The sequence below is a fragment of the Eublepharis macularius genome, chromosome 14 (assembly GCF_028583425.1).
Source record: "Eublepharis macularius isolate TG4126 chromosome 14, MPM_Emac_v1.0, whole genome shotgun sequence".
NCBI classification, from domain to species: domain Eukaryota; kingdom Metazoa; phylum Chordata; class Lepidosauria; order Squamata; family Eublepharidae; genus Eublepharis; species Eublepharis macularius.
The window spans coordinates 64,455,918-64,528,006 of NC_072803.1; the positions used below are offsets into that span (position 1 = coordinate 64,455,918).

Here is a 72,089-nt window from a genome sequence, read left to right on the forward strand (position 1 = left end):
AAAGGGTTTGTGGAAGGAGAAATGGGGACCGTGTGAGTGATGAAATGTGCAGACATGAACGACCTTGCTGCCTTCGTGGAAAGGATGGGAGAGAAAGGACAGGACAGGTCGCTAGGAACGTTCAGACTGGAAGAAGCCCTGAGAAATGAGGGGGGCTAATGCGGTTACCCACCACTCAGACACCTAATCTGAGCAGGCACTACTCACTACTGAGAGCCTTTCCTGCCTTTGCAGAAAGGACAGAAGTCGAGGGACCCATTCCCCCCTGCTCAGAGGGCATGGTGGTTGCAATGGATGGGAGCACTGTGCACGTCAACTATATGGGCAACAGCTCCTGAGCTGTTGCACAAATGCCCAAAGGAGGCTGAGGCCAGCATCACCCATCATCCTGCCTTCACAGAAAAGGGGATGGACAGGACAGGAGAGGTCGCTGGGACGGGTCAGAGTGGTTCCAGAGAGGGAGAGGAGGAAATGGGGCAGCAGCAGTAGCTGACATCGGCCACCTTCCTGCCTTTGAGAAAAAGACGGAGTTGTGGGACCCATTCCTCACTGCTTGGAGAGGACAGCAGGTGCCTTGGATAGGGGGCACCGTGATGTTCAACCTCATGTACAACAGCAGTTGAGCTGTTCCTTGTGGCCCAAAGGGCCGACAGCCGACAGCACCCACCTTCCTGCCTTTGTGGAATGAATGGAGTTGCAGGACCCATTCCCCCCTGCTCAGAGGGCACAGTGGTTACAATGGATAGGGGGAACCATGCGGCTCAACTACATGTGCAATGGTTCCTGACCTGTTTCACAAGTGCCCAAAGTAGGCTGTCGCCAGCATCACTCACCTTCCTGCCTTCGCAGAAAGGAGGGGATGGGTGGGACAGGAGAGTCGTGGGGGAGGGTCGAAGTGGTTCCATCCAGAGAGGGACAGGTAGAAAGAGTGATGTAGAACTTTTTAGAGAGAGGATGACAAAGGGTTACCCAGGGGAACAGGATCGAGAAGACCCAAACCTATGAGAGCCATCAGCCGATAAACCCACTGAGCTGGCCTCTGGACCTTTGCAGCCCCGGAATCTGAGGGGGACTAGAGCGTGACACCAACACTCAGATACCTGACCAGCTCAGGCACTACTAATTATCTAGGTGAGCCCTCAGCAGAGGTACCCCCCAGCTTGCTCCCTGGCCTGGGAAGCTGTGGTTGCACAAATGCCCGCATCCTGATGAGTCCTCCTGATCCCTCAACCTCACTGTTCTAAGCAGCACTGTCCCTGACCCCAAGGGAACAACCATTGCGGGGGCAGCCTGCCTGACCGTGCCACTCCCACTTGACCCAAACATGCCAGCCCTCATTCGAGATACCCGCTGGACTCGACGGGCAAGGGTGTGCAGTAATGGCATGGAGAACCAAGGGGCAAGATGCTGAAGTAGCCTGCGGAAGCCCACACCCTCCAAGATGGATAGGGGCAAGCCATGTAGGGCAATCGTCTCTGCCAAGATGCGAAGGCCCACCTCCTGAGCCCTCAACCACGCCGTTCTAAGCTGCACTGTCCCAGACCCAGAGGGAACAATCTCCGCGAGCGCGGCCTGCCTGAGCACTCCACTCCCACCAGCATCACCCTCAGGGCAGGGATTCTTGCTTGGGGTGGAATCCGGTGACTCTCCCACTGATCCCCACTCAGAAGAGCTGGAAGCCCTCTTTCTCCCTCCAACGGATGTTTCGCTGGGCGAGGACAGAGATCGCAGGCTTGGGTGGTGTTTCTTCAGGTTCCTAGTCAGGACAGTCGATGACAGGTGCTTTGGGTTATTGCCCTTGCGCACCAGGACATCACAGGCATGGCACCGCACCACACAGTGGTCATTAGGAAGGGCCCGAAAGTGCCTCCATACGGTAGTGTTGAAACGTGGACCACTAACTGTCCCAAGGGAAGGAGGACGAACGGTTACAGGCTGCACTGCGGAGCTGGCCACGAACAACAGAGTGAGGGGTGGACTGCAGGCAGGGACACCACTGAGAGTTTGGGATGAGGACGGGAGGGATGTTTCATAAAACACAAACCATTCCTCCAGGGATCCCTCACCCACCTCCTCCTCAAAATGTTGAGAGAGATCCTCTCCCCCCACCCACCCCGCCCACGGGGGTCCTCTTTGGCCTCCTCCTCAGCCCCCACAGGTGAATCTGGGGGAGCAGGAGTACTCTCTGCTGCCCCCGAGCCACACCCAGTACTGCTTGCCATGAGGAAACCAGGAGGACTACCTTTCCACTTCTCCCCACGACCACCCATGGCCACCACAACATGAAGACTCATTGTGCCACCAAACTAGAATTAAGGAGGACAGAAAAGGAGAGAACACTGTGAGCCCTCAGCAGAGGTGCCCACCACAGAGCTTAGCCCCAGAGCCTTGCAGCAGCCCTGGAACCAGAGGCTGGGGCAAGAGCCCTAGTCCAGCACTCCCAGAAGCCTGATCAGATCAGGCACTGATAATAATGTGAGCCCTCAGCCAAGGTGCCCACTGAGCTTGGCACCAGGGCCTGGCAGCAGCCCTCGAACCAGTGGAGAGATAGATCCCTGTCTAATAACACACAAAAAAACACAGCTCCAATGCACTCTCCCTGTCTCTCTCCCAAAGCTCTGTCCCACTCCACTGCTTGCTGAAACTGAAAGCCAGCCTGAGAGCTCAGTGCTTTTTAAAAGCGGAGGTCCCATAGAGCAACACAGGAGGTCTGTGGTTGGCAGTCAGAACTAGACATGGGCGCAAACCAAAAAAATTTAACGAACCAGCCGTTTGTGGTTCGGTGTCAACGACAATCCTGAGATCGCGAACCACAATTAACATTTTCCGTTGCCAAACTGGTTCGTGGTTTGCGGTTCATTGGGTGTGGAACGGCCCCCGTGGCACTGAGAGAGCCCATATTCCCGGGGAGTCTTTTGCAGGCTTTTCTACAGCCATCACCCAAGTTTGGACAAGATTGCAAAAGGGATCTTGGAGTTATACCCTCTCCAATCCAAGGTCCCCAGGAAACTCCCACTCAACACAATTAGAGCCACCGGTTGACGTTGGCCCAGTGTACAGAAGGTGGGTGTTGACGGCAGCTGCTTGGCTGGCGGGCATGGGGAGGCAGCAATGAGCCACTTCCCCTTTAGTGGGCGGGGGGTCTGGCCACTTGCCGGCAGCACCCCCATGTGCCCTCCGGCCAGGCCAAAGAGGAGTGTGCTGGCATTCCTGGTGTGAGTGGGAGAGGACATGTCATTCGGATGGAGGCCTGATCCCCCAGCAAGCGAGGGTCCTCACCTGAGGGTCCAACTGAGGAACAGTGCGGCGGCAGCCGACAGCACCCACCTTCCTGCCTTTGCAGAAAGTACGGGAGGGAGAGGAGATGTCATTTGGAGGGGAAGTGGGAAGATCCACCAACAGCCGTGAGTCCACCTCCGAAGCTCCCACTGAGCTCTGCATACGGTGCAGGGAGAGACCGGGTCTCCGTAGGCGCAGTCACTCCTTACAGGGTGCAGTGGTCTATATGGGGGCAGGGATCCCGGAAACCAAGCTCTTGCACTGTCCAATCTATCAGTGGATTGTGCAAAATCAGCCAGTCCATTCCCAGTACCAGCGGGAACCAGGGCATATGGGCAATGTCCAACCTCAGAGTCTCCTGATGCCAATGGATACACAAAGTCAAGGGTTGGGTCTCTTTTGTGACTGGTCCAGAGCGCAAGGGCCGGCTGTCAATAGCTTCCACCTGGACTGCTGTAGCCTTGTCTTGTAGTGACACCTGGTGTTGGGTGGCAAAGGTGAGGTCCATATAGGAGCGGGAGGCCCCAGAATCCACTAGGGCAGGGATCCCCAACCTTTTGGCACATGGGGGTCGCATTAGAGTGCCCAGTGCCTAAAGAGGGCCACAGCTTAACTCAAAATGCAACAAAATTGCAGGGTGATAGCAGCAAATAAGCAGGTTGGAGGGCCGCACAGAAAGAGCTTGGGGGCCGCATGTGGCCCGCGGACCGCAGCTTGGGGATCCCTGCACTAGGGCATGGGACAGGATCCATGGCCCCCCTGGTGCTTGTAGCCGGACCGGGACTAGGATGTGCTGTGGTCCTCCGCCACCAGATCCGTCGAGCCCCCCTGCTTGCCCCAGGTAGCCAGGGCCCAAGGCCCCTGGGGCTTGGCGTTTCCCGGTGTCCACTGCTTCTCAGGGCAAGTGCTGGCAAAGTGTCCCGGCGCCAATGTTCTCTCTAAGCTGTGCAGTGTCGTGAGCCCCCCCAAAATTTTGTGAGCTGAAACTTGCACAAAAATTTATTTTGTGAGCTGACTTGCATAAAAGTTTTGAGAGCACCTTAATAAAAAAAAAAAGAAGAACGTGGTTCAAAAGCATGGATCCTCATGGATCCTCTTGATTTTTACATAGGGTCACCCAAAGTCCACCATACAATCCCAGACCATGTCCATTGCCACAAATAGGACCAAAAAATTCAGTCATTCACCACTTCGTGGCACTGCCATGGCGCAAACACACGGTGGACATGATTTGGTATTGTATGGTGGATTTTGTGTGGCCCCACATAAAAATCAAGAGGATCCATGAGGATCCATACTTTTTATGCATGTTTTTGCACCATGGCAGTGCCACGAAGCAGTGAATGCCTGGATTTTTGGTTGCCATTTGTGGCAATGGACATGATCTGGTACCGTGTGGTGGATTTTGGGTGGGCCCATGTAAAAATCAAGAGGATCCATGAGGATCAGTGCTTTTTGAGCATGTTTTTGTGCTATGGCGCTGCCATGGATTCATGGATGCTTGATTGTTTTGTTGCTCTCTGTAGACTCGATCATGATCTAAAACATGACAGCCTTTTTGTTTTGTTTCAGTATAAAAATCATATGAACTCATGAGGACTGGTGTCTCAGATTAATGTTTTTTCACCGTGGCAGCGCCAAATATTTTTGGATCTGTGTTTTTTATATTTCAGTCTGTGGACCTGGCTGTGATATGTGATTTGATGTTTCATTTGTGTTTTTCCTATTTAAAAAAAACACAGGATCCATGCGGATCCTGGTTTTACTTCCTTCCCCTAGTACCTTATGGTAACAATTCACAAATGCAATCTTTTAATATCATCGTAAGTTGACAAATATACAGTGCAATCCTAAACAGAGTAACTCCAGTCTAAGTCCAATTACCTCAATTGGCTTAGAATGGATTAACTCTTCATAGGATTGCACTGATAGTGTATGAACCATCCACCCACCACCTCTCATTTTTATGTTAAATGAGCTGTTGGCTTATATTCTTGGAGGAATGCCTCCAGCATGGACTCTGATCCACACAACTGGACTCACCAAATCAATAGAGAAGCTGCTTGGTGGCCCTCTTCTCTAGCTCCCACCACAGCTTCCGCTGGGATTGATGAGGAGATTTCTTCACAGCAAAGAAGGCACACGCGCAGCAAGTGCTTCTCCGGCTCCCGGCCAGCAAAAAAGCCGTGCACGCCGCTGCTTTCTCCAGCTCTGTCCCCAGCCGCCAAAGGATTTGCGCAAGAAGCACCGCACATGTTTCTCCGACTCCTGCTGCTGGCAAAGAAAGTGCACGGGCTCCCGCCTTCTCTGGCTCCTCCCCAGCTCCTCCCAGCTCCTGCTGCTGGGACAGAGAGTCTGCTCGGCGGCAGAGAGACCACGCAGGACAGGAAGTTTGCTTGGCAGCCTGCCTTTGCTTCCAGAGCTGGGAGTCGGGGACAGAGAGGCAAAAGACATCTCTCTGTGCGCTGGGCTTCTCCCATGTGCGCTGGCTACTAAAAATTCATGCGCCATTGCGCACGAACTCATGTTCGTGGGAACGCTGGTCTCTGCCCCAGTCCAAAGATCACGGGGAGACTGCACTCTGCCCCGCCAGGAAGATATAGTGAGGGAGGAAAGCAGGTTGGCTCCAACTGGACCAGCAGACTGATCCCCATGCTCACTTTTCTCCATATTTCCCTGTCCTTGAGTGTCTGCCAGTTCCAGAGGGGTCGCCATGCCACAGTGGAATCCTAAGGAATCAATCCTATTGGATGCAACAGATTTAGACTGGAGTAACTCTGCATAGGATTGCACTATTCATCTGTTGTAGCAAAAACAACACTGTAGAGACTAACATCTTTTCAGAAAATTAGAGACCACTTCATAGGATTCCTGAGCTAGATCCCTGCTGATAATGGTTATGAAGAAGAATGTCAGAATAAATTCACAACATTTCCTCTTCCTAGGATCTATTTCATGTACCTGATGAAGTGGGCTCCAGACTATTTATTTATGTATTTATGTATTGATGTATTTATGTATTTAAGTATATATGTATTTATTTCACATTTGTATTCTGCCCTTCATGTTCATTAAAAACAGCACATTTAAAACAGGATGGTGGACAGCCTTCACCGGGAGGGTTAAGATTTATACACCCCTTTTTTCCAGGCTGGCGGAGGCCCAGCCTCAGCCATTTGCCTGGCAGAACAACTCTGTCTTGCAGGCCCAGTGAAAAGATAGTAGGTCCTGCCGAGCCCTAATTTCAGCAGACAGAGCATTCCACCAGGTGGGAGCCAGGACTGAAAAGGCCCTGGCTCTAGTCGAGGCTAGGCGGGCCTCCTTGGGTCCACGGACCACCAACAGCTGTTTGTCCCCTGATCGGAGTGCCCTCTGGGGAATATATGGGGACAGACAATCCCACAGATATGCTGGTCCCAGTCCGCAAAGGGCCTTATAGGACCATACCAGAACCTTGAATCTGATCCAGTACTCCACTGGCAACCAATGCAGCTCGCGTAAGATCGGTGTTTTATGCGCCTTATTTGGCACTCTCGTAATAACACACGCTGCTGCATTTTGTACCAGCTGTAATCTCCGAGTCAGGCTCAAGGGCAGCCCCATGTAGAGCGAGTTACAGTAATCTAGCCTAGAGATGACCGCTGCTTGGATCACTGTAGTTAAGTCACGGATTGACAGGTAAGGGACAAGTTGTCTGGTCTGCCACAGATGAAAAAAAGAGGGCCTGACAACCGCTGTGACCTGTGCCTCCATTTTCAGGGAGGCATCCAAGATTACCTCTAGGCTCTTAACCCTCGGAACTGGCACTAACGGTGCCCCCTCAAGGGCCAGGAGCCGGAGTCCCGAACCTAATCCCCCATGGCTCAAGTACAGGACCAAAAATGTCTGAAAACCAGGCAGTAGAAGCCTTCGTCCCTAGACTGACATGATCTGCCTTGAAAGATGTCTGAAAATGCAGGTGCCAGTTCTTACTAAACTAAAGAAACAGGGTTGATAAAGACCTTGTAACGTCAAGCCTCTTTTGTTATGAATAGTAATATTTTATTTCAAAGTATTTATTTCATTCTGCAGAAAAAGTCTGGCTATCATTTCAGGGGCAAATTTCTTTTATTTCTAATTACAGCACGGTTCTTTGGAATCTCAATGAACCGCTTTTTCTTGAGGAAATGTGGGTTACCAGTAAACCACAGATATTCTGGGGAAAGTAGTTTTGTTGGTTTATGGTACACAAAATACTTGTTTAAGTGGCTCTCTTCCTGCCAGACGGCCTCCACATTTTTGTTTTTGTCAGCCATGATGGCTTCGTGGCACTTCTTCGTGAGCTTGTAAACTTCCGCCACTGTTCCTCCAAAGAAACCTCCACAGTAATAAAAATCTCCCTCATCTCGGGGAATGTAAGCTTCTGAGATGGGACGTCGTTCATAGGTGAATGCTTGGCGCTCAGCAGCATAGAAACCTGGGTGAATCGTGGCAAAGACCTCGCTCAAAATCTCTACTCCCACAGAGTCACTAAACCGCATGTCTACATCGACACACACCAGAAAGTCAACTTCATAGATGAAGCGCTGTTGAGAGTAATAACTGATCATCTCCATCCGGCGCATGGAGATTTCCTGCCACCTGGGGTAATTTTGGACTCTAAGAGGGACTATCTCCCTTCCTTCTTTGACAGTTATGTTAGGAATAGCTTCAGGCCTATCGGTGAAGATATAATACTTCACTCTATGCCCAACCATGAAATAAGTCTCTGCGGTTTCTAGAAACCTCTGAAGGAAGACGACATACCTAGAAGAAACAAAAGAAGTTTCCCATTAGTTAATGGAATATGAACACAACAGGAAACTGCCCAGTCTCAAGACAGAATTTTGAGTCATGTATGAAATGCAATTCATACATATTTGTTGAGAGGAGAAACATTATCACAGTAAGCTTCATAACTTATAAAATACTTATATTGATTGTGGGGAAGGGGTTCATTGTGTGTTATTCCTTATTGTAAAGTTGAAAGAATGCTTGAATTCAACCATTTGGAATTCATTTACTTATAATTTTCCTATCCCACCTTTCACAGGTACAAGGCAATAAAGAGAAAATTGAGACGCAATGAACAAAGTAAAATTTAAAAGACCATAACAAGGTGTCAGCTATAATTGATGAAGGCAATGGGGGATAATAATGTAGTCCTTCTATTTTACTGCTGCCACCGCTCGAATGGCTGCACTTTTACAGTGCAGTCCTAAAAAGATTTACACCCTTCTGTCCATTGATGTCAATGGGCTTACAAGGATGTAGTACTGCTTAGAACTGTACTATAAAATCCGTAAAACCAGCAACCACGCCCTTTTAGGGTCTCTCCACAGTGTTGGCTGAAGGCATCCGGGGACAGGTTCTAAAGTGCTGTTGGTGCCAGGAACTGCTTGCAGAACTTCAGGCCACATCAATGCATGTCAAGGAGGCAGGGGCAGCTCTCAGCACCAAAATGGAGGCTTCGTGACCAAAATGGAGACAGTGAGGTAATGCGGGTCAGTGCCTGGGTAGAAGACCTCCTTGGAATCCCATGTATGCCAGCTTGTGTTTCACAGGAGAAAGGCAGGATAATAAGAAAGCACCAGAGACAGAGGAGGCTGTCTACTGTGTCTCTGCATGAGTCACTGCTTTGCCCTGCCATCCTTCCAATCACCCTTAAAGTAGTTCCCCAACAACAAGATAGGTTAGCAGAGGAGAGACCAATTAAACCTCAAACACACGAAAGGTATCTGGACAGCAAGACACCCAAACTGCTGCCTGCTTTGCACTCCAGTCAAGCCATGCTCACTTTTTGATAGCAAACACCGTCAGTCCGATGGTTGTGTTCCTTTGTCTGAACTGCTCATTCAGGATTTCCAAGTTGAAGGTCCCGTCCCAAATGATTGGGGCAAGCCAGGGAGTCATTGTAAGGACATCGGTTCTCCTGTGGGGAAAGAAGACTTCTTCAGAATCACATTAGAAAGGTGCACAAACAGATTACTTGTTCCATGTTAGGAATGGGGCAAAATTCATCAGGTGCCCAGAACAGCCGTCCATGCAAATGGTGAAGGATTTTGAGTCTTACTTACGGTGGCTTAAAGATGTGTGGTTTTGTGTAAACCATTCTGAAAGAGAAGGGGAGAGAGAGAGTGAAGTTGGGGGTCTTAGGAGGAGTCATTCTCCACAGAGTGAAGAGCTTTTGTAGGTCTTTCTACAAGATTCTTCTAAGCATTACAGGCTGCATTCAGCTTGCTTGTCTCTGTTTCAACACACACGGAACAAAAACAGATGACTCTGAATTAAACCCTCCCCCAAAGAAACAGAGACTGTAGTCATCCATTGACCTGTGAATGCTGTTTCCCACCCTCAAACCGACTGACTTGAGTGGGGAGCTCACCCCTCCTTTTTAATGCCAATTTTTAAGAAGCTTTCTTGTAGCATTCCCTTTGGTTCCCTGTGAATTTTCTTCTGCTACAAGGGTTTTACCTCATGATCCACTATCAGCCTGTCAGAAAGACAAGTTCTAAACTCTGCAGGTGCAATACTGCCTGCATTAGCAATCCATTTTTTATGGCATGCCCCTGATTCTAGAAAGTTGCTCTTTAGCCCAAAAAGTTCCTAGGTTTGTAGAATATTGTGAATGGCCGGAACTCCAAGATGCTGGAACTCCAAGATATTGAACAGTAAATGCTACAATAGTCTTCTCTTACATATTAGAAGCCTGCAAACGTTTCTGCACAGTTAAAATGGAAAGCCAGACTGTATTATTTATAAAAAGAGATATGAGTTAGGAATTATGTTTATCAGAACTATGGCAAATAAGTACCTAAAAATAATATCTGAGATGTGGTTACAGGACTGGAGTAAGTACCTATTAAGGACCTGAAGTGCCGTTAAACTGTGTTTTGAGAGATAATGACAGAACTCCAAGCCACTGAATCCCACACTAAAGTTACTAGAGTGCTTTGAAATGAAACCACAACCTGTCCCTTTGCCTTCCCTTAACCGGAAGGACAGCCTACTCCCATAGGAACCGGCCTGACCATGGCAGCCATCTTCAGGGACCCTCTTTCAGATGCCCCCACTATCTGTGGCTTGATCACTGTTTTCTACCAGAAGGGAAGACTTTTTTGTTATGTCTGGAATTCCCCCCTGATTCTCATTGTTCCTTTTTCCTGTTCCTCCATCTATGTTTATTTCAATTGTATATAGCTATATGTTTTATTTTGTTTTAATGGTTTTATTGTTCACTGAGTGAAACACACTGAGTGCTGAGTGGAAAGGAAGCCTAGAAAGAAAGAACGAAAAAACAAAAGAATTTAGCATGTTCCTGTCCTGGACAGACTCTGAGGCAAACATTGCCTCCTGAGCTGCCTCACTGGTGGCTAACTCAGTTGGAAGAAAAATGGCTGTCAAATGGTTTTTTGCTCCAGCCCCTGCTTTCCATCTGCCCTATCAAGGTTCCAAAGGCTTCATTCAATTCTAGCACTACATTTTTTTTGTCTCCCCCCCCCACTGATTTGAGATCCTATAACTTTTAATTTTTTTAAATTACAGTTTGTGAATTTATGTTTTGAGACACTATGGCGGTATTCTTTACCAAGAAGCTAGGTAAAAAATATAATTGTTGTTCCCCTGAATCAGAACCTTGGTCTATGCAGTTCAGTGCTGTCTCCTCTTACTGGCAGCCGTCCTCCAGGGTCTCAAGTAGAGAAAGTCCTGCTACTCAAGACTCTAAACTAGAGATGTCAGCCCTTGCACCGAAGACTTTCTGCATGCCAAGCAGGTGTGTGTCTCCAAGTCACGGTCCCACAATCTGTGCATATCCTGCTTTCTACTGAGAGTTAAACTACATGAGATGAATTACATATCTACAGCACGTGATCACACTTACACATGTTTCCCCATTACTTTTCTATGCACTCGCACACCACAGGCACATGGCACTTGATCCCGTGTTCCTGGTGGTGAATGGTGAGGGGAAAGGGGGTTCCACACACCTCTGCTGAGATCTTCCAGTTTGGCCCATCAGGAAGGGGGCATTTATGCAAAGGGGTGGGTGGGGAATCCCCACTTTCCAACCACCTCCTTGTTCCCAGGAAAGACTCCTCATTTCCCCCCTCTGTGTGTAAGACTGGTCCATCGATGGATCAGAGGGCTTCCCTCCTAACCCTTCAAGGCTGTCAAATGGTTGGCAGGCATGGGGGGGGTGAGGGTGGGGAACTGCACTACACTGTACAGAGCAGTAAAATTTGGTAAACCTTGGGAGCTACGGCAGCAATGTTTCTTGCTGTCAGCAAGAATCACTGCTTCCTGCCTGTTCACCCCCAGCCACTTCCAATCTCCATTGTTCCCTATGGGGGAAACTATGGGGGCGATTCAGGGGGATGAGCATGGCATTTTGCAACCCCCCCCCAAAACTATAACATTTTCACGACACATACGCCTCACTGTCTTCTAAAGAGCCCCCATGTTTCATGAAGATTGGACACTGGAGGGCCATTTTATGCCCCCCCAAGGTGCCCCCAACCACCTCCTTTTCCATTTTTCCCTATGGAAAAAACTAGGGGAGATATCTACAGGAGCTATCAAGGGGGCTAGGGTGGCATTTTGCAAGCAAAACCCACCAAATCTGCAGGGGACCTACTCCTGTCTTCTAAAGACCCGCCAAGTTTCAGGGAGATTGGACCTTGGGGAAGCCATTTTATGCCACCCTCCCCAAAGAAGATGCCCCTAGCCATCCCATTAGTTCCTATTGTGGGGGCGGAAAATGACTCCCATGGCAGAAACACATGGATCATGGCTTCCATGGCCACAGGCACACTCCCAATTACAATCTCTACACCAGACAGCCCAACAGAACCAAAATGAAGGCCCCCCCCCCGCAAAAACCCAGCATCCTGTGAGCAGGCCTCCCCCTAGAGGTCCAATCTTCATGAATCTTGAGGGGGTAGGTCACTGGCAAGTTTGGTAAAATCCAATCCTAAAAGGCCCTCTCAGGCCCCCGGGAAGCTCCTAATCCCGTTTCTTATTGGAAACAATAGACAAATTTTAAAGAATTTGCTCTATATTGCGGCGCTGAACTGGAGAATGAGTACCTCCCCACGCACCCCATCCTTTTCAGGTTCATTGTATCAGGCATGTTTCTAAACTCTTGCTCAGATGCTTAATTGTGTTGCCACAATCTTTCTTCCATCTCCAGTTTGGTGTAGTGGTTAAGAGTACGGGACTCTAATCTGGAGAACCAGGTTTGATTCCCCGCTCCTCCATTTGAAGCCAGCTGGGGGACCTTGGGTCAGTCACAATTCTTCTAGAGCTCTCTCAGCCCCACCCACCTCACAGGGTGTTTTGTTGTGGGAGTAATAATGACATACTTTGTAAACCGCTCTGAGTGGGCATTAAGTTGTCCTGAAGGGTGGTATATAAATCGAATGTTGTTGTTGTTGTTGTTGTTATTATTATTATTATCATCCTCCATATCCTGACTGAAGACACTGCATGGAGAGGAGGAGGAGGAAATTAAGGGGGAAGGAGGGTGCAGGAAGGAGGAATAGGGAGGCGGAGCCATCAACTTGAAAACAAGCCAGATTAAAAGCAAAACCGTTTGGGGGTAAGATGGATCTAAGGGCAAAAAGAGGAGAGAGGGAAGTGGAAGCCACCTAAAATTGACTCTCTGCAATGGCGACTTGGTGATGATTATCAGGTTCTGATTGTGTTTAAGCCAAAGAGACTCCATTTTAACGTGGTCAGTGTGTCAAGTGTGCTTCTTGCAGGTGGGAAGACCGCTGCTGGGAGCCTAGCAGAGGGAGAGGAATTGTTATCGTCTGCATACCTCCGCCCTCCTGCTGCCCTTGAGAAACTTTCCTTTTCTCACCTACAGGCCGTTTGTTTTGAGAACTAAGGGGGAGGATGGGGCCTGAGGGGAACTGCATATTCTGTACCTAATCCTTTGCCTGGCATTCATAACAATTCTACAGTTCAGCTAAGATCAATGTATCTTGGAATGTGTACCCTATTTGTTGACTACCTTCAGTAAAGCCTTTTGAAATCAAGGGACTTTTGTCTTATTGCAAGAGGTGGGCTGAGTTGCAACTTTTAGCAAGCCACAGTCTGACATTGATGACCATGGACACTTGCAGGTGCGGCTACATACTTAGTCCGAAGTTGCATGGACCGTAGTTACAGGGCACATGCTCAGCTTGCAGAAAAGTCAACATGGGCGCACACATTTCTAGACACTTGTAGAACCTCATGTAATTCGTCTCGTGTAGTTCAGCTCTGAGTTGCACCAGTGATCCATCTCCCCCAAGTCCCTCCAGCAGCTGCTCTCTAATGCTTCAGTAAGGAGTCTTTCCTAGTTTCAAACCCCAAGATGCCAGGGGCTGAGCCTAGTGCAAAGCATGGGCACTACATCACAGTGACAGCTATTGCTCATATTCAAATGGGAAATACCAAGGGCAACCCTAGTACAAATTAGCAAAAACAACAAGCCAGGGCTACAATGTAGTTAATAATTGGAGTATAATCTATTGTTTACAATACAAAGTGCAAAAGTGCTGAAAATACATACAAGAATTATAAACCAATTTGTACAGAAGAATTCATAAGTGCATAGATACAGATACCAGTAGCAAATATAATTGTGCAAAATATCACTGTCCGGAACAAATCTTATCCATTAAAGTGCAAATGCCAAAAAAGTCAAAGGAGAATCGGTAGGTGGGAGCTTGCGCCAAAGGAATATTAACAGTCCATATAGTCAAAGTACATCACCCCTCACTTCTTCCTGATACGCTTGATTAAGTTAAGGCATCTTTTTGGGCCAGGCGATCCTTCCCCCACCTCTGGAATCATTTATAAATCTTCCTTTTGTCCGACAGTAACGGATCCTATGATCGAAAGTTTTGAAAGGGTGGTCTTGCGGGATGTAACCAAATTGGAATCCACACGTTGTTATAAAAGATATAACCTTTCCAAGATGGAATGGGAGGCTTTGCAAGGGCTCCAAAACGACCGGGACATCGTGATTAAAAGGGCAGATAAAGGAGGCGGTATAGTTGTCCAGGATACTGCAGACTATGTACAGGAATGTGAGAGACAGTTGGGAAACGAGATGGAATATAGGAGAGTGCATTATAACCCTACAGCACAGATTCAACGAGTCATTAAAATAGTATTGGATGAAGGTCTAGCAGATAACGAAATAGACAAGAAAACTAGAGATGCTTTAATAAATCCTTCTCCGAGAATACCAGTGTTTTATACACTTCCTAAAATCCATAAAAGAGAACGCCCTCCCTTGGGTCGCCCAATCGTCTCTGGCTCCAATTCCATTCTGGAACCCCTCTCGAGATATCTAGACTATTTTTTACAACCTTTAGTTGCGAGCACTCCTGCTTACTTAAAGGACACTATGACATTAATCTCCCTCATCGAATCCTTAGAAATTCCACCAACAGTATATTTGATGTCACTGGATGTTAAGTCATTATATACCTCCATCCCACACGATGAGGCAAGATCAGTGGTACAGGATGCCCTTTTACAACGAGAAATACAACAGCCCTCCACCCCATTCCTACTCAACATTCTAGATATTATCCTAGAAAAGAATTACTTTAAGTTTAATGATAATTATTTTTTTCAGCTGAAGGGAGTGGCCATGGGATGTGCTGCGGCCCCCAGCATTGCGAATATTTTCATGTCCTCTTTAGAAAAGGAATGGGTGTTTAACAACGAAAAAAATCCCTTTAAAGACCAGTTCATTCTATACCGGCGATACATAGATGACGTCATTGTCCTTCTAAGACAATGTGAAATTGCTGATGAAGTCGGACAATGGTTTAATTCCTTACACCAAGATATTGAGTTTACCTGGAACGGGAGCTCAAGCAACCTGGACTATCTTGACGTCACTATTTACCGTGAATCTAACAGATTATCAGTTCGCCCCTTTAAGAAATCGACGGACAGATGCTCTTATTTGCACTACCAGTCCTTTCACCCTAGAAAACTTAAAGACAACATCCCCCTGGGGCAGTTTCTACGCCTAAAACGGAATTCCACCAGTTCCCATTCCTATAATTCCAGTGGTCGGGAACTGGAAGTAAGTTTTGCAACAAGAGGTTACCCCCAGCGGGTGATTGAAAGGGCTAGGTTGAGTTCAGACGCCACGGATCGGGCTGTCCTTTTAACACCTAGACACAGGAAGGGAGACAATAAGATCAAATGGGGACTGGAATATACCCCATTGGCCACAAAAATAACATCTATTATTAGACAGCATTGGCATCTTATTAGGGACATTCCTGGATGTGAATCAGGGCTGTCAGTCGGATTCAGACGCACGCGATCTATTGGAGATATGATAATGAAATCGGAATTCTCCAGCCACCAGGCTCCCAATAACCTGCCTAAAGGCCACTTTGCCTGTGGCTCATGTAACGTTTGCAGCCTTATGGTTAGGGCAGAACAAATACTCCCCGACTATCGTTCTAATAGACAGTTCTTTTCAAACTGTAAGTCTGAAAATGTGATCTATGTCATCCAGTGCGAATGCCCCTTACTTTATGTGGGGAGTACAACTCGCCCACTTAGGATTAGGATACAAGAGCATCTATCGAGAATAAGGAATCAGGTTTGGGAGGCACCCCTTGTGAGTCACTTTCATGAATTTAAGCACCATCCTCAAGATGTTAAAGTTTCAGTGGTAGATATACTAGAATGTCCTTTTGCCGCTGATCGGGCTAAATTACTATCTCGTTTAGAATCCAAATGGATCTTTCAGACAAACTCCCTGTCCCCACAAGGTTTGAATTTCGATATTAATTTTTCCTGTTTCTTATGAAGGTCTAAATCCTGTAAGTTTTTCCAGCTCTTGCAAAGCCTTCTCTTTACTATGTTTGACTCCTCCTTCGGTGGCTATATTAGTAGTAACGGTTACCTTTATGGGCACACGTCCGTGAATTGCGTGTCGGAGGAACAGTGGGAGAACTCGTGGCGCTACTTTCATACTGTGAGTGTGTGGTTTGCTGTTTTAAATATTTATTAAAATTGAATATATGTTCGTTTATTGTTAATTTTCCTTCACAGTATGTACAGTCCGAACTGCTACACGCCCAGGAAGAAGTGAGGGGTGATCCTCACGAAACGGGTTAATGTTATTTGCCTGCAAGTCCCCGTCGGCGTTTTCTTCTGTATATGTACTTTGACTATATGGACTGTTAATATTCCTTTGGCGCAAGCTCCCACCTACCGATTCTCCTTTGACTTTTTTGGCATTTGCACTTTAATGGATAAGATTTGTTCCGGACAGTGATATTTTGCACAATTATATTTGCTACTGGTATCTGTATCTATGCACTTATGAATTCTTCTGTACAAATTGGTTTATAATTCTTGTATGTATTTTCAGCACTTTTGCACTTTGTATTGTAAACAATAGATTATACTCCAATTATTAACTACATTGTAGCCCTGGCATATTCAAATGGGGACAAAGGCAACAGAAAATAGTACCTTGGCAACTCTATTTCTGGCAAACCATCTGAGAGATCAGCCTCGTTTCTGTGGAAGGAGAAACTGGAGAATCCAGATGATGCAAATAAATTAATGCCACAGTTACCATTTTTCAGAAGTATGTTTTGCTTAACATTTCAGTCTTTTCCAGTTCCGCAGCCCAAGGTCCTTTAAAGTGGAGACGCTGCTGACTGAACATGCTGCCTTCTACATATGAAATATGTCTGTTAACTTGCACTTATGAGTCCAGTCCCCAAGCTCAGAAGTGAAAAGCGTAACCCAAAACAACATCTGGGTATTCCTGTTTCTGGTAAACCAGATGTTGTTTGTATGAAAGAAGAAATTATGGAATCCGGTTGACACAAATATGTCATTGTAATCAGTATTCAGAATATAAAACTATGTTTTGCTTCATTACTATAGCTTACAAGGTATGATAAGACAATGCAATTCATTTAAACTGAATTAAAGTTAATTAAAAACTATTATTAGTTTATTTCACTTTAAGGCTGTTTAAACCCTGAATCACATTCTTGCCTGGTGGTCCTCACATTCAGGCACACTTTACCTCTGTGTTTCACATAATATTGAGTTCCTGCTCAGCCAACTTCCTTTGGATGCCTGCCTGAAATAAAAATAATAAATAAAAATACACCTTTTAACATACAGAATTGTCAAGTTTACCAGTATCTCCACTCTGGCCATCATAAAATGAGCAATAATCCAGCAGATCTAGTCAGTTAGCCTCAACTTTATGCTTGTTTTTTTTATTAAAGTCATTTTTATTGAATGGGTTAACATACATTCCTTTAAAATATACAATTTCATTTAACCTTCAAATTGATATCTATGCCCCCCATCCCTTCCCCCTCCCCCTTTTCCCTTTTTGACTTCCAACAGCACTACTTTGTAGTGCTGCTGGAAGCCTTTATTTCTTATCATTACCTCTATTCACACTATAGTCCCTATTATCAAAGGTAAAGTTCATATACATTCTCCACACCTCTTAGTAGTTCTCTAAAGTCCAAAATTGTCCTCTCCCATCCAACTTTTTTTCCAGATAGTCCTTAAATTTCCTCCAATCAGTTAGAAATTCATTTGGACTTTGCTCCCTCAACTTCCTTGTCATTTTGTCCATCTCCGCCATGTACAACAATATTCTTGCTGCTACAGTCATATAAAATAACAGTGTCCTGTCTCCCATATTTAGTCCTAGCAACAACATTTCTGGGCTCTTCAACAAATTACATTTCATAATTGACAGCATTTCCACATAAAACTTAGACCAAAAAATTTTGGCCTTATCACAAGTCCACCACATGTGGTAAAAAGAGCCCTTGTGTTTTTTACACTTCCAACATTTATTTGACATGTCACTGTTTGCATTTGCTAATTTTTTCGGCGTTAAATATCATCTGTAAATCATCTTATATCCATTCTCTTTCAAATTGTTACATGTAGATGTCTTCAGTGTGTTCCTCCATAAAAATTCTCAATTCTGCATTGTAACATCTTTGTTAAAGTTTATTGCCCATTTCACCATTTGTATTTTAACTACCTCATCTTGTGCGTACCATTTCAGTAAAATTTTATACATTTTAGAAATCATTTTTTCTCCTTCTCCAAACAAAATTTCTTCTAATTCTGTCTTTTTTGTTCTGAAACCTGCTTTTCTTTTGTCAGATTCAAATACATCTTTAATTTGTCTATATTGCAACCAACCATACTCAAATGGTAACTCCTCTTTACTTTTTATTTTAAAGGTATCTCTGTCAGCCCATAATAACTCTTTGTAGGTTAACCAATCTTCTCCCTTATAATACATATTTGGGTTCACCACTTCTGCTGGTACAATCCACATGGGCCTTCCCCCCCCCCCATAAACTTCTTATATTTTTGCCAAATCATAAAGACAAAATGATACTGAAACATACCATCCATTTTATGTTTCTCATACCATAGATACGCATGCCAACCAAACAAATTATTATGCCCTTCCAGTGCTAACAATTTAAGCCTCAACTTTATGCTTGTGATAGATTGGAAATGTAAACTGTTCAAAGAATTCATGGGCTGTTTAGACAGAGATTGGTTGAAGAAACTGGTTGAAGAAAGGACATGGAAAGAAAAAATAATCAAAAGTCCAGTACTACTTTAAAGACTATCAACATTTATTTCAATATGAGTTTTTGTGAGTTATATCTGATGTAGCAAGCAGTGATTAACAAAAACTCAGACTGAAATAATTTTTTAGTCTTTAAGGTGCCTTTGAACTTCTGTTTTATTTTATAAAACAGATTAACATGGATACCTCTTTGCAATCAGGGAAAGAAAAACTTTTGGGAAAAAAACATAGAAAAGAAAGCAGCTATCTAGATACAGAATCGAAATCTTTCAGTGTAATACTCAGAAGTAAGTCCTATTGAGTTCAATAGCAATTACTCCCAGACATATATTCTGACCATAGGCAGTTTCCTATTGCAGCATGAGACATATCTACACATAGTCCTAGTGACACCAATATTACATCTCTGCGAGAGTAGGTGTCAATGTATGCGAGAAGTTGTAATTTCTGTCTCCTCGATCATCCTTCAGGTAAAGATTTTAAAGGAAATGATTGAAAACTTAATTATATGGGGCAGATTACTCCTTTCCATAGGAGTTCGGCTTGGGGACTGGTCTGTCAAGAGTGTCAGAGACGACAGCACTAAAAACCTGGAAGACAGCCTCATGAATTGCCTACTCAGGTTGCACTTTTTTTGGTATAATAGAGCAGTAGCTCAACAAATTTTTCTTACTAGGACATTGTCACCTGGAAATTAGTAAACAATGTCCCCAAATTACAGCTATGTACTTACAGGTTTTTTCCTGTAAACAAAAAGCACCTGCGGTACCAAATAACCCTTGAAATATACTGATTTTAATATTCAGGGGTTTTCTTTTACTCCAGTCCATATACTATATCGGGGTACAAAAATTTCCCAGGAGTTTTTTTTTTAACAGGAAACCCACACTAAGCATTATTTGAAATCTATTTCATGGACTGTGACAGGGTGGTTAAATAAAATCCAGGCCCTTTATCAGGCTCCGCCAGTTAGACCCCCAGTTACTTCACTGCAGACACTTCAAGAGTCCAGTTAAAGTTTCTTTATTAGAGATCCATCAGTATCAGTGCACTCAGACAACAGCATTGGCAGAAGTGACGTAAAGGGGTAAAGCAATGTCAGTTATAGGGCAGGGTTCCCGCCCTGGGATAAAGACTGATAAAATTTAGGCGCAGAGGGCCTAGAAGGTTGGATGAGGCCTCCTCACAGCAGGTTGTTGGTGTTTTCCGCCTGTATGGGAAGGCCCTCTTCTCCTTCCGAAGGGTCTCCGCTCAGACAACAGCATTGGCAGAAGTGACGTAAAGGAGGAAAGCAATGTTAGTTATAGGGCAAGGTTCCTGCCCTGGGATAAGGACTGTTAGAATTTAGGCACACAGGGCCTAGAAGGATGGATGGGGTAGGAGGAAGGGGAAGAGGAGGATGAGCTCATTTCATGTCTCAGGGAGATACGGCTCTGACCAGCACTTCAAGGACACTTTCTCATGCCAGTCGGGAAAGTGAAAGTAGCCACCTGTAAGATAAGCGATTCACAGCTACACAGTTAGACAGCTTCACAGATATTTCTTTACACATTCTTAGAGGCCCAGAATACAATATAGAGTATAGTAGGCACACATGGCAGATAAGCAGGGCGCATCTGACACCCTCACATGTTTACAGTTTATATGTTATGATATAATTTTCATCCCAGAGACTTGGTTAAAATCAGGCTTACTATTAAATGGATTCATTACTGACACAGAATGCTATCCCACTATCTATGAAAGGATGTCCTAGTGTGTGTGTATGTGGGGAGCAGCATGTCTGATTTCTATGCCAGTGAAGTGTGAGATAGCATTGCTCTCTCCCCTAAGATCTTTAGCACTGACTTGTCTTTTGACTTGTAAGCATCAAGTAATTTTGGCTATATATCCCTCCCCATTCCTTGCCCTTTTATTATGAGCATTGCTGGCCAGGGCCGTTTCCACACGGCTCCCCGCTGCTCATAACAACCTGGAAGATCGTGCAAAAAATGCGGAAGATCGCGTTTTCTCGCGCGAGAATTGCGCGATGTCACGTGATGTCGTACAAATCTCGCGCAAGAAAACACGATCTTCCACGTTTTTTGCGCAATCTTCCGGGTTGTTACGAGCAGCGGGGAGTCGTGTGGAAACAGCCCTGGTCTGGAAAACTACATCTTTAAACTGGAGGTTAAATGTCCCAAGGCACAAATAATATTGTCAGGCAACTTCAATGCTTGCATTGGGTGAAATGTCTATGATGATGACCCCTAGTGTCGTAGGAGGAATAGAAAAGACTCTTTGGGACAAGCTAGAAGTGACGAATTACACTTGAATGGCAAGTGAACAGACTCACGTGTATTCCTCCCTGTTCACTTGCGCTCCACCTGCACCCCAATTGATGATCGAGTAGGGTGCAAGTGGAGCGCAAGTGAACAGGGAGGAATACACATGAGTCTGTTCATTTGCCACTCAAGTGTAATTCGTCACTTCTAGCTTGGCCCTTTGGTTAACAAAGCTGGGGCAGTTTTCAGCCAATTGATCAAGAAGCTCAGCTTTGTAATATTTAGAAGGAGATAAATATAAGGAATTTCTGCAATTAGGAACAGTAAAGCTCCAGGTGAAAATGTCACCTTCCCCAATTTGCTTAAAGCTTGCCAGGGGTGGTAGGCACCTGTTTTAGCCACCCTTACTTATATAGATAAGTCTGGTAGGTTCCCTCAGGAATGGACCTCTTCTATTGTTATGTCAGTTTATAAAGAGTGTATTAATAACTATAGGTCAATAAGTTTGTTGGATGTAAAAGGCAAGCTTTATGGAGGACACCTCCTGTTGAAGCTGGAGACATGGGGAATTGGAAATAACTTGTTAGTACCAGAGCAAATTTGATTTAGACAGGGGCATTCGACTTTGGACCATTGCCTTTTATTACAACATCAAATATTCAAATGGACCATCTAGGAAACTATATGTAGCATTTAATTCCATCTCAAGATTCCATTTGTGGAGAAAATTAATTAATATATATATAGTTTATAGGCTACTAGAGTGAATAAAAGGCATATACACAGGCACGAGTTTAAAGATCAGATTAGGTGACTATTAGGGATGTACGATTCAGATTTGGTATTCCTTTAAAAATACTGAATTTTACCTGATTGGGTAAAATTCAGTAATAAACTCAAAAGGGAATACTGAATCAGATTCAGTATTCCTGAACTGAAGTTTACCAAATTAATTCAGGTTAATTCAGTAAACTTCAGTAATTGTGGCTGGGCTGTTCCTTTGGTGTTCCTTTGCTAAGGAACAGCAAAGAAACAGTGTTTCCCACCCAACAATGGAGGGGGGAGTGAGGCAAAGGCAGAAGGGAGGAGGAAGAAGAAAGGGAGGAGGAGTGAGGGACCAATCTCTGCTGGCTTTCTGCAAATGATGCAAATCTGAATGATTCCTGGGGGCTTTTTACTCAGATCGGAGGGCTGCACTGAAAAGAAGTGGTCTCAAAGAGATGCATCAGTAAAGGGATAGAAAGGAGCTATAGACTTTACTACTACCTAAACTTTACTATTATTGCCGTAAGTATGACCTATTGGGTAGTTCCTATGTTTGTAATATGTCAGAATTGCTTATGCACTATTTCAGCATTTCTTCAGCTCTGTATTGTATTCCTGTTGGTTTTAAATCTTTGCAAATTTGCAGGTATATACCCTATTACATTGTTTATTAAAATGTCTTTAAAATAGACTGTACTGACACACACTGTCTAATCTACCTTGAGTCTCAGTGAGAAAGGTGGATTATAAATAATATTGAATGAATGAAATAAAACAGCTGCAAAAAAATATTTATTTCATCTTCATTTAGCTCAGAAGATAGCTCCCTACCTTGACCCAGTTTATCCAGCCACATGAATCCATGTGACTATAACCTCATGGCTTGGCTGTTATAATGCACTCTATATGGGTCTGCCCTTGAAGTCAACTTGGAAGCTCCAGCTGTTACAGAATGTCACCGTTCCATTGCTATTAGGAGCTAGGAAGTTCACGCGTATCACCCCCATTCAACAGTCTCTCTATTAGTTACCAATCAGTTATTGAGTTCAATGCAAGGTACTGATCATCACCCTTCCTGGCCTTGGACCCACATGCCTGCAGGACCACCTCTTGTACTATGCTCCATTGCATGAGTGTCGCACATCTGAGCAAAACCTTCTGATGGTACCATCCTGAAAATGGGTAAGATGGGCAATGGCATGTACATATGCATTAACGGATGTGGCTCCCACTTTGTGGAATGGCCTGCCTGAAGAAAACAGGAGGGCTCCCATTCTTCTTACCATGTCACAGAATTTGCAAAACAGAAATGTCCAAGAGCGCAATTTTATAAAAGGATTAGAAATGTCGTATAATGGAAATGCTCAGGAGGACACTTTGTAGGATTGTACTTAGTGTATAAAATGTTTCTTGTGCAGATAAAGGTTTCTCCAAATATCCTGCAAACTACAGATGTAGAATAGCCTATAAAAGGGTGGGGTTTGTTTGGTGTTGAAATGTACCTATTTTTATTGCCGGTCTTATTGTTTCCTGGATGTTTTACTACATTGACATACCCTTGTTTTACTACATTGACATACCCTTACAAGAACACCTCTCCCTCTTTAAATTTTTCTGTTGCTGTGAAGTATTTTGTGCAGAAGCATCTTGGTCAGTATTGGGGGCATATACTAACCCCATTCTAATTTTTAGTTTTTCTACTCTCTTTGATGAAAAAGTTACTTTGATACCAAATACCTCCAACAGAGGTATGTGACTAGAGATGGGCACAAACAGCAATACGAACAAAAAAAAGCCACGAACAGTCCAATCTGCTGTTCACGAACAAGCTGTTCGTGAGGCCCCATTCTAAACAAACAGGTGGTCATTGCAAGCCTCGTTCCTTGCTGTTCGTTGCTGTCAGTCAAGCCAGGCAGTCTGGCACCTGCAATCAATTCCCTTGGCAACTTAGGCAGGGATTGTCTGAACTCTGTCTGAACTCCTGCTGTTGCCATGGAAACCTCAATCCAAGCCCAATTTAGCTTGATAGGTAGGTCTTCCTTTCAAGTGTGGAGCTCCAAATTTGTTACAACAAGAAAGCAAAGACCAGAGGGGAGGGGGGCTCCCAGCTCTGACTTTGCAGACAGTGGAGAGGGAGAGACAGTTGCTGTTGGCATTTTGATAGAGAGAGTGCATTAGATCTTGAATTTTCTTTGTGTGTGGTGGGATAGGGATCTACCCCTTCAAGTTCCAGGGCTACTGCCAGGCTCTGGGCCAAGCTATTATTTATTATTGGTACCTTTCCTGGTGCCTGCTCAGGTCAGGTTTCTGGGAGTGGTGCAGTAGGGATCTTGACCAAACTTGGATGATGGCTGGAGGAGAGCCTGCTGGCCCCCACGAACAGTCAACCACGAACATGTTCATGAACAGGGCCATGTTTGTGGTTGTTTGTGAGTCCCTGTTCGTGGATGGCAACGAACAACAAACATCATATTCGTGTTTTTTTTCTGTTCGTGCCCATCTCTATATGTGACAGAAAGTCATTAGAATTGCTACACTCCTAGGTTTTGGTGTACCTGCTGCTACATATTGTTTGATGAAGTGTTTAGATTTGATGAACTATTTAGAAGTCATAGGAAGTGACTTCAAAGTGACGTTCCTGCAATAAAAGAAATGTGACCATTCCTTCATAAGTGCCCTAGTCACTTTAGTCCTTTTGACCGAACGAGTTAACCTTTCCATTTCTGGGTGTGTATTTTATTGTCATCTTTAATTCACGCAGTACAAAAAGAACTCTTGACAGTAGTGATGTGTTGGCAGAGTAACAGTACATCTATTGTACAGGGATGGCAACTTGCCCCTGGACAACTAGCACCTCTTCCAAAGCACTGCCAGCACCGGGGGAAGTTCAAATGGTTGCAGTGAAAGCTGCATAGGCCCCTGAGGCTGCCTGGCTTGGAAAGTGGGCCAGTGGCAAGTAGGAGGGGCAGCGCCAAGACCGGCATGGCCCAGGAGACTCCCTGTGGTCTGAGATGACTGGTGGCAATCAGCTAGTGATGGGAACGGTTACAGGGGCACTGGATCAGTTTCCAGACCTCTCACTGGACAAGAATTCCTGCAAGAGGCTGGAGATACTCGGGTCTTCCTGCATCCCTACTTAAAGGGCTGGGGGGATGGCCAAAGAGGTGTGTCCGTGCTGCATGAGGTAAGCCAGGAGGAAAGGAAGAGGAGAAGGGTGCTGTATACCCCCTCCCCTTCCAGACTGAGGCCTTGGGTGGAGCAAGGCAACCTGTAACAGGCAGCAGGAGGTGAGAGAGGAGAAATAGGGGCAGCAGATACCCCCACCCCTTGTCTTTCCAGCCAAATGTTGATCAGATGACAGCAAGTTGGAGGCAGGGAAGGCAACAGGCAAGCCAGGCGAGGCGGTGGATCCCAACCTGGGTACTCCGCCCTGCAACACAAAACAGAGTGACTCCAGTCTAAACCCACTGAAATTACTGGAGTAACTGTTCCTAGGATTGCACTGCTAGTCACTGAGATAGTACAAACTCCATTTTCCTTTGACTTTTCAATAAGAAACAAGTCTTAATAACTCTAACTTTCCAAACAAAACCGTGTCTCTACCCTGACCCCCCCATTGCCATCCAAGATTGCGTAGCCTAAGACCTTTAAGATGTGAGTTAACATGGTGCAATTGGCACATCAAGGCAGTCTGTTAAAGGACAAAAACAGAAAAATGAAAGAAAGAATCTGGATTTCCCCCTTCCCAGTTGTTTGCTAGAAGTAGCTGGCATATTTTGGGATATAAAGAAACGGTGTGGCCCTAGATCATACACTTTTATATGCTCAAAATGTGAACAAAGTCCATGAAAAACAAAGTTTATGACCATCGCCTACTGATATGTTATAGACAAAAACCAGTAAAAGTTTCATAAATGAACAAGCATAACCTGCTCTAGCAGAATTACAAGAAAACCCTAGTTAAGTAGCCCCTGTGCTAAGTCAACTTGACGGTCTCCTGTCTTGCAATTCTGCCTGCACAACACACTGGGTGAGGGATACATCTGCAACACCCACCAAATAATGACCATCTTTAATCAAATCCTAGTCCATGTCCAAACTGGATTGTAAAGACTGCACCAAATAGGCTTTTGATTTTTTGGGGACACAGTCACACTGATCTGAAAAACAAATCCAGCACTTGACTTTACAGTAGTTCTTGAGCAAATGGTACTGCAGTGAATAAAACTTATCTGATGCTTCTGCTATCACATGGGGGAAACTTATCCAGTAGATGTACAGATTCTTTGAGCAAGTATGATATGAGTTTCATAGAATCATAGAGTTGGAAGGGGCCCTACAGACCTTCTAGTCCAACCGCCTGCCCAGTGCAGGATCATCTTAAAACATCCCTGACAAATATTAATCCAGCCTCTTCTTGAAAACTGCCAGTGGGGGGAGCTCACCACCTCCCTAGGCAGCTGATTCCACTTTTGAACTACTCTGACTGTGAAAAAGTTTTTCCTAATATCCAGCCAGTACCTTTGTGCGTGAAAATTAAGCCCATTGTTTTGGGTCCTACCCTCTGCTGCCAACTGGAACAGCTCCTCCTTGCCCTCCTCCAAATGATAGCCTTTCAAATATTTAAAGAGAGCAATCATGTCCCCCCTCAGTCGCCTCTTCTCCAAACTAAACAGTCCCAAGGCCCTCGGCCTTTCCTCGTAGGGCTCAGTCTCCAGACCCCTGATCATCCTTGTTGCTCTCCTCTGCACCCTCTCGATTTTGTCCACATCCTTTTTGAAGTGAGGCCTCCAGAACTGCACACAATACTCCAGGTGTGGCCTGATCAAGGCAGTATAGAGAGGGGCTATGACCTCCTGCGATTTCGATGCTATGGCCTCTTTGATACAACCCAGGATTGAATTGGCCTTTTTTGCCACTGCATCACACTGACTGCTCATATTTAGTTTACAGTCCACTCTTACCCCAAGATCTCTTTCACATATACTACTGCCCAGAAGTGTATCCCCGATCCAGTATTTGTGCTTCCCATTTTTGTGGCCCAGATGTAATACTGGGCACTTGTCTTTGTTGAATTGCATCCTATTCACAGCTGCCCACTTCTCCAGAGTCTTCAGGTCTTGTTGAATTTTAATTCTATCTTCTTGGGTGTTTGCTACTCCTCCCAATTTGGTATCATCAGCAAATTTATTGAGCAGCCCTTCCACTCCTTCATCCAGATCATTGATAAAAATATTGAAAAGTAGCAGGCCCAAAACCAAGCCCTGTGGCACCCCACTGGACACCTCCCTCCAATCTCGGACAACCAAGTTTCATTTTGTTGTCCAAGTACTGGTCACTCTGCAGCTGAGGACTTATTAGAGGATCAGATGCAGATATCCCCAGAACACTCATTAGTGGGCAGCCTTGCTTCAGATCTCACACTTGTACAGGAAACCCTTTATACTTGACTTGTAGATTGATCAGGAAGCCCTATTGGAATCTGAATTAGGCAGCAATTTTTCTTATTTTTGGCTTCATCAGCTGCCTTTCATTCAGAGTTTCAGGAGATACATCCTGGACAATTTGGATAGATGAGTCTTGGAAAGGAAAAATTTCTCCTGCTCTACTTTTTTTGCATATTGATGAAGGAATTTGGCGGTGATGCCTCTGGTTCTGGATGGAAGGAACATTTCCACCAGGGATGCTTGAACATGCACTAGTAGTTTGGCTCCCTCTTTGCCTGCTGGTCCCTGCCTGCTGGTCTCCAACAGGATGTTCAGCTTCCTGCTAGGAGCCCAACACTCCTCACATGTAGCAAGGCAAAGCAGAGTACAGGATTTGGCATCATGCACTGTGCTGTATCATGCTACATGTGAGGAATGCCCCAATTAACAAAGCCTCACAGAGAGGGATAGGGTTTCTCTTCTGAAAGGAAGCAACTGATTGGCTTAACTCCAGTCAGAGTGGGAACAGAGCACCTACCCTACGAGGGGGTGTGATTATAAAAATATTGCTAAAACTCTGGAGTGAGCTTGTCTGTCCCAGAAGCAAGCAAGGGAGGAGGACTTCCTAGCAGGATAAGCCCCTGTCAGGATTTGTGACTGTAAAACTAGGGCCCCAGTTTAGTCAGTGTTCGTTTACTGTGGTGTTTTACCTCTGCTTTGCATTCCTCCTTGGGTCTGAAATCCTTCCCCATTGTCTTTATTTCTCCCCTGCATGTGATCTCACTCACCTTCCCTTCTTACTCTGTCTTCCCCAAATAAAGTTAGAACTTGTTGTTTAAGAGCGCCTGTGTCATCCGCAGATTGCTCAGGCGCAAAAGGACTGGCTATTGTGTGTGCCAGCTCTCAAGTGAGCCAAGTGGTTGCATTTGGCTGGATGAGGGGTGCGTGACAAAGAGGGAAACTACAAGTTGTGGTTTCCCAGGATTTCAAATCCATGTCTGCTAACCAGGGGAGGTACCAGAGTTTCTGGCATCTGCGGCTGCCCCGTGTGTTTGTGCACACGCCCCCCGGACTGCGTGATGACGTCACTATGTGATGACATCATCACACAGCAAGCTGAACCCATTGGTCGGCGGGTGGCTGGGACAGCGCGTGGAGGCTGCCCACTCTCCCAGTCGGGCGCGGCAAGTGGCTGGGGAGGTTCTGCACATTGCCCTGGAGGCCTGCCGTGCCTGGACCATGGCTGCTGCGCCCGGACGAGGGCGTGTGGTGGCAGTGACGGCGCAGGGTTGGCTGGCTGCAGCAGCTGCAGGGCTGACATGCCAGCTCCGTGGTGCGTGCCTCCACCCCCCCACGGCGCCCCCTCCGGTGCCCCCTCTGGCGCTTCAGCGCCTGCAGCGCCCGCCTCACCACCTCAATGGTGGTGCCGGCCCTGCTGCTAACACCATTTTAATTGATTTACAGTTTTTAAATACAGAGCCATGAGGCCCCCCTCCAGAACAGATGCATGGTGGGCAGCCCTAGTTGAGTGGTCTTGCTGACCGGCTAGCTCGCCTGAAGAAGATGTAGGAGGAAGACTGCAACCCAGATGCCCCCGCCACACCTCTCTAATCATAAGGCAGACACATGCTGCCTGCCCTGCCTCCCTTTGCAGCCTGGATCAGGGAGGAGAAGGCTCAGACTCAGCTGCTGCGGCTCTTCTTTGCAGAGGGGCCAGGGAGAGGGAGGGCAGGACAGGCACGCTGGGCTTCAGTGGGTCCCAGGAGCTGGAGGCATCTAGTCCACCCCCACCCCAGCTCCTTCCAGTTTGGAAAGTTCCCTGGATCCATCACTGTCTGCATTTACAGGACCCTGTGCAAGTTCTGTAAGCTGGGCAGAATCTATGCTTTTGTTCGGGTGCTTTCACAATGCAGCCTCTCCCTTCTGTGCTCATGAATCACTAGTCTGCACTATTCCTGAAGATCAGTTCAACCCCACTTTTCAAAGGAAAGAAATACAAGGCAGTTCATAATACAAAATCTGTTCATGTTTGTACACAGTAGGGATGGCCAAGTGACACCCTCAGGCACAGCGGACCGCCCGACAGTCTCTTGTGCCTTGGACATGTTTGGTGGGAGTAGTTACCAGTAGGGAGACTGCAGCAGGCCTTGCCAGCCCAGTCACTGTCTTCCTCCCGAGAAAAGAGGTGAGAGCAGGAGGAAAGCAAGACTGCATAACTAGGGCTACCCATTTCGGGGGGGGGGGGGCTCCCAGCTCTGTGTTAAAAAAACTACAAATCAATTAAAAATGGAGTCAGCAGACATGGGTTTACAACCCAGGGATGCTATCGCTTGTAGAGTCTCTCTACCTGTTACTAAGTACCTAGGGATACTCAAGTGCAGGATTGTATGTGCAGTCCTCAATTCATGTGCAGGCTGTTCTTGCTCAGTGCACGTGAATGCTGATTTCACAGGAGCTCCCTTTGAGTGACTGCATCTGCAAGTGATTCGGAGGGCAAAGCAACATTTCCGTTCTGTTTTTGCTGTAAGAACAAGTACTGTAGGATTCTTTAAATTGTCAGTTTGCATTTCTTTAAGGTGTGAGAAAGTGTCAAGATCTGCATTTCAATGAATGGATGTGGAGGAAACTGGGATACTTTTAGCAGTTGAGGAGGAACTGATATGAAACAAGTGAATGTACTCATGGGGAACAAACTGAAATGTGACTCTGAGAGTGAGTGCATGGAAAGTTGGAGGGGGCACACGTGAAATGAGGTTCACAAGCATTCCTAGGTACTTAGTAACGTGTAGTTTCCCTCAGAGAAAGGCAAAAGTGGGCCTCTCAAAGCAGAGCCCTCTGTCGCGGGTTTCTCCCTGTGCTTCCTGGAGTGCCTGTGATAGGTTCACCTTCCAATCCACCATGGATGCGGAGGAAATTTAGACAACTACTTTATTAGAGTAATTCAGATCCAGGCAAATGCATCTCTGCCTTTTCTTTGTATCTTTCTATCTTATTAAGCATGACACAAGGCTTTTTTTTGTAGATTCAGACCAACCACCATAACACCATAACAAATATTTCAAAAAAAGGAAAAAAGTTAATTTTATAAAGGGCCATTGATTATAAAAAGAGGGAAAAAATCTGAACAACATCTGAGCAAAGTAAAATAAAATGAGTAATACATGAATCATCCTGAATTTAAAACTTACCTTCTTTGTTGGGGAATTAAGAAGCAGGCAGAATAATTTTAAAGAATCCTGATTCCTGCATTTTTGTTGGTCTCTTTCCTTAAGGTATGACTCACCTGACTTCCCAAAAGAATTCCTGAATCTCTTCTCTCCCCTCAGCACACATACAAATGACAGAGATTCTCCTAGAGAGCCCATTAGACCCTTCCCATCTTACTGAATGGAAAATTATCAGACAGCTCCAGATAAGAACCCTTCAGACTTCATTGTTTACCTGCATCTTCCTTGTTTCAGGCATGACCGTGTGTTCACTGGGCTACCCCTAACATGCACTGACATTCCAGACACGGAACCATACAGTTAAACTTCTGCAACCTTTTGCCTGCCTGTAATGATCCTTTTAATTTAGCATCTGAGTATTCACAGAGTGCAAATTCATCATTCACGTCTAAATTTATAGATCTACCATTTCACCACAAGCACAACTTTGCAAGGAGATAAATGTTTGAACATGACTTTATCATTGCATGCCCTGATCTACCCAACCTGTGCGGCAAAGGCAACAGCATAATTACAAAAACAGTTGTGCTAAGTGATTTAGAACTTGCTCCAGTATTATCACAAAAAGCATCAATAGTGCACACCTTCGTTCTCTGCTCAGTTTGGGGTCCAGTTCATAAAATCAGCAGAAGCAACTCTGGAATTAATACGCCAACAGGCATTAGGTCTATATTAACAATCAGCAAGCAAAGGAGTGTTACCGTGGACAAAAGACAAGAGACAATTGGTGCAGAGGGAGTACCAATTTTAATTCAACTCTGAGACCGCAATTAACACCACAAATGCTTATGTATGATGTGTTCTTAAACAAGGAGAGGAGAACATTTTGCCTTCAGAGAACATTTTTCACACCTATTTTTTCAGTTAATGACTCTCTCAGTCTATGGATGACAGGCTATGGCAGATCGACCCCTGTACCCATACAGCAAGAAATCCAGGTTCTTAGTTAAAAGGTTTTATTCAGGAATCAAATCATTTCCATAGAAGGTCCATAGGATTACTCAGCAGCAATGTAAGCAACTAAACAGTAGAAAATACCTTGACAGGAATGAAAGTTGGGGAGGGATTCCCTCCTCTTAAGCACAACAACTTTCTCCCCCTCCCAACAAAACATGACTTTGAGCGTGAAAAAGATCTGGGAACTTCTTACATGTTTACATATTATTCTAGACTTTACAGAATGCACAAGATTACACTGCTGCCTGAAATAGATGGTTACAAGGTCGAAGCACTGGGAGCTGCCCAGATAAGAGACCGGCCTGCAGTAGACCTGAGCAAAGCGAATATGACATTAAGGCACAGCATCAGTATTGGTTCACAGTAAGATTGGTTCACAGATAGAACAACACAATGGTTCACAATAGTGATGGTTCACAACATTAGAACAGGATAAAACAATGGCATGGATGTAGTGGTACAGACATGATAGAATCCTTGAGCATTTGTCAGAGTGCTTTTTAGGTGGCAGGAAATTCTGGGGACTTTCTTAGCTGACACTTGATTCATTCAGGACTGTTCCATATGCATTCAAGGTCATCCTAGACCTTACTCTTTTTTGAGTCATCACTTTGGGGACCACAAGGGCATGGGCCAGTATAGGGTCTCCTTTCTCTCCTTATAGTAAAGTAACAGTATAGTAAAGTAACAGTTTTAAGACTAACCAACTTTATTGTAGCATAAGCTTCCAAGAACCACAGCTCTCTGTCAGATGCATCGTCACAGAATCTGACAAAGAGAGCTGTGGTTCTTGAAAGCTTATGCTACAATAAAGTTGGTTAGTCTTACTTTGTTTAGAGATAATTATGAGACATTCGCACACGTTGGATAATGCACTTTCAATGCACTTTATCAATCGTTTGAGGTGGATTTTTTTGTTCCGCACACAAAAAAATCCATTCCAAATGATCTATAAAGAGGATTGGAAGTGCATTATCCAACATGTGTGGAATCACATTGTGGAGTAGAATTCAAAAAGATCTGGAAAGATGGTCCAAATTAAATTTGTCTTGGATTGGAAGGATTTTGGCGATTAAAATGAACGTTTTACCGAAAATCAATTTTTTGTTTCAAATGCTACCAATCAGCATAAAATATAAGACATTGAAAGATTGGCAGAGACAAATTAATCAATGTATCTGGAACAGTAAAAAACCAAGAGTAAGATTCAAGGTATTACAAGATGAAACTTCCAGAGGAGGATTGGCAGTCCCAAATATTAAATTATATTATGAAGCAGCCGGTCTGGTTTGGATTATAGACTGGATAAGAAACCTCAAAGATAGACTAATATGACTAGAAGTGGCGGACTTGACAGACGGACTACACAACCTCCTATGGGTGGCAAAAAAATCAAGAAGGAAACATGAAAGTCATGTTATAAGAGACAGGGATTCTCTTAGAAGAAGAATAAGCCCGTTGATATCACCACTATTTTCACCAATTGATGCCTTTTGTGATAAGAGTCAAAGAAGAGATAATGATTTTATAATGTACCAAGATATGATAAACTCTCAAGGAAAGATAAAAACATGGCAAGAAATTCAAGACGAAGGAAAGGAAATACAATGGCTCGTGTATTTTCAGGCAGTTTCCAGAATACAAGAAGCTAAGAAGAAACTCAGGGGACAGTTAAGGAATCTTGCCGACTTTGAGAAATTAATCATACAGAAAAAAGAACACATCTTGGGTCTAATATATAAATTTTTACTCCAATATGACACAGAATCAGAACAAGTTAAAGTGTATATGATAAAGTGGATGCAAAATTTTGGAGAAGAAATAACATTTCAACAGTGGGAGAATCTCTGGACAAAGAGCATAAAATTTACAGCAAGTCAAACATTAAGAGAGTTGGTACAAGATGTTTTTTAGATAGTACATCACACCAAAAGACATTGAGAAAATGGACAAGAAATATGTGAGGTCATGTTGGAAATGTAATGAAGCAGATGGCTCCTTCTATCACATGTGCTGGACTTGCCACAAAAGCAAAAACTTTTGGAAAGATATACATGCTGAGACGCAAAAGATTTTAAAATTTGATTTTGCCATGAATCCACAAACTATGCTGTTGGGAATACTACCAGAAAATGTAGATAGAAAACTACACGAACTATTCAGATATTTACTGACGGCGGCAAGGGTGATATTTGCAACCAGATGGAAGGAAGATGAATGCCCAACTAAGGAAATCTGGAGAGATAAGATGGCAGAATACGCAACAATGGCAAAATTAAGAAGCTATTTAAACAGAAGACCAATGAGAGAATTCAAAATGGGGAAATTATTTTGCTTACAAAGGATAAAATGCATAAAATGTCTTAGTTGCAGCAACCGGAATAGGATGGTATACTCGTATACTGTTATAGATTGGATAGGTTTTGATAAGATGAAATTGGTTAAATATCAGTGATGAGGTAGAATGCATGATATGGGAGCTTTGGCAAAATAGTTAAGCTTGATAGAAACTATTTGTATAGAAGCATTAGACCATACTTAGATATAGCAGTCAGAATGTACAGGGAGACCACTTGTTTTGACCTTTAGTTGATCTAAAATTGAATACTGTGTAGGAAAAAGATCGTATTTAGTTTGAGGAGTTGGAATAGGAGATACAATACTGATGAACTCTGATTAAGGTATGTTCTGTGTACTCTGTATTTTATTATTACAACTCTTGTAGTGCAAAATCTTAATGTTCCTCTGACCCTGTTATTCCCCTTTCTTCTTTTGTACCCCTCTTTGCTCTGAAAATAAAAAAAAAATTAATTTTTTAAATAAAGTTGGTTAGTCTTAAAGGTGCTGCTGGGCTCTTTACTATTTTGCGACTACAGACTAACACGGCTAACTCCTCTGGATCTTTCCCTCCTTGTTTCTTTCTAGTTCATGTAGATGGTGAGGTGCTGACTTCTGTTTAGTTTATTAACTTTTAGGGGGGTTATCTTGTGGGGGTGGGTGTACTGCTGCAATCCCTGTTTAGTTTCTTATACTTTTGTTTTCTTTTGGACCTTTGTTTTTCTTCATCTGTTTTTGTTTCTGAGCATTTTGGAAGAGGGCGATTGGCCACGGTGGGCAAGCTGATTCTGTCTGCAACGATGGACCTCATTGAGAAAGCTTCCCAGAAAGAACCCACCAGGTTGCCTGGAACAGAATTTGAAAACATTTCTTATAATCAAATGAATGGCTTACCACAAGTATCCCAGGATGAAAGATGGTAATAAGCATAGCCCAAAGACCAGAGGAGCATGGTATTTTGAAAAAGGACCACTGATCCTAATTTTCTCTGCAAGATAACAACATTGTATGAGACAAGAGGACTGAACACTAGGTTCAAATCAATCTGTCTTTCCACATAGTACATATATCTGCACACCATTCAGTTGCACATGATCTGGACATGTCTCCTCAAGGCTGGGCTTCTGTTGCAGAGTGTTGTATTTTTCCTAGACTCATAACTATACTATATGTTCACTGGAAAATACAAGCTAGGTCAAACATGGATAGCGTGATTGGCATGTGTGCTGCAGCAGACATTATTGTAGGCAGGGGTCATTTTGTAGAAAAAGAGCTGGAGGAACTCATTAGCATAAATTGTTAGCATAACTCATTAGCATACACCGCGCCCCTGGACATCACTGGAAATGTGTCATTAGCATAACTGACATCACCTATCCTGGCTGTTTTGGACCCAATCGTGGCCATTCAGGGCCGAAATTGGGCCCAAAATGGCAAAAAGGGGCTGAAAATGGCCGAAAAGGGGCCCAAAATGGTCAGGATCAGGCTGCTGCTGAGCGGGAGAGTGATCCACCACCCGTCAGAGGCCCAATCTGGGACCCAATCCAGGCTGAAATGGGCCCAAAATATTGCGTTTTAGTTGCAATATTTTCCCTCGCATGGAAATACATTTGGATTTGGTGAGGAATACTGCCTTGAAAAGAGGGAGAACAATTGTAAAATATTTTTATGCAGCTAGAGGTGAATTTGTCCCCTCAGCCTTAAAGGTATATAATGCCAAGGTTCTATATCAATTTTTGTACAGTGCAGAAATCTGGATTTAGGCTGCTTCTGAGAGAATGGATTACATTCAGTATGGTTTTTTCTGATGCTTATTGACTACTGCCAGATGTGTTTCGGGAATAGCTCTGAAAGCTGAATTGGGTAGAATATCGATGGAAGCTAAGGCATGGATGAATTCATTTATTTTTAAAATAAAGATTTTAAAATCTGAGGGAGGGCCCACTCTACTAGAACTCATCCAGGCACTGTTGGGAAAGAAAATGAAATGCCTAGGAATAACAATATGGTCAAGACCACAGAGACCAAAGATATAATGAGGCAAATAAAAATGTATTTCAGGAAGTTGGACATTACTAATATGTCTGTTAGGGCACGGAGGGTATTCGACTGTTTAGTTAGGTATTGCCCTCCGGATGCGACTGCCAAAGTATTTTTATCATTTGACAGTACCAAAGCTCAGAAGAGCTTCTACTCTGGCAAGAATGAATGCTCTTCCCTTGGTGGTCTTGGCAGACTTTGCTACATTCTTTCCCAAACTTGGTTTGGTACAATCTTTTTGAAAAGATCAGAGTCAAAACACTTTAGCAAAATCAAAAAGAGTCCAGTAGCACCTTTAAGACTAACCAATTTTATTATAGCATAAGCTTTCGAGAATCAAGTTCTCTTCGTCAGATGCCTGATCAAAACAGGCATCTGATCAGGCATCTGACGAAGAGAACTTGATTCTCGAAAGCTTATGCTATAATAAAATTGGTTAGTCTTAAAGGTGCTACTGGACTCTTTTTGATTTTGCTACTACAGACTAACACGGCTAACTCCTCTGGATCTAAAACACTTTAGGACATCCGGTTGGCTACAGTTCTTGGCTGTACTTAGGGGTCACTTTGTAGAAAAAGAGCTGGAGGAACTCATTAGCATAACACATTAGCATATGCCACACCCCTTGTCATCACTGGAAGTGTGTCATTAGCATAACTGATTTGCATATAACACCCCCCCACACATCACCTATCCTGGCTGTTTTGGACCCAATCCTGGCCATTCAGGGCCGAAATTGGGCCCAAAATGGCAAAAAGGGGCTGAAAACGGCCAAAAGGGGGGCCCCAATGGTCAAGATCAGGCCGCTGGTGAGTGGGAGAGTGATCCATCACCTGTCAGCGGCCCAATCTGGGCCATTTCGGCCCCAATCCAGGCTGGAACAGGCCCCAAATGGCCGAGAGTCAGGTGGGAGGGGCCACCTGACATGTGACCTCTTTGGGGAACTGCCGGAACTGGCTGTACTCATTCCATAATTTCAGTCATATAAATGAAAAACCTGTGGACTGTACAACAGGTAAGCATGCATCAGATTAAATCTACACCACAGACCACAAGAAGTACTTGCTTCTATACTAGGGTTGCCAGTCCCCCTGCTGGGGGCACGGGATCCCCTGCTACCACCCTCCACCCCCCAACTAGGGTTGCCAGCTCCAAGTTGGAAAATTCCTGGAGATCTCAAGGGTGAAACCTGGAGAAGGCAGGGTTTGGGGAGGGAAAGCACCTTTGCACAGCATAATTCCATAGAGTCCACCCCTCAAAGTAGCCGCTTTCTCCAGGTGAACTGATCTCTGTGGCCTGGAGACCAGTTGTAATTCCAGGGGATCTCCAGCCACTACCTGGAAGCTGGCAACCCTACCCCCCACTTACCTGGCTGGTGGGGGGAGCGCCACCCAGGGTGCGCTCTCCGGCCACGCAGCACACTCTCACACGCCATGCAGCAGCCCAATCTGGACCCAAATCGGGGCCAAATTGGCCTGGACCAGGCCCGAATCAGCCCGCTGTGGAGCGCTCCCAGGATGGCCCATGGCCCACATGATCCAGAGGATTAAGCACAGCATGAACACTGGAACGGACTACAATTCTGTTTCTTGTATAGAAGATTAAAAACAAAGAGATTCACGGGAAGAGATGAAACAAAAACATATACCATGAATAACCTGTACTATACAATGAACCGTGAACAACAATTAATAGTTACGGAGGCTCCCAATCTCATAATCAATTATTATATATACAATTTGTTATGCGATTGGGAGCCTCTGTAACTGAGTCCGAAATGCACTTTGCACTTTTGGACACTATTACACTTTATGAATTCCTTATTTTGCACTGACAAATACTAAAAAATCTATTTTGGCATATTGTTATTATTGTTGTTCATTATTCATTGTATAGTACAGGTTAGGAAATGCTTGTATAGTTAGTTATTCGCGGTACATGTTTTTGTTTCACCTCCTGAACTGTTCCTTTACAATATAGCCTTTAGGAATGTCCTCCATCCTATTTCTGTTGTATACAGTCTACAGATTACTAAAAATGTGGGCGCCTTCCTGACCTCCTCAGGCAAGCTGTTAGCCCAAACAGAGAATACATACATGCCAGCAGCCATTGCACGGTCACATCTTTCAAAGGCTTCGCTCAGATCAGAACAGCTCTCATGGCGGAGCCCAGCACGGGAAATTGCCTGGCCCCCATAACAAAGCCAGCGATGTCAATTCTACCCCACTTTTCTTCTGAGAATCTCAGGGCAGCCTCCTCCATTTTCTCATTGCAACAGCTTGGGGAGGTTGGTTCAGCCAAGAGAGAACGACTGACCTAAAGTCACCCAGTGAGATCTGTGGCTGAGTGGAACTTTGAATCCAGGTCTAACCACTACACATGCAGCCCCTCGTGTCCAGAATATGCCTCAATAAGGTGGGGCTTCATTCCCCCGCATAGCCCATTGCCCCTTCTGTGTACTAAAATCACAATAAATTGGGCAAACTAAGAAAATACATGGATGTTCATTCACAAACTTGCTTTTCTTGGTGCAGCTTAAAATAAAATTTAGTACACAGTACATGTAGCTCTAAGCACTGAGATACCAGCATGAAGGAAGCCCTCAGTCAATGTAAGTCCCCTGAACTTCAGGTTTCCACATGACAAGTTGAGAATTGGAGCTCTCTTGCTCCCTCCCAATGTCTCATAATAATGCTTTGGTCATCGTTCCATGTTAAGAAGGAAAACAAAATCTGTTTCCAGCCCTAATTCCCACACACTGCTGTTCTTCACCCCAAGTCAGAATTTACACCCCAAATGAACTCACTCTGAAAGTGTGATTAACAAAAGCATCCGAAGGGACTTACGGTGATCCATTTGCATTGCAATGTCCTTACGTTCTGGTGTAAGGTGGATTAAGTGGCGAGAGACGTGCCTCAGCAACTGCTGCGTACTTGGAGCGCTTAAGAAAATATTATTTATGGCAGCAGGTTCCCGTGAACCTGTCCCTCCCCTTCTAAGGTAAAAGCTAATTATCTTTTGAATGCTCCAAGCAGAGAAGGGCCATTTCCACACGGTCTAGATATAGCGAGAAACTCCCGCATACTTTCGCTCCAAAACTGGTCAAAACCCGACCATGCCCAACATCACCTGTCTTGTTCCGCCTCCATTTATTCCGCGTCAGTCCGAATTTTCAGCAGTCCGTGTGTTCCTCTGATGACGATTCCTAACGTTTGGGAACACTCCGTCATTGTGGAAGCCTGCCCCTGTTGTCGCCGCAGCTAGGCAGCCCAACCTTTTCTTGTTTTTAAAAGAAAAGGCACGTTTTGCGCAGTTTCGTAATAACAATGGATGAAGGGCACGATATTATGAGGGGTGAGGGGCTCTCTTTGCCTGTGCATGGCTGCGAGGAGCAGCAGGTGCTTGGCGGTGTGCAGGGCTGGAGCGAGCTGCCGGTTATTGCTGGGCAGGAAGACAAGCCGGCGACGGCTCCTCTGGGGGGAAAGGAGGCGGCGGCAACACAGGCGCCTTTGGCCACGGGGGCAAGAGAGGCGGGAGAAGGAGCCAAGGTGGACGTTGGGGAGAGTGCTTGGAGCTCCCCGAGGGAAGGAAGGAACATTCCACCATTGTGGAAGCCCGCCCCCCTTTTCTTTTTTGTCTCCGCCGCCAGGCAGCCCAACCAATTTTTTTTTTTTAAAGAAACATTTTGCGCAGTTTCGTAATTTCAATGGATGAAGGGCACGATATTATGAGTTGGACCCATGTTTCAGGAACCCTGGCGGGCATCGCAAAAAAAAAATTCGGTGCATGAAAAAAGTGATCTTTTTTTTTAAGGTGCAAAGGAAAAAGTGATTTTTTAAAAAATGGAGAGGCAGAACCCAACGTGCTGTGGGGGGCTGTTTTGATCAGCAGCAGCCTGCAACACCCCTCGCCCCGCCGACTACTTGCTTTGCCCTTGGCGCCCCTGCAGCTCCTCGCAGGGGATGTACTAAAACGAATGACAGGATTGCCCATTGGAAATAATGGGAGAGGCTTGAATGCCCATTGGAAATAATGGGAAACTGGAATGCCCATTGACTTGCATGGGCTCCATTGAAACACATTAGAGCAAAAAAAGAGGTGCAATGAAAACATGGAAGGGATTTTGAAGGAAAGTGTCTGGGCCCAGATAGATTGTTCTGGAACTGGATTGACTGGCCCCATGTTGGAATGATGGGCCCTGGGTGTGCCAGAAGGGCACGGGGACTGGAATGAAAGGCCCCTAACTGGAATGATGGCTCCTGGGTGTGCCAGAAGGGCTCTCGGACTGGAATGACAGGCCCCTGACTGGAATGACGGCCCCTGGGTGTGCCAGAAGGGCTCGGGGACTGGAATGACAGGCCCCTGACTGGAATGACGGCCCCTGGGTGTGACAGAAGGGGTCTGGGACTGGAATGACAGGCCCCTGACTGGAATGACGGCCCCTGGGTGTGACAGCAGGGCTCAAGGACTGGAATGACTGGCCCCTGACTGGAATGACGGCCCCTGGGTGTGCCAGAAGGGGTCTGGGAATGGAATGACAGGCCCCTGACTGGAATGACGGCCCCTGGGTGTGACAACAGGGCTCAAGGACTGGAATGACAGGCCCCTGACTGGAATGAGGGCCCCTGGGTGTGCCAGAAGGGCTCGGGGACTGGAATGACAGGCCCCTGACTGGAATGAGGGCCCCTGGGTGTGACAGAAGGGCTCAGTGACTGGAATGACAGGCCCCTGACTGGAATGACGGCCCCTGGGTGTGACAGAAGGGGTCTGGGACTGGAATGACAGGCCACTGACTGGAATGACGGCCCCTGGGTGTGACAGAAGGGCTCAGGGACTGGAATGACAGGCCCCTGACTGGAATGACGGCCCCTGGGTGTGCCGGAAGGGCTCGGGGACTGAAATGACAGGCCCCTGACTGGAATGACGGGCCCTGGGTGTGCCAGAAGGGCTCGGGGACTGGAATGACAGGGCCCTGACTGGAATGACGGGCCCTGAGTGTGCCAGAAGGGCTTGGGGACTGGAATGACAGGCCCCTGACTGGAATGAAGGGCCCTGGGTGTGCCAGAAGGGGTCTTGGACTGGAATGACAGGCCCCTGACTGGAATGACGGCCCCTGGGTGTGGCAGAAGGGCTCTGGGACTGGAATGACAGGACCCTGACTGGAATGACGGCCCCTGAGTGTGCCAGAAGGGCTGTGGGACTGGAATGACAGGCCCCTGACTGGAATGATGGGCCCTGGGTGTGCCAGAAGGGCTCGGGGACTGGAATGACGGCCCCTGGGTGTGCCAGAAGGGCTCGGGGACTGGAATGACAGGCCCCATGCTGGAATGATGCCCCCTGGGTGTGCCAGAAGGGCTCTGGGACTGGAATGACAGGCTCTATGCTGGAATGACGGCCCCTGGGTGTGCCAGAAGGGCTCGGGGATTGGATTGACAGGCCCCATGCTGGAATGACGGCCCCTGGGTGTGCCAGAAGGGCTCGGGGACTGGAATATCAGGTCCCTGACTTGATCGATGGCCCGTGGGTGTGATAAACTTTGTCTTGGCTCCTTGCTAATGCTATTTCTTTAAACTTGAAAATATTTGCCGTATGGTACTCTATCGTATCAGGACAAGCTTTACTGTATAAACTTAACATTACCTCCACTGACCTATCAAAATCTGCACAAAAAAGATAATTCATTCAGCCCCTACTCCTCATAAAGGAACTAATTCCAGTAAGAAACAACTGAGCAACAAAATGGAAAGCATTCCAGAGTCAAGAAACTGTTTTTTTCCCCATTTCCTTGCAAGCCGTATAAGTGGGGAAGGGGGGAAACAATCCAAACTTTTAAAAAAAAAACCAGTTTAATATGTCACTAGCAGTTTGTGCTACTGAGCAGTATTGAGGTTTGGGGGGGGGGGACATTTTCTCTTGCTCCCAATAAAGACAGGCCCTTGATTTTGCACTTTTGTTTAACAGGCCCAAATGAGGTCACTTTCCACAGGGTCTCTCAGGGGCTGTACATATATCATGTTTTTTGATTTAGCATTGGTATGAAAATTGCTTTCTTATTAATTTAAGTTCAATAGTTTTTGTGGGGTCCAAAGGGGAAGGGAATATAACATATTGTTATCAATATTATATTGCCTTTTCAATGGGTGGTGGGTAGGGGGTGAAGTTTTGTTATTTTATACTAGAAACAGAGCCTGTTGTGCAAATAAATACAATGGGCTCTAGAAAGCTGGGGCTGCGGAGGGCTGGTGGGAAGTTGTGGTTAGAAAGGGCTGGCAGGTGGGGGGCAAGGTGGGTCTGGGGAGAGGTGAGAAGCAGGAGGGGTCTGGGGAGGGATGGCAGGTACGGAGGCAATGGGGTTTTGTGGAGGGCTGAGAGCCAGGTGAGGTGTGGAGGGGAAAGGCAGGTAGGGAGGCAATGGGGTTTTCGGGAGGGGTCAGAGGCAGGTGGGGTGTGGAAAGGAAAGGCAGGGAGGGAGGCAATGGGGGTTTGGATTGGAGAGCAGAGTGCCGTGGCTCCAGAGGCCTTGCAGGGCGGTGGCACTCTGCTCACGCCGCCTTTCCCCGGGCCCAAGGAGAGTGGAGCACTGCTGCCCTGCGAGGCCCCAGGAGCCGTGTGCACTGCTCTCCTCGAACCTGGGTCGAGACGCCACAAGAGGAGCACCGCCGCCATGCAAGGCCGCGGGTCTTTGCAGAGTGGCGTGCCCGGCTCCGGCAGGGCTGACATGGCAGCGGGTGCTTTGCCCTCGTCCTGTCCCTGCCGAAAGCAGCACAGCACGGTTCTGGCAGGGGTCAGAGGGCAGCAGGCTTCTCTCCTGCCGCGGCTCCCCTGAGGCTTTCTGACACGCCACCCTTGCTGCCCTTCCTGCGCCACCACGGGAAGGGCTGAGAGGGGCACCGCTGTGGTGCAAGGGCTGAGCGGAGCACTGCTGCCGTGCAAATCCCCAGATCTTTGCAGAGTGGCACACCTGGCTCCGGCAGGGCTGACGCGGCAGCGAGCACTTCGCCCTCGCCCTGTCACCCCATCCCTTCCGAAAGCGGTGCAGCTTGGCTCCAGCATGGATCAGAGGGTGGTGGGCTTCTCTCCCGCCGCGGCTCCCCCAGGGCTTGCCAGCGCGCCGCCCTTCCCGTGCCGCTGCCACTGCCCTCCAAACAGGCTGTGAAGCCTGCGGCATCGAGCGGCATCCTCCAGAAGCGGCCTGCCTGGTGCATTTTTATGCTGGTGCGCCCTGTGCAAGCGCATCAGCATCAATGTGAGTCATCGGAAACCCGCTAAGGGAATTATAAAGTAGGACTAGCAACAAAGCCCGTTGTGGGGGGAAAAAACCAACAGGCTCTAGAAAGGGCAGGGCAGGCGGGGCAGGCATTTCCGCTTCCACCGCAACATGATCTGGTCAAGGGGAGGGCCGGGCAGCCAGGCCTGGCACTGCCCCCTCTGCTGCACCCCAATATGGGCAGGGGGAAGACAGGGTGGCTGGGCCTGGCATTGCTCCCTCCCCAGTGCTGACCAATCATGTTGGGAAAGGGCTGGGAGGCGGGACCGTCCATCCTGCCACCTCCTCACCCCAACTGGGCTGCAGAGGGTTTGGTAGGTGGACCCTTCCCTCCACCAGCCAATCCCAGGCCTGATTTGGACACCGCAGAGCCAGGAGCATCGCTGGGGGGGGGGGAGAGAAGGGCCCTGGAGTGCTCCTGTGCACTGCAGCCACCCGATTCTGCCCAGAATTGGGCCACTGTGGAGACCAGGAGAGCTTCTGGGCAGGCAGAAAGGGCCCAGGAGCACTCCTGAGCCCTGCAGCTGGCTTATTTAGCCCTGATTCGAGCTGAATCGGGCAGCTGTGGAAACTGGGAGTTCTATCTGTGTTGGGGGCAGAAATGGCCCTGGAGTACTCCGGTGCTCCACAGTGTGTCGAATTGGGACTGCTTTGGTCTGAAATCGCCCTACTGTGGTGCATAGGAGCATGCTGAACCATCAGAGAGTGTGCCCAGGGAGAGGGAATTCCCCGTGCTTCCCCCAATTGGCCTGGCCCTGCAAGTGTATGGCAGATAGACCTGAGCTGTACGGGTCTGTGCAAAGCTATGGCAAGTAGATGTGGCCTTGAGACATGCAGGGGCCAAGTAGCCATGGCAAATAGATCCGGCCTTTGGAAGTGCGATCAGATCTACCTGCTTTGCAATGCCATGGCGAATAGACCTGTCCTTCAGACATGCAGAAGCCAGGTCTGCCCCGCCCCCCACCGGGCCATTCAATGCCATAGCAATTAGACCTGGCCTTCAGATGAGTAGAGGTCAGGTCTACCCACCAAACAAAGCCATGGTGAGTAGACCCAACCTTTGGTTATGTGTGTTGGCCAAGTCTATCTGCCTGGCAAACCTGTAGCAGGTTGATCCAGAGGCCAGGTCCACTTACTGTGCAATATCATGGCAAGTAGACCTTGGTTCTGCACATCTGGCATGCAAGCTGCACTGCACACAAAACCTCTCCATGCAGCAGATCGAGGCTTGGAGGTGGGAAAAGGAGGTGGAACTGTGGAGATAGAGGGCAAGCAACACTCTCCACACCTGTGCCCTCTTCCCCACAGCAGACCGAGGCTTGGGCAGGATCCTTGGGAGGTGGAGCGCAGTCAAGCCAGGCATGCCCCAGGCCTCCTTGACCCAATTGTGTCTGGTGAGGGTGGAGCCGACAGCTCTGCAATGCCATGGAGAGTAGACCTGGACTTCGGACATGCAGGGGCCAGGTGTTCTCCCCTTGCAATGCCATGGAAAGTAGACCTGACCATCAGAAGAGTAGAGGTCAGGTCTACTTACCAAAGTCTTGATGAGTAGAGCTGGCCTTCAGAGGTGTACAAAGGCCAGGTCTATCTGCTCTGCTAAGCAATAACAGGTAGATCTGGCCTCTGCCACTTCAGAGACCAGGTCTGCTTCCTGTGCAAGGCCAAGGAAAGTAGACCTGGGCTCTGCAGGTCCATCATTCAATCCACATTACCTGCTGCCTTCTCCTCCTGCCTTCTCCTCCACTGCTGGGGGGAACCTTGGGAGGAGGATCACAGGGAAGCAAGGCTTGCCCCGTAACTGCCAGCCCATAACTGCGCTGAGCAGATTTTGAAAAATATTCCTTGGGCATCAGCTGACAACTCATTACAGGGATCTTCACCGTGTGACCAAAGGAACACTGCACCCAGTCTTTGCTTGCTCACTCACCTGCTGCAGCAGTCATTTAGTGTCTGCACCCATCGTGGTGTGTCAGAATCACAAACATGCCAGCAGGCTCCAAAGGGTCGCAAGTTTGGGGACCCATTTTTTTTACTCTTGGATTTATAGTCTGTTATCACTGCAACCTGACCAAAAGTGGATTAGAACAAACTCAGTAAATAGATAAAACAGCAAAAGCATGCAACAAAATAAGACCATGAGTTTGTCAACTGTTAAGCTAAGGTATGAAATGAGTTTTTTCACAGAGAGATGTGCTCTGGGCCAGTGGTCGACAGAATTAGCAAAATTGAGCAAGGAATTTGAGTGGGGTGTGACACTTGAGGGGGACATGGAAGTCTGGATGGCTGTGGAAAACGCTGTGGGAGCAGGAAGGGAGAGAACAGGAGGATTTATGCCTGAAAATAGAAGAGGTGGCTGATATAGACTTCATGAAATTGTGATGAAACTGACCAGGCAAGAGGAAGGATAAAGATATAGGAGGATCTGAAACGATGATAGCTAAACAAATCCCTGGAAGATAAATTGAAATGTTAAGTGTTTGATTCCAGTCTTGGTGACTTCAGTTGGAGACAACTATCTCTATAAGAGACCATTATTCCAGTCATGGGCATGTCATTCCAGCCACAAAACAATTCTACAATTTTTAGAGATTATTAGTCCATACGGGGATGATTCAATTAGCTCCCACAAAGCTTCTACCACACCAGGGGCTTTCAGGGCAATGATGGGGCTGAAATTCAACTGCAAGACCACATCTCTCACACCCATAGACCACTATTCCAGTCGAGGGTCTCTCATTCCAGTTCCAGAGCCCTTCTGGCACACACAGGGGCCTTCATTCCAGTCAGGGGCCTGTCATTCCAGTCCCCGAGCCCTTCTTGCACCCCCAGAGGCCGTCATTCCAGCATGGGGCCTGTCAATCCAGTCCAAGAGCCCTTCTGGCACACCCAGGGGCCGTCATTCCAGTCAGGGACGTGTAATTCCAGTCCGAGAGCCCTTCTGGCACACCCAGGGGACATCATTGTACTCAGGGGCCTGTCATTCCAGTCCCAGTGAGCTTCTGGCACACCCAGGGCCCATCATTCCAGTCAGGGGCCTGTCATTCCGGTCTCAGAGCATTTCTGCCACACCCAGGGGCCGCCATTCCAGTCAGAGGCCTGTCATTCCAGTCCCAGAGCCCTTCTGGCACACCCAGAGACCATCATTCCAGTCAGGGACCTGTCATTCCAGTCCGAGATCCCTTCTGCCACACCCAGGGGCCGTCATTCCAGTCAGGGGCCTGTCATTCCGGTCTCAGAGCCTTTCTGCCACACCCAGGGGCCGTCATTCCAGTCAGGGGCCTGTCATTCCAGTCCCAGAGCCCTTCTGGCACACCCAGAGACCATCATTCCAGTCAGGGACCTATCATTCCAGTCCTAGAGCCCTTCTGGCACACCCAGGGGGCTTCATTGTACTCAGGGGCCTGTCATTCCAGTCCCAGAGCCCTTCTGGCACACCCAGAGGCCATCATTCCAGCATGGGGCCTGTCATTCCAGTCCAAGAGCCCTTCTGGCACACCCAGGGGCCATCATTCCAGTCAGGGACCTGTCATTCCTGTCCTAGAGCCCTTCTGGCACACCCAGGGGCAGTCATTGTACTCAGTTGCCTGTCATTCCAGTCCCAGAGCCCTTCTGCCACACCCAGGGGCCGCCATTCCAGTCAGGCGCCTGTCATTCCATTCCCCGAGCCCTTCTGGCACACCCAGGGGCCGTCATTCCAGTCAGGGGCCTGTCATTCCAGTCCAAGACCCCTTCTGGCACACCCAGGGCCCTTCATTCCAGTCAGGGGCCTGTCATTCCAGTCCCCAAGCCCTTCTGGCACACTCAGGGCCCGTCATTCCAGTCAGGGCCCTGTCATTCCAGTCCCCGAGCCCTTCTGGCACACCCAGGGCCCGTCATTCCAGTCAGGGGCCTGTCATTTCAGTCCCCGAGCCCTTCTGGCACACCCAGGGGCCGTCATTCCAGTCAGGGGCCTGTCATTCCAGTCCCTGAGCCCTTCTGTCACACCCAGGGGCCGTCATTCCAGTCAGTGGCCTGTCATTCCAGTCCCAGACCCCTTCTGTCACACCCAGGGGCCGTCATTCCAGTCAGGGGCCTGCCATTCCAGTCACTGAGCCCTTCTGTCACACCCAGGGGCCGTCATTCCAGTCAGGGGCCTGTCATTCCAGTCCCAGACCCCTTCTGTCACCCAGGGCCCGTCATTCCAGTCAGGGGCCTGTCATTCCAGTCCCAGAGCCCTTCTGGCACACCCAGGGGCCGTCATTCCAGTCAGGGGCCTGTCATTCCAGTCCCTGAGCCCTGCTGTCACACCCAGGGCCCGTCATTCCAGTCAGGGGCCTGTCATTCCAGTCCCAGACCCCTTCTGTCACACCCAGGGGCCGTTATTCCAGTCAGGGGCCTGTCATTCCAGTCCCAGAGCCCTTCTGGCACACCCAGGGGCCGTCATTCCATTCAGGGACCTGTCATTCCAGTCCCCAAACCCTTCTGGCACACTCAGGGCCCGTCATTCCAGTCAGGGCCCTGTCATTCCAGTCCCCGAGCCCTTCTGGCACACCCAGGGCCCGTCATTCCAGTCAGGGGCCTGTCATTTCAGTCCCCGAGCCCTTCTGGCACACCCAGGGGCCGTCATTCCAGTCAGGGGCCTGTCATTCCAGTCCCTGAGCCCTTCTGTCACACCCAGGGGCCGTCATTCCAGTCAGTGGCCTGTCATTCCAGTCCCAGACCCCTTCTGTCACACCCAGGGGCCGTCATTCCAGTCAGGGGCCTGTCATTCCAGTCACTGAGCCCTTCTGTCACACCCAGGGGCCGTCATTCCAGTCAGGGGCCTGTCATTCCAGTCCCAGACCCCTTCTGTCACCCAGGGCCCGTCATTCCAGTCAGGGGCCTGTCATTCCAGTCCCAGAGCCCTTCTGGCACACCCAGGGGCCGTCATTCCAGTCAGGGGCCTGTCATTCCAGTCCCTGAGCCCTGCTGTCACACCCAGGGCCCGTCATTCCAGTCAGGGGCCTGTCATTCCAGTCCCAGACCCCTTCTGTCACACCCAGGGGCCGTTATTCCAGTCAGGGGCCTGTCATTCCAGTCCCAGAGCCCTTCTGGCACACCCAGGGGCCGTCATTCCATTCAGGGACCTGTCATTCCAGTCCCTGAGCCCTTCTGGTACACCCAGGGGCCGTCATTCCAGTCAGGGGCCTGTCATTCCAGTCCTTGAGCCCTGCTGTCACACCCAGGGGCCGTCATTCCAGTCAGGGGCCTGTCATTCCATTCCCAGACCCCTTCTGGCACACCCAGGGGCCGTCATTCCAGTCAGGGGCCAGTCATTCCAGTCCTTGAGCCCTGCTGTCACACCCAGGGGCCGTCATTCCAGTCAGGGGCCTGTCATTCCAGTCCCAGACCCCTTCTGTCACACCCAGGGGCCGTCATTCCAGTCAGGGGCCTGTCATTCCAGTCCCCGAGCCCTTCTGGCACACCCAGGGGCCGTCATTCCAGTCAGGGGCCTGTCATTCCAGTCCCTGAGCCCTTCTGGCACACCCAGAGGTGGGACGTTGGGGAGAGCACCTGAAGCTCCTCGAGGGAAGGAAGGCAGCACAAGAAAACTGTAAAGAAAACATGGAATGGGTTTTAAGAGCCTTGCTGCTCTGGTGCTTGGAATGGCAGCCCCTAATGTGGAGTTTGCCCATAAACCAGTGCAACCCATAAACCAGTGCCCATAAACCAATGCAACCAATAGCCCCCGAGAGATTTTCGCGGGCAAACTAGCAGTCCTATCACAAGCCGTCCTTGGAGGAGCATTAGATTTATCTATTGAAATCCCGAACTAACGCAAAACTCAGCTCCCAAACAAAAAAAAAGGCGGAGACAGGGGGCGGCCAAGCCGCCCACTGCCCTGCAGTTTCTAATGCCCGTGTGGGCTGTTGGGAGCGGAACAGTGCAGCACGATGCGGAAGAAGCCGCAATGAGGAGGGTGATCATGGGGTTGTGGGAAGGTGATTAATTGCCCCTGATTCGCAGGATTTTTGACCGCGTGGAAACGGCCCAGGTTATGAACAGGGCTGTACAGATTCTGCGCATCAAAATTCTGGCTCAAGCTGCAACCTCTGGGTTAGACCATCCTACTTTCTTCTGCCAAGTCTTCCTCCAACGGAGAAGGACTTTCCCAATGGAAAAAACTGATTTCCTCTGATGTAGAGAAAAGAATTGTAGGATCCACTCCCCTATAAATTATAGTTATTCGTTAGTAGTATGAGTAATGCCCGTATACGGACTCCCAATATTTGTCTAAATAGCCTGCTCCTCGACTATTTTAATGATTTTTAAAAAGAGTCCAGTAGCACCTTTAAGACTAACCAATTTTATTGTAGCATAAGCTTTCGAGAATCACAGTTCTCTTCGTCAGATGCATGGTACAGAAACTGGTCAAATATAGAAGTTTCTGTACCATGCATCTGACGAAGAGAACTTGATTCTCGAAAGCTTATGCTACAATAAAATTGGTTAGTCTTAAAGGTGCTACTGGACTCTTTTTGATTTTGCTACTACAGACTAACACGGCTAACTCCTCTGGATCAATGATTTTTAAAAAATTATGGTTGATTTTATGTTTTTGTGATTTTAATGTATTTTTTTAATGTTGTTAGCCGCCCTGAGCCCATTTGTGGGAAGGGCGTGGTATAAATCGAATTAAATAAATAAATAAATAAATATTGTAAGAAAATGTTATAATCTCACAGACGATCTTTGTAGACATCTGGATCGAGGCGGCTCAGCGCTGCTGCTATTATTGGATCTGTTGGCAGAGTTCGATACAATTTTTTTTTTTATAAATTTTTTATTTTCAAACTACAAAACACTACACAGCACTACACAAGACTATCACAAGGAAAGGGGAAAGGGAAGGGACAAAGGGGGATGGAAAAAGAAGAGGGGGGGATGACCTACAAACACTAAACACTACACTTCAATGTTTTCCCTTCATACTGTCATAATACAAAAATAGCTCCATAGGATAATGATGGAGTGGTTAATCATACAGAGAATAAGCATTTCAAATTCTGATTAAACTTTCCTCCCCCTTCTAGGTCCCGGACGCAATTCTCTCTGTGCAACCGCTGTTGTGGTGCTCTCCTCCTCCTCCCCCCCCCTCCGGCTTCTCCTTTTCTTCGTTCTCGGTGCAGCAGAATTCCGGGTTTTTATCCTCAAAATCCTTTAGTTGATCTTCTGATAGTATCTTATAGGCCTGATCTTTATATCTAAACCATATTCCTTCCGGGAATAACCATTTGTACTTTATTCCATGGTCCCTCAGAAGAGCTGCAAACTTTTTATACTTAAAACGCCTTTTCCGGACTAGAAATGGAACGTCCTTCAAAATCTTGACTTTCAAACCCATAAAGTCCAAATCCGCATTGTATGAGTTATATAGGATGGCGTCACGAATCTTTTTAAATGAAAAGTCAATAATGATCTCACGAGGCAACTGTCGCTTCTCTTCTTTAGTCGTCCTCGCGGGTGTCGCCAATAGTTCCGAGACCACCTCCCACAGATCCTCATTTTCCTCCTCTTTCACGTTTTGGAGACGCAAAATTGTCTGCGTTCGTTCCATCTGTAGCCCGATCAGCTGGTTCTCAACCAACTTCAGCTCCTTTTTTGTAGCCTTCACAAGTGACGCACTTTCCAGAGCAGACTTCTCTGCCCCCCCGCTACTTCCTTAATGGTTTTCACTTCGCTTTCAATTAAGCCCACCCTTTGATCAGTTTCGTTCAGCTTGTCAACAAAGGGTTTTATGGCTTCCACCACCGCCCTGCGCACCAACTCTTCGAGCGACTCTCCCTTCAAAGTAGCCGAGATTGACTTACCGAGAGTGGGACTTTGCTTCTTTGCTGCCATTTGGGGGGGGGGGACGCCAACAAAATTCTGGAACTCACCGAAGGGGAAGAACGAGTCTTCTTCAGATCAACCTCTCCTTCATGAACGCTTGTAGAACAGAAGGGATTCGCTTGTTTACGGGCTTCCGCCTGTTTCTTTTATTTGCCGTTTCTCGTTGCCCGGCGGCACTCGAGGCGCCGCGCACGTCTGCTGGCCTCCATAGGGACAAACGGGCAATTCCCCCCCGCATTGATTTCGGGGAGTTCTTCCCGCAGCGTCCCGGACCCTGGCTCCCTCCCTGGGAGTCCTGGGGGCTATGTCAGATCCAGTGTATATCTAAACTGTACTGACTCCATTTTCTAATGCTTCTAGTGTTTAAGTGCTTTCTTCCCAGGTGCATCAGTTCCCAGGCAGAGTTCCCACCGGAGGCGACTGTTTTGTCTAACACCGTTCCACCAAGCATTGGCCTTGAAGGAGAGCAGCTTCCCAGGACTGAGAGATGTTGTTTTGAGAACTGTGGGGGGAGGCAAATCCAGATGGGTATTGTAACTCTGTACCTCATGCTTTGCCCTTCATTGGTAACAATGAGCATGTACCATCCTGAGTCTCCTATTCAGGACAGTGGACTATAATGGACCTTTTCTGCAGTAAAGTTTCCTTTTCCAAACAATGGACTTGTGTTTGCTTCTAAAGGGAACCCTGTAGTGAGAGCCTTATTTAGCCACAGTCTGACATTTTGTTACCAATCATGCCTGAGTCGGGCCCAGCGGAATCCAAGGTTGTCCCGGACAGGGATCCTTTGTTTGATCCGTATGCGTCTCCCGACAGTCAACCAGTGCAAGCCCAAGACTCCCCGGAGCCGAGACTAGCCGGGACCGGGACCGGAGCCTCCACTCCTACCCCGCCTCTTATCGACCTCGTGGCTGAAGGGACAAGGCCGACGGCAGCCGCTATCCCCTTGATCTCGTTACCCACCCCGTCGGAGTGGGGAGCCAGACCCCGAGAAACGAGAGAGCGCCGGGCCGGTGGACTGCATCCACGAGTTTCGATGGACGGGCGCCGAAGCCTAGAAACTGTCCCTGAGCTAGATAGCAGCCAACCATGGCGATATTGGAACAGGATGACCGAACAAACGGAGGGGGACACATCCCACCGCGGCGCCCTGAGTTGGGATTATTCAGAACTTGCTCCGTGGAAAGAGCCAACGGAAGTTCCTGAACAAAGTTGGGTGCAGATGCAAAGTCGCACCCATGCTGTAGATTCCGGCATCTCGGCAGTTACGGGCCTGGCCAAGGGAATTCTAGCAGCGAGATCGCGAGTCGATCAAGGAGACCCTCCGCCTTGGGGCCCATTTTCCCCGGTGAGTGCAGCGAACGGAGGTTCCATGATGGAGCAACCGGGGCCAAGTCGAATGCGACAGTTAGAAGCTAGACTGATGGATATGGAAGAGAGTTTGGCTCATGCCATCCATCTAATCTCAGCAATGGGGGCAGGAGAGAGACTGTCACCTGAAGAGATGGCGGTGCAGATAGCTACCCTCCAAAGTGTCATCTCATATCCGGTGGAGGTAGTTCTGCAACAGCTGTCACCTACGGGAGAGGAGGAAGCCTGCCCTGGAGAACCGGGAGAACAGCCCACGGAATTTCCCAGACAGGACGAAATTCCACCTAGAGGGGATACCCCGGCTGAGCCACCTGGGGAAACTCCAACTGAACCTCCTAAATCGGGAGGGGATCTACCGCCGGACGAGACTCCAGCGGAGACCCCCGCTGAGCGGCCTACGGAAGGGGAAGAAAAGCCAAGCGAGACACCGGTGATACCCCCTCATACTTCTCCGATAACGGTCCGGCCGGACCAATCGGAAGAGCGCCCGGCTCCACCTGAGGAGGGAGCGCCTCGACAACCGCTGGAAATTGTCCCCATCCTGCAAACTCCAGGGGACGGTCTACCGGCGCCACGAGACCAGCCTTTGCTTCCCAGAATAACGACGCCTGGAGGGGCAAGCCCGCGCGGCCTTCCACCCATCCGGCCAGCGCCGCTGCGGCCCCTCCCGCTTCGACCGCAGCCCATACCTTTGCAGCAGCCGATCCGTTGGCCACAGGATCAGCCCGTATTACCACCCCCGAATCAACCGGGAGGGCCTACACCACTACGACCCCACCAACCCCCCCCTCAGCGGCCGCTCCTCACTCAACCACACCAGCCTCCTCCACCTCGACAGCCACTGCCGACGCCCCCCGTGTTACCAGCCAGACCAAGACTGCAGCCACCTGCTCGGCCACCACTGCAGCCTCCGGCCCAACCTAGGCTACCTCCAACCCAGCCGAGACTACCCCCTCCAGCCCAGCCACGGCTACCTCTGCCAGCGCAGCCGGTGTTGCCGCCGCCAATACAACCACCACCGTTGCCCCAACCGGGGCCCCAGTTACCTCCCCTCGCACCCCAGGCGCCATTAAGACTGCCGATGGACTTCTACCCAGCACCGGCTCCGAGACAAGATCTCCCGATGGGCTGGGTGAAACTGGAAGCCACTTTTGATGGGGATCCCTCCAAACTAGGATTTTTCCTGGTGCAAGTGGTGCAATTTTTCAACCGGTGGGGACACCTCTTCGGCAGCGAGGCCAGTCAAATTGAGCACCTCGGCTCCCGCTTGCAAGGCAAAGCAGCAGATTGGTATGTAGGCTTATATAATATCGGTGCTCTCGAACTCAATACTCTCCAGGGGTTGGTGGATGCTATCCGAGCACAATATGAAGACCCCTTAGAGGAAACCCGGGCCCAAACAGAATTTCAAGCCATTAAACAGGGCAATATGTCGGCAAGGGACTATATTACAAAATTCCGACAACTAGCTGCCAAATGCCCTAGGTGTGAGGAGTCCACCAAAATTATCCTGTTCAAGCAAGGGCTAAACCCGAGGCTTCTGGACAGAGCCCTCATGCAGGACAATCCCCCAACGTTGTTAGGCTGGATCCAGCTAGCCTGTGAAGTCGAAAACCGCATTTTAGAAGTCCGTTTGGTTGAACAACAACAACAAACGGGACAAAGAATACCCTTAACTTTGCAAAAGGGAGGACGAGGAGCTGGATACGCCACTCGTGGAGCGAGAGATGCTAGATGGCAACAAGGGCTGTGTTTGCAATGTGGACAACCCGGTCACTTTGCAGCGCAATGCCCCTACCGGCCTGTGCAAAGACCCCCGCTCCAAATAAGGCGTCCAACCCTTGCTCCATTTCCAAATCTCCAGCGCCCGGTACCCGCGCCACGAGCGAACAGAGGTCGGGGAGCTTCCCAACGACCCGCCGCAGAAAGGGGACTGGAAGCGGAAGAAATTATGGAGTACGACCCCGCTTCCCCCAATACCGAGGGAAATCCAGGAAGCCCCCAGTCGGGAAACGAAATGGATCTGTCGTAAAGGGACCCGACCGACAGATCCATCGCAAGCCCGTCCCTGCACGGAACCGGCCGCCTGGGTCCATCTTATTCATGCCAGTGACTCTAATTAACCCGGAGAGAAAAATGCACATCCGAGTGCAAGCCCTTATAGACTCTGGCTGTTCGAGGGACATCATCGCTCCAGCCCTAGTCAATGGACTAATCTTACCAACTCGGGAATTACAAAATCCAGTAATCTTTGAACAAATGGATGGCACCAATATGAACCCTGTTACCACGGAGACCATCCCAGTGATCACAGGCATGGGACAACATTGGGAAAAGAGATCTTTTGTCATCAGCTCCACTGCCAAATACCCGTTAATTCTAGGCAGCAAGTGGCTATGTGATCACAACCCCTACATTGACTGGGCCCAAGGATGCATCACTTTCAGTCATGCCAACTGCAAAAACCATCGCTGGAATCAAAACTGGGGCAGTGATCCAACTCACACCGAGAAGGCCCTTCTTACTCAAGAAGAAATCAACCAAATACCCGAACCGTACTGGCCTTTTCTAAACGCTTTTTCCGAGGAGGAAGATGATACCCTACCCCCGCACCGACGAACGGACTGTGCGGTGGAAATCTTACCCGGAGCCTCACTGCCCAAAGGACGGCTCTATCCCATGAGTCTCCAAGAACGAGAGGAGCTCCGAAAATTCATCGACACCAACCTCCAACGAGGGTTCATCCGCCCAGCCAACAGCCCCCACGCCGCTCCGGTTCTCTTCGTGAAAAAGAAGGATGGGGGACTACGACTGTGCACAGATTTTCGAGGACTTAATGCAGTGTCCACCAACAACACCTATCCGATACCACTCATCCGAGACCTTCTCAACGTCGTGGCCCAAGGTAAGATCTTTACAAAATTAGACTTAAAAGATGCTTACTTCCACGTCCGTATCAAGGCGGGGGATGAGTGGAAAACCGCGTTTAATACGCCCCTCGGACAATATGAATACCTAGTCATGCCTTTTGGATTGACGGGAGCCCCGTCTGTATTCATGTCCATGATAAACGAAGTTCTGCACGAATTTCTGTACAAAGGGGTGGTGGTGTACCTTGATGATGTCTTAATTTATTCGGACACAGAGGAAGAACATATTCAAATGGTACAAAAGGTCCTGGCCACCTTGATGAATAATAAACTGCCCATCAAGCTGTCCAAATGTGAATTCCATAAAACCGAACTCACTTACCTTGGGTATTGCATCTCCCGAGAGGGCTTAAAAATGGATCCAACCAAAATACAAGCGATCCAAGATTGGCAAACACCCGCCACCCGTAAAGAACTGCAATCCTTCCTGGGTTTTGCCAACTTCTATAGAGACTTTATAGCAAATTTCGCCCAAATCATGCTCCCCTTAACAGAGTTATTGAAAACAAAAGACAAAGGGGACCAAGCTAGAAAACCCTCCTCCAAACTACAATGGACCTCCGATTGCCAAACTGCTTTCGAATGCCTAAAAAAGCAATTTGTAACGGAACCCATCCTCTCCCACCCCAACGAACAGTCCCCTTTCATAGTGCAAGTCGACGCCAGCGATACGGCGATAGGGGGAGTTTTATTGCAGAAGGGGGAGGATGGAAGATTGCGGCCTTGTGCATTCTTGTCTAGAAAGTTTTCGGAGGCGGAAAGAAATTGGAATGTGTGGGAGAAGGAGGCTTTTGCAGTAAAAGCAGCCCTTACTAACTGGAGACATTGGCTGGAGGGGGCGCGATACCCCTTCGAGGTCTGGACAGATCATAAAAATCTGGAGGCCCTCCGAAGCCCACGCAGACTGAATGCCAAGCAATTGCGATGGGCGGAATTCTTTTCCAAATTCAACTTCACTCTAAATTATCTCCCGGGCAAAACTAACTTTTTGGCGGACGCCCTATCGCGCATGCCCCAACACAGGAGCAAGCGGGAGGAGACTGTCGACACGGTCTTCTCGCCTACGCAACTTGGGGGCGTGGTGACTACTCGCGGTCGAGCCAAGCAGCCCCTCCCGGCCAACCAGGAGTGGAAATCGAAACTTAAAACTGAGGTGGAGAAGGAGGGGGATAAAGCTCCGCGAAACAAACTGGTCCAATCCCCACAGGGGGATTGGCTAGCGGGAAGCAAGTTTTATGTCCCAGACAGCCTCAAACTGGAGGTCTTGCAGCGCTGTCATGATGCTCCCACTGCTGGTCATTATGGGTATCTGAAAACATTACATCTAATCCAAAGGCAATTCTGGTGGCCGGGCACGCGCAAAGACATTTCCCAATATGTTAGTTCCTGCCCCGTTTGCCTCAGCGCCAAAACCAGAAAAGGAAAACCTCCGGGTCTCCTGCAACCGTTAGAAACGCCCAACAGACCTTGGGAAATAATATCTATGGACTTTATCACTGATCTACCTATTTCAAAAGGACATAACTGCATTTTAGTCGTGGTAGATCTGTTCTCCAAACAAGCTCATTTTATTCCCTGTACAGCTATACCCACCGCCCGAAAACTAGCCGATTTATTTTTAAAACACATCGTAAAATTACATTCTTTTCCGTCCAAGGTGATTTCGGATCGCGGCGGACAGTTCGTTGCCAACTTCTGGCGGGAGCTTTTGAGAATGTTGAATATTGAGCAAGGCATCAGCTCAAGCCACCACCCACAAACCGACGGACAATCCGAAAAAACAAATCAGATACTAGAACAATTTCTTCGTTGCTACATTAATTTCCCAACAAGACAATTGGGTGGACCTTCTCCCTTTGGCCGAATTCTCATATAACAACAGTGTACATGCTTCCACGGGAGAGGCCCCTTTCAAGATTATCTATGGAGCTCACTTCAATCCCTTCCCGTTGGACGCTCCTCCTCTCCATTCCTCTAATTTGCCAGATGTATCTTCATGGTGGGGGGAGGCAGCGCAACAAGGGACTCTTATTAAGAAACATCTTGAAAAAGCCAAACTGGATTACAAAAAATACGCAGACCGCCATCGTGTGGCCGAATGGGATTTACAACCTGGAGATCATGTATATATTTCCACAAAGAACCTGAACCTGGCTCAGACAAGCCGCAAACTCGCTCTGAAATTCCTGGGGCCTTTCCCTGTGCGCAAAGTAATAAATAAAGTGACTGTTGCTGTAACTTTGCCCAAGAACTTACGCCATGTGCATGATACGTTCCATGTCAGTCTTTTAAAAAGAGCTCCTATTGATGACAAATGGCACCTCAAAGCTCCACCCATTCCAACTTTAATTGACGACCAAATACACTATGAGGTACAACAAATCTTGGACTCTAAACTCAAACGAAACCAGCTTTTTTACCTCATTAGATGGAAGGACTTTGATTCTGGGTACGATGAGTGGGTGAATTCTGTACATGTTCATGCTCCTAGACTGACCAAAGCTTTTCATACTCGCTATCCATATAAGCCAGGGGGGGACCTATTTTAAGGGGGGCAGAATGTCAGATCCAGTGTATATCTAAACTGTACTGACTCCATTTTCTAATGCTTCTAGTGTTTAAGTGCTTTCTTCCCAGGTGCATCAGTTCCCAGGCAGAGTTCCCACCGGAGGCGACTGTTTTGTCTAACACCGTTCCACCAAGCATTGGCCTTGAAGGAGAGCAGCTTCCCAGGACTGAGAGATGTTGTTTTGAGAACTGTGGGGGGAGGCAAATCCAGATGGGTATTGTAACTCTGTACCTCATGCTTTGCCCTTCATTGGTAACAATGAGCATGTACCATCCTGAGTCTCCTATTCAGGACAGTGGACTATAATGGACCTTTTCTGCAGTAAAGTTTCCTTTTCCAAACAATGGACTTGTGTTTGCTTCTAAAGGGAACCCTGTAGTGAGAGCCTTATTTAGCCACAGTCTGACAGGCTAATCCTTGCGGATCAGCCGCCCGGTCAGGGTGCCCGGTCGTTTCCTCCCGGACCAGCCGAGAGGAGCGTCCGGCATGGCTGAGAAAACGAAACCGAATCGGCAGAGTTCGATACAATTGATTATGACTCACCACCTTGCCGATGTGGGGATACGAGGGACTGCCTTACAGTGGCTTGTCTCTTTTCTCCATGGTCGGGGACAGAGGGTGGCTCTTGGGGAGAAATTGTCATCCCGCCAGCCTTTGGTGTGCAGGGTCCCACAGGAAGCCGTGACTGTTTGGTTGAAGCAGTGTTGGCTGAAACTGAACCTGACGAAGATGGAGGTCCAGTACTTGAGCCTCCGGCTCCCAGCCCTCGATGGGACACCATTAGTGCCAGTTCCGAGGGTTAAGAGCCTGGGGGGTGATCTTGGATGCCTCCCTGAAAATGGAGGCACAGGTCACAGGTCCTCTTTTTTCTATCTTCGGCAGACCAGGCAACTTGTTCCTTACCTGTCAACCCGTGACTTAACTACAGTGATCCAAGCAATGGTCATCTCTAGGCTAGATTACTGTGACTCGCTCTAAGTGGGGCTGCCCTTGAGCCTGACCCAGAGATTACAGCTGGTACAAAATGCAGCAGTGCGTGTTATTACAAGAGTGCCAAATAAGGCGCATATAACACCGATTTTACGCGAGCTGCATTGGTTGCCAGTGGAGTACCAGATCAGATTCAACGTTCTATTGACCTATAAGGCCCTTTGCGGACTGGGACCAGCGTATCTACGGGACCGTCCCTCCCCATATATTCCCTGGAGGACACTCTGATCAGGGGACAAACAGCTGTTGGTGGTCCCTGGCCCCAAGGAGGCCCGCCGAGCCTCAACTACAGCCAGGGCCTTTTCGGTCCTGGCTCCCAACTGGTGGACCACTCTGTCTGCTGAGATCAGGGCCCAGCAGGACTCCTTCCACCGGGCCTGCAAGACAGAGTTGTTCCGCCAGGCATATGGCTGAGGCTGGGTCTCTGCCGGCCTGAAAATAGGGGTGTATAAAATCTTAACCCTCCCTGTGAAGGCACCATCCTGTTTTAAATGTGTATTAATACACTGCTGTTTTAATGATGTTTTAATGCAGATGAATTTTTATTGTATTTTAATATGTTATCCACCCTGAGCCCACTCACGGGGAGGGCAGAATAGAAATTTGAAATAAATAAATAAATAAATCTTAGTAATAAATGTGTATTAACATAAATTAATACTTAAAAATTGTATATTCTGCCTTTATTTATTTTGAACTTATTCATAGAAACATTAGTTAATACAACTAATGCAATACCTTCACTAAAACAGTTGCATCAAGAATATTATGCATATTAAAATACAACATTCTAATTTCTTTGAGAAGACAGAAGATATAAATCCTACAGTTTTATCAAGGTGCTTTTCCAAAGCAAAGAAAAAGAGGTTATGAAGTAAGAGGTTAGAGAGCATTTTCATGAATATAGCTAGAACTATAGGAGGGCAATTGCTGGATATGACTAAGAAAGTTATTCAAGACACCTCTGCACACAGAAACAGGGCTAGCCCGGCCCCATAACTAGATAGGCCTTTAAGGGAGCCTAGAGGCCTGGAGAAAACACCCTTGGAGAGGGACATAAAACAATAGAGTTACACAGTTGTATTGCCCTGTGTAGATTAGAAGAGCCCTCTAGCTCATACTAATGCATACAAGGTACCAAGGCGCAGGTGCAGAGAGTCTCTGAGAATGGCCGTATCTGAGAGGCTGGCAACATTATTCGAGAATAGTTACACTGGCGGAGGGCCAAAAGATATACAGATGTATAAGAAACTTGTAATCACGCATTCTACATACTTTGTTAATACTGAAGAAGCGGGCTGTGGCTCACGAAAGCTCATACCCTACCACAAATTTTGTTAGTTATATAGGTGCTACTGGACTCTTGCTTTTTTCTACAGCTATTGTTATCTTTCATGAAGACATGTTAAATATGGACAATCTGGTTTGGTATATGAAATCATAAAGATAATAAATTAGCCAAGAATTTGAGTCTCTAAAGAAACTACTGTTTAGATAGATAGATAGATAGATAGATAGATAGATAGATAGATAGATAGATAGATAGATAGATAGATAGATAGATAGATAGATAGATAGATAGATAGATAGATAGATAGATAGATAGATAGATAGATAGATAATCTGAAAGAGAGCTTCTTCTTTGGAGGGGCTGTGACATTTGTATCTTTGGGTAAGATACTTCATTGGACTCATGTAATTGGTCTCTTTTAATGATCTTTATAGTTATAATGGATGGTATGATTTTCTATTAATTGAAACCAATAATACTGGATACTTATTTTGTAATAATAAAGTCTTAAAATGGAAGCAGGGACTCCATAATTGTATTACTTGTGTACAAATTTTTTGATGAACATTCTAAAATATTGTATGCACTTTTGCACTTTCACACTGTTTGAACATATTTATTACTATTTGTACTGATATATTTATGATATTTGTTGATTAGGGAGAATCTTGGTTTAGGCAGTGAGCGTTTTCTCCTAGGTGAAGCCTCTTCTGGTGTTAGTTACTTGTGTACAATACCTGATAATGAATCTAAGATGTTATCTGTTGTGTACCTCTTGCCAAGAGTTAAATAATTTGATAGAGAAAAGCTAACTAGACATTCAGGGCTTCTTAAGCGCATGCCTATATCTGAATCAGGCTTGACAAAAGTCATCCAGAACAGCATATTACATGACTACTATACTGTGATGAATGAACATTTGTCTGGGTTTTTAAAATATATTAAGCCCTGTTCAAAGCATTGCTGTTTTTACTAATATATTCTGCTGCTTCTGGTCGTGTGGAGGGACCGAGAGTGAAAGCCTTCCTTCTAACCACCAGGAAAGCCAGTCAGCGAGTGCTGTGGCTTCCGGATCCCAGCTGCATCTTTGTGTACAGCCAGTGAAGGAGAACCGTCACTATCCAGGACGGGCTGCCGGCCACTGATGTGTTGGACTGGTTTTGCACTGGGAACTGTACTGTAGGTGACAACTGGTGGGATTCCACTGCTACCTCCTTTGGGCCTGCCTGGTACTGGCCTGTTTCTAGGTGCCAGTCTGATCCTGGCAGTCTGACCTTGACTTCTTCAGGTGGCTATCTGTAATCCTGTTTTAAGGTGATGGTCTCTGCCTGAGGGATCAGCACGAATGTTACCATAGTACTTGGTTGCAGACCAGGGCCAGCAGCAGCACATGGTGAAATGGGGCAGCTGCCAGAGCCCGTGGCTTCCGGTGGGGCCCACTGCTGCTGACTCCTTACTCACGCATCTCCTCTGATGCCTGCAGTTACATCCTTCCACTGCCTGCTTCAGAGTGCTTTGTCACCTCTGCTCCTAGCTGCATATGCTGCCTAGTGCTGCTGGAGGAGAAGGGCATGTGGGTGATGCCCAAAGCATCTGCATTCCTGGTGGCCATGGCAGTGGCACTCCTAGCTGCCCCAACCACCCAGCCCCACCAGAGAAAGGGCTTGCTGGCAGTGTGGGCAGCTGCCTGAGACTGCAGGTTGTAGGACAGCTTGCAAGTCGGCAAAGGCAGGACACACAGGCAGATGGGGGCAGGTGAGTAGGAGAGCAAGAAGGGAGCCTAGTATTTGGCACATGGCCCCTCAAAACCTGGAACTGGCCCTACTGCAGACAATGGATTGTTTGGTATGCTCAGACTGGTAGCTGGAAGCACGCAAATATATGTGGCGGTTGGTGAGGATGGTGGTTTGTAAAAGGTGGTGCGAGAGAGCTCTCTCAGCCTCCTGGACATAGTCCAGCAACTTGTTCTTGATTACAGTTGCCCCTTCTTCATCAACTTCCTTGTCATGTCGGAATTGTGCTTGAGGCTGTTTTTAACAATGTTCTGCATAGTTGAGACTGCGTTGTAAGCAATGCTATTTGCAGTTAGCTTCAGCTTGGGCACAGTGACAAAAGAGTAAACATCCAGTAGGGCTTTTTTTTCTGGGGAAAGAGGTGGGGGAACTCTCACCCTGGGCAACTCCCGGGAGGAGGTGGCATGGCTCTCACCACATGTGCACGATGACGTCACTTCTGGGAGACATCCAAATTATTGCCAACTCTTATAATGCAGCCTCAAAAAGATTGTGGCCGTTCATTTTGCACCTTACTGCCTCCTGCATCTTGCCCATTAAAAAATGGGAGCCCACCCCAGCAGGATGACAGTAGGGATGTGTGATTCAGTATATCCAATTTAAAAATATACCCCCAAAATACCTATTTGGTATGAATCAGGTATATCCAGATATATCTGTTTTATTTTGGTGTATTCGGATAAACCAGTATTTACATTTCTAAATTTTCCGCATTTTAAAGGTTGCAGCACCCTGTTTCCCCACTTTTACAGGTTTCTCATTCTACAGGAGGAGGGGGAAGGGACGCAGTGTTACTGTGTGTGTGTTGCTTGCTTGCTTGCCATATGCCATTGCCGGGTCTGGCTGGCTGACTTGGTACTACTGGCTTGCTAGTTTAAGTGCTGGAATTCTCTGGTTTGATGTTGGTTCTGGTGGGATCCTCTGGTTTGACACTGGTTCTGTTGGACTTTGTTGATTCTGTTTGCATTGGGGAGCTTTGCCAGTGTGGTTGCTCTTTTTGGCTAAGATTCTTTTTTAGGCTTCTGACTTTGACCTGGAGAAAACACTAGATAATGTTCCCCCATAGGAAATAATGGAGAGTGGGTAGGGGTACCATTTTGGGGCCCATAGAATTGGATCCCTTGATCCAATTGACTTGAAACTTGGGGAATCTTTAGTGGACAGGGAGGATAGGTTCCCTGCAATTTGGTGTAGTTTGCTTGAAAAACAGCCCCTCCACCCCCCTGGAAAGACTCCGCTATAGAGAACAATGAAGCTGAATATAGTCAGAATTCTGAATAAAACCCAAATCCAAATGCTATGCTGATATTTTTAGACCTAAACATTGGGAATACCAAATATACATGGTATTTTGGATACCCAAATCCAAAAAATACTTTCTTTTTAAAAAAAGTGCACAACCCTAGCTGATAGAATAAAAAGGCCTCCTGGGCTATCCCGCATTTCAGAACCCTCCCACCTGGTAATCGCCCTGAGCCTTGCCCACCCCCCAGTCACAAAAGGGCCTCTCATAGAGACTCATGTTTTCTCAGGGAAAGGGATACCAAACAGCAAAGGCGGGCACAGACCACAGTATGCTTGCATTTCACTTTCTCCACTGCTGCTCATCGGCAACCTTCGCACTGAGAAATGATCCCAGCTTGTCAACTCAAGGAAAGGCCTTCTGAGAGACTGGAGGCATCCCGCTGGTTCCAACCCAGAATGACGGCTGGCCTGCATTGGCCCTCCAGATTCTTTCCTAACTTCTGAAAAGGATGGGCAGAAAAACAATTCTAGAGACAAATCTGACCTAAACAGTTAATAAATACACGTCATTGTTATCCCCAACAAACCCAATTCAACAAGTGGTCTGCCATGTAATAGGAATTGCCTAATGCGAGGTAGCAGTTTTTGTTTTGTTTTAAAAATTATGCATATTAATTTTAAACAAAAAAAATGAGAACAGAGCCTAAACTTGGCATAGACTAATGCTAATGAGCTGTAAGGAAATCTGTTCATGCAGAATATTGTAAAAACAAACAATCACAGTAGAATTACCAACTAACTACTCAAGTTGTCATGCTATGGTATTCTTTGTTACTGTGTATTGGATATGGAAGTTGGACAATGAAGAAAAGCTGTCAGGAAGAAATTTTCTTCATTCAAAATGTGGTGTTGGGGGAGTGTTTTATGGACACCACAGACTGCCAAAAAGGCAGTAAGTGGATTCTAGGTCAAATGAAGCCTGAATTCTCTCTAGAAGCTGACTAAACTGAGGCGATCATACTTTGGTCACATCATTAAAAGAAAAGATTCACTGGAAAAAAGGAAAAATGATAGGAAAAGTAGAAGGCAGTAGGAAAATAGGAAAACAAACATGAGATGGCTTGACTCAGTAAAGGAAGCCATGGCCTTCATTTGCAATACCTGAGCAAGACTATCAGTGATAGGATGTTTTGGAGATCATTAATTCATAGCGTCGCCATAAGTTGGAACTGACTTGCTGGCTCATAAAACACACACAGTTCTGCTGTAAATTCTACTGCAAAAGTTGTTTTCCTTGTGTAGATACTGTGTGTATAAAGCTTATTCTCATTCTTTTTTAATAGCTGAAAATCTTTCTTGACCAAGTTGAAGAAGCTGTAGATGATTTTGATGAATGTATCCGTTTGCGGCCTGATTCTGCCTTGGCACAAGCACAGAAATGCTTTGCGCTGGTGAGCCTGTCAAATTTTGTTACATTTTTACTATAAAATAAAGGCTGTTCAAACTGTATTGTGAAAATATGGCTTAGAAGCAATTTTGTTGAAAGTGGAACATTTTGGAATATTGGCTTTTTGCCGGTAAGATGTTGATAAACCAGACTTCTTTCACATGGCCACATTTTGACTTCATCTCTGGATAAATATCTCTCAGTAACTGCTGAAAGGAAAAGTTCATACAATTTTTCTTTAATGGTAAACACATTTTGCTTGAATTTTTCATTCCCTTTTCCTCATTTGCTTGCCAAACTATTTCACATACTCAACTACTTAGTTCAAGGACCCACTTTTTGGAGAAAACACATTTCATGGGAATGTCTGTGATAGTCTGTTACAGCAAAACCAAGCAGGAATTTCATGGCATCTTAACAACTAATACATTTTTATTTTAGCTTGGAGTTTCATGGACTAGAGCCACTTCAGGTTTGACAAATTAGGCTCTAGCCCACAAAAGTTTATATATTAGAATAAAAATGTATTAATTTTTAAGGTGCCACAAGGCTCCTGATCATTGTTGGAGAAAAGTGCTGACAAAATGTTTCATCAGTTTAGTTGTTGGAAACCATACTAGCTAAACACATTTCACTGATAAAGGTGAAAGCTGATGTGTTTAACTAAATTTTAAGCATCTGTTTTGTCAGTCACTTATTTTGTATGTCATTTGTTAGGGTTGACTGTATTCTGCTAGGATTCAGAGCCTACTTGAATGCAAATGATATATTCACACACATTCCTGTGACAGTCTCTTATTTGCTTGCTTTATATTGGAATGTTACTATGTTAGGTTTATATGCTGTTTTCTGATAAGAGTGAGCTACATATGTTCACAGCTGGTCTGCAATTGTGATTCGTTTCAGTTTACTTCAACTTCAGTGGAAACAGGATTTAGCTAAAGGTTTGGAACTTATAAGCAAGGCCATTGAAATTGATAATAAATGTGACTTTGCATATGAGACGATGGGGACGATTGAAGTGCAAAGGTAAGAACTACATGCTGCTAGTTTGAGAGTCTAGGATAGTATAGGATCCTATACACTCTTATTCCTGATGACTTACAAAATTGGTGCACTGATTGAACACATCTGTGGGAAGCTGGTGTACTATTAGATGTATCCTAGTTAAGAAAACCACAGACTTACATAACTGCTTTCAGAATCTTCCTTTTTGAAGTGGTATCTATATTAATGTGTGTAACATTCCAAGTTTTAAGTCTATCTTTGCTTCCTGGATTGCAGTGCTAGCCTGGGTAGGGCAGGTGGGAAGCTCCAATAGAGAAGTAGTTAATAATCTGGGTCTAGTGTATTTTTGAGCTATGAGCAATTCCCTCAAATCTTTCACCACCATAACAAAATAAAATTACAGCAAGTCTGTTTGTAGTTTTGGCTTCATGTACCCTTAAATCAGTTTCTTCCCTCTTCTTCTCACCTTTTGCATAAGTACAGCCCAAGCATTAATTGGCAAGCATCTGCAGCGTGCTACTACATCAGACTTTGGCTAAGAACTAATAAGCCCTTACCTCAGACAAAGCTGCTCTCATGTTCAACACTCTTTGATCTGTTCTACCATGGAGCGCTTAAACATTAATAAGGAGGGAGTGCTAACTGATACCCTAAGGCTAGATGGACCCTGACAAATGCTGCTGCAACGTGGAAGAGTCTGGCAGGTAGAAGCTCAGTACTTGGAGAAACAGGAATGCCTCCAGGGTTGTTAGTGCACAATATTAAACATTAAACAAGATCATGCCAATTCTAGGCCATATTTCTTTATATTTTCATACAATTTCTGGAGCATCTAATATTGTAAATAGATTTATGACAACTATCCAGAACACTTCATGGTTAAATTAGCTCATAGAGTGAAGTTACAATTGAGATACATCTTGAAAAATACCTTCAGCTTGTTTAAATCCTCTTCTAGTAGTCACACGAGTGCAGAAAATTGTTAGTGAATTCTGCTGTTGTATGCTATTTCACCATTAATTACTTTATGGGCAGTGGAATTCATTGTTCTCCTGTTGGCCAGTAGTGGAAATACCTTGCTTTCTGTTTAACAGTGTAGTCTGACAGGAACACCAGACACTTCACAGTGCCTATATAAAGCTGAGGGAATCAACTCATTAGTGTACTGTGGGAAATCAAGATTCTGTATAGTATCCATCTGTAACTGCTAAGCTTTGTGACTTTCCATAAATGATTCGCCTGTCCTTTATTTCAGAGGCAATCTGGATAAAGCCATTGAAATGTTCATCAAAGCTATTAACTTGGCCAAATCTGAGATAGAGATGGCTCACCTCTACTCGCTCTGTGATGCTGCCTATGCCCAGACAGAAGTTGCAAAGAAATACGGATTGAAACCACCAACATTGTAAAGAAACAATGAGGGAGGGAAATAATCTTTTTAAAAGTAATGCTGCCCACTTCGACCTTGCCCTAAAGACACTGTTGCAGTGTGTTGAATGGTGATTTTTTTTTCCTGTTTGTGATGGTGTAGTTATCTGTTAAATGTTTAGGTATTGTGGGAGTGGCTGTTCAAGAAAGGAAGCAGTTTGTTCCCTCTGCAGCAAATAATTGTTGAAAGGAAATTAAAAAAAAACAGGGTTTCTCACCTGTAACTGTTGATCGTCGAGTCTCTTCTGTGCAGACACACATTGGGACTGCACAGGCGCAGGCCAGCCGCGGAAAAGATTTTTCTAGCTTTTAGAGATGTGAAGGGAACGTTCGGATCCACCGCGCATGCGCGCCAGTGTTCCCGCCAATTTTGAATGTATATATATCCGAACGTCCCTGGCATTCCCTCAGTTCACCTGAGCCGCCGGAGAAAATCTCAGTTAACCAAGCACTCACAGCGGGGTAGGTGGGAGGGAATGTGTGTCTGCACAGAAGAGACTCGACGATCAACAGTTACAGGTGAGAAACCCTGTTTATCGTCGCCGTCCTTCTGTGCAGCCCCACATTGGTAGAATAACTAGCATCTCACCAATGGGGGCGGGTGTGAGTGTCTACTTGAACAAAGAATGCAGGACAGCCGTGCCAACAGCTGATTCACGTCATGCATTCACGTCCACAGAATAGTGTTTGATGAAAGTGTCTGCAGTGGACCATGTCGCAGCTTGGCAGACGTCCTGGAGCGGCACTCCTCGCAGGAAGGCAGCAGAAGCAGCTTGCACTTGAGTAGAATGAGCAGTAACCAACAAGGGGCACTGGAGTCCAGCTTGCTGATAACAAAGTTTAATTGTAGACACAATCCAGCGAGAGATGGACTGGGCAGAAGCAGGCGAGCCCTTGCGAGGGCCAGAGTGACACAAAAACAGGGCAGGAGACTTCCTGAAACATTTGGTGCGATGTAAATAAAACAATAAAGCACGTTTTACATCCAATGTGTGTAGTGCCCGTTCCCCTGGGGACGAGGGTGTTGGAAAAAAGGGAGGACCACCTTTTGCTGCAGGTGAAATTTGGAGACCACCTTGGGCAGAAATTCCATGCTAGTGTGGAGCATGACCGTAGCAGGGAAAAACTGTAGGAAGGGAGGGTCACACCGTAGGGCAGACAGCTCCCCAACACGTCTAGAGGACGTGACTGCCACCAGAAAGGCTACCTTTTGTGTGAGCAAAGGCAAGGGACAGGTGGACAGGGGCTCAAAGGGCCGGAGCATCAGCTGGGAGAGAACCAGGGACAGACTCCACTGAGGAATCGGCGGGGCCCTAGGAGGGAAGGTCTTGAAGAGGCCCTTTAGGAACTGCTTGGAAAGCCAATGTGTAAAAACGGTCTTCCCATCAATCTGCTCATGGAAAGCAGAGATTGCAGCCATGTGGACCTTAATGCTCGAGAAGGCAAGACCCTGTGAGCACAAAGATAGGAGGTAGTCCAGAACGATAGGTAAGGGGCAATCAAAGGGAGAGAGCCCTTTTGGGGCCAACCACCGGGAAAAACGTGACCACTTCCTCTGGTAGGATAGCCTGGGTGATAGCTTCCGGGCATTCAGAATGACCTTAAGAACCTCTGAGGAGAGGCCTACACCAGAGCGCACAGGAGCCAGGCAGCCAGACTCAGAACTGCCACATTGTGGTGCCTGACCCCATCCCTGATTAACAGGTCCGGGGCCGGTGGCAGCGCTATGCATCGCCCCTGTGAAAGGGAGAGCAAGAGAGGGAACCAATCCTGGCGAGGCCAGTGTGGGGCAATCAGGATACAGTGGGTGTTGAAGGCCCTGACCCTGGAGAGGACCTTGTGCATGAGTGGGAAGGGCGGGAAGGCATAAAAGAGCCCTGGGGACCAGGGTATCTGGAAGGCATCCCCTATGGAGTGACGGCCAATTCCGGCCCGGGAGCAGAACAGCGGGGCCTGCTTGTTGTGGGCCGTGGCGAAGAGGTCGATGAGTGGTGTACCCCACGTGCGAAAGACTTGGTGGAGGTAAGCCCTGTTGAGGGACCACTCGTGTTGAGGCAGAAACACCCTGCTCAGCGTGTCCGCTGCGGTGTTGAGCTCCACTGCAATGTGAACGGCCCTGGGAAGGACGTTGTTGACCATGGCCCATTTCCAGAGAGTCGTTGCTTCCCTGCAGAGCTTGAGCGAGACCGTTCCTCCCTGCTTGTTGAGGTAATAGCAGGCCGTGGTATTGTCCGACAGGACCTGAACCCTCCTGTTCCGAATGGCATCTGCAAAAGAAGCAAGGGAGTAACGGATCACTCTAAGCTCTAAGAGGGTAATGTGCATGGTTGCCTCAGTTGGAGACCAGATGCCTTGGGCTGAGAGCTGCCCACAGCGCCCTCCCCATCCCAAGTTAGAGGCGTCAGTAAAGACGGTGACGTCTGCCAGGAAAGGGCCAAAAGGACAACCGTCGGACAAGTTCTCAGGGACAGCCCACCAGGCCAAGGAACGCTGCACCACCCTGGGGATGGAGAACTTCTGATGCTGGCCCATAGTGAGGGGGTTGTACCTCCGGACGAGCCAGTTTTGCAGAGGCCTCATATGCAGGTGAGCGAAAAAAACTACCCCTGTGGAATGTCAGAACTGTGGCTAGATAAAATCCTTACTCCAGTCTGCCTTCTGCAATTAGACAAAAGTCCATTGTTTCCAAAAAGCATTTAATGAAGAAAAAGATTATTATAGTCCACTGGCCTGAATGCAATATCCAGGTTGGTACATATGCATTGTTACCAATGCCAGGCAAAGCAAGAGATACATATTAAATATCATAGCTGATCCATCCTCCCCCCACAGTTCTCATAATATTCCCTTTGAAGCTGCAAAAGCGAAAGCTTCCCCAAGGCCGGTTCTTGGTGGAACGTCGGTAGCCAAAACAATGCGGGTCTGTGAGATAGCTGCCTGGGAACCTCTGCACCTGGGGAAGAAAGCACTGAACACTGAAAGGATTAAATTGTCAGACTGTGGCTAAATAAGGTACTCTCTGCAAGATTCCCTTTAGAAGCAAGAATAAGTCCAATGTCTGGCAAAGGAAGCTTTATTGCAGAAAAGGTCCATTATAGTCCACTGTCCTGAATAGGAGACTCAGGATGGTACATGATCATTGTTACCAATGAAGAGCAAGCATAGGATACAGAGTAACAATACCCATCTGGAACAGCCTCCCCCCATAGTTCTCAAAACAACATCTTTCAGTCCTGGGAAGCTGCTCTCCTTCAAGGCCAATGCTTGGTGGAACGGTGTTAGACATAACAATCTCCTGTGGGAATGCTGCCTGGGAACTGGTGCACCTGGGGAGAAAGCACTTAAACACTAGAAGCATTAGAAAATGGAGTCAGTACAGTTTAGATATATACTGGACCTGACATTCTGCCCCCCTTAAAATAGATCCCCCCCTGGCTTATATGGATAGCGAGTATGAAAAGCTTTGGTTAATCTAGGAGCATGAACATGTGCAGAATTCACCCATTCATCGTAACCAGAATCAAAGTCTTTCCAGCGAATGAGGTAAAAAAGCTGGTTTCGCTTGAGCTTAGAGTCCAATATTTGTTGTACCTCATAGTGTATTTGGTCGTCAATCAAAGTTGGAATGGGTGGAGCTCTTATGTGCCATTTGTTGTCGGTGGGAGCTCTCTTTAGAAGGCTGACGTGGAATGTATCATGCACATGGCGCAGGTTTTTAGGTAAAGTTACAGCAACAGTCACCTTATTTATTATTTTGCGCACAGGAAAAGGTCCCAGGAATTTTAGAGCGAGTTTGCGGCTGGTTTGAGCTAGCTTTAGGTTTTTTGTGGAAATATACACATGATCTCCAGGTTGTAATTCCCATTCGGCCACACGATGGCGATCTGCGTATTTTTTGTAATCCAGTTTGGCTTTTTCGAGGTGTTTCTTAATAAGAGTCCATTGCTGCGCCGCCTCCCCCCACCATGAAGATACATCTGGCAGTTTAGAGGAATGGAGAGGGGGTGCGTCTAACGGGAAGGGATCGAAGTGAGTCCCGTACACAATTTTGAATGGAGCCTCTCCCGTTGAAGCGTGTATACTGTTGTTATAGGAGAATTCGGCTAGGGGAAGAAGGTCCACCCAATTATCTTGTTGAAAATTAATGTAGCAACGAAGAAATTGTTCTAAAATTTGGTTAGTTTTTTCAGATTGTCCGTCGGTTTGTGGGTGATGGCTTGAACTGATACCTTGTTCAATATTCAACATTTTCAAAAGCTCCCGCCAGAAGTTGGCAACGAACTGTCCGCCGCGATCCGAAATCACCTTGGACGGAAAAGAATGTAATTTTACGATGTGTTTTAGAAACAGATCCGCTAGTTTTCGAGCGGAGGGTATAGCAGTACAGGGGATAAAATGGGCTTGTTTGGAGAATAGATCTACCACAACTAAAATACAATTGTGTCCTTTTGAAAGAGGTAGATCAGTGATAAAGTCCATAGAGATTACTTCCCAGGGCCTGTTCGGCGTTTCTAATGGTTGCAGGAGGCCCGGAGGTTTCCCTTTCCTGGTTTTTGCGCTGAGGCAAACAGGGCAGGAACTAACGTATTGGGAAATGTCTTTGCGCATGCCCGGCCACCAGAATTGTCTTTGAACTAGGTGTAAAGTTTTCAGGTACCCATAATGTCCAGCAGTGGGAGCATCATGACAGCGCTGCAAGACATCCAGCTTAAGGCTGTCCGGGACATAAAACTTGCTCCCAGCTAGCCAATCCCCCTGTGGGGATCGGGTTAGTTTGTTTCGCGGAGCTTTATCCCCCTCCTTCTCCACTTCAGTTTTGAGTTTCGATTTCCATTCTTGGTCGGCCGGGAGGGCCTGCTTAGCACGGCTGCGAGTAGTCACCACGCCCCCAAGTTGCTTAGGCGAGAAGACCGTGTCGACAGTCTCCGCCCGTTTGCTTTTATGTTGGGGCATGC

General features: G+C 47.0%; 1 protein-coding gene across 1 annotated transcript; it reads right to left on the reverse strand.

Annotated features, from left to right (window-relative positions):
• Nucleotides 1–7,364: 7,364 nt before the first annotated feature.
• On the reverse strand, nt 7,365–38,873 carry LOC129341921 (histo-blood group ABO system transferase-like). Its single transcript, XM_054997277.1, has 7 exons — nt 38,791–38,873; nt 34,799–34,892; nt 17,372–17,428; nt 16,804–16,866; nt 9,375–9,410; nt 9,095–9,229; nt 7,365–8,064 (listed from the first exon to the last, which is right to left on the reverse strand). Exons 1-7 carry the CDS (start codon nt 38,804–38,806, stop codon nt 7,365–7,367), a joined length of 1,101 nt encoding a protein of 366 aa, XP_054853252.1. The 5' UTR covers nt 38,807–38,873.
• Between the last annotated feature and the right edge of the window lie 33,216 nt (nt 38,874–72,089).

Bases quoted from the DNA above. Each gene is read 5' to 3' on its own strand.
- LOC129341921 (XM_054997277.1), bottom strand. The intron at 16,867-17,371 runs GTAAAGTGTGCC...TGGATTCTCCAG, and splicing joins ATATTATGTGAAACACAGAG to TTTCTCCTTCCACAGAAACG. The intron at 9,411-16,803 runs GTACTATTTTCT...CTTCTCTTTCAG, and splicing joins CCAGAAATAGAGTTGCCAAG to AATGGTTTACACAAAACCAC.